The sequence below is a fragment of the Delphinapterus leucas genome, chromosome 11 (genome assembly GCF_059928025.1).
Source record: "Delphinapterus leucas isolate spDelLeu-1000000601 "Yukka" chromosome 11, BTC_Dleu_Yukka2, whole genome shotgun sequence".
NCBI lineage: Eukaryota > Metazoa > Chordata > Mammalia > Artiodactyla > Monodontidae > Delphinapterus > Delphinapterus leucas.
This window is the reverse complement of record NC_143139.1, coordinates 73,452,806-73,524,894: the sequence shown is the minus strand read 5'-3', so window position 1 is coordinate 73,524,894 and position 72,089 is coordinate 73,452,806. Positions and strand designations below refer to the sequence as shown.

General features: G+C 36.7%; 2 protein-coding genes across 2 annotated transcripts; both read left to right on the top strand.

Moving 5' to 3' along the window:
• Positions 1–12,306: 12,306 nt before the first annotated feature.
• Positions 12,307–48,949, top strand: EPYC (epiphycan). Its single transcript, XM_022552475.3, has 6 exons — positions 12,307–13,077; positions 34,683–34,854; positions 40,114–40,272; positions 41,119–41,321; positions 42,627–42,722; positions 48,189–48,949. Exons 1-6 carry the CDS (start codon positions 12,913–12,915, stop codon positions 48,357–48,359), a joined length of 966 nt encoding a protein of 321 aa, XP_022408183.1. The 5' UTR covers positions 12,307–12,912; the 3' UTR covers positions 48,360–48,949.
• Positions 48,950–54,841: 5,892 nt separating this feature from the next.
• Positions 54,842–56,726, top strand: CCER1 (coiled-coil glutamate rich protein 1). The gene has a single exon (XM_022552468.2). The coding sequence runs from the start codon at positions 55,017–55,019 to the stop codon at positions 56,178–56,180; it is 1,164 nt and encodes a 387-aa protein (XP_022408176.2). The 5' UTR covers positions 54,842–55,016; the 3' UTR covers positions 56,181–56,726.
• The last annotated feature ends 15,363 nt before the right edge of the window (positions 56,727–72,089 follow it).

The following is a 72,089-nucleotide window of genomic DNA, read 5'->3' as shown; positions in this document are numbered from 1 at the left end:
TTTTTTTGGTATTTATCCTGCTTGTTGTTCTCTAAGTTTTCTGAATCTGTAAATAATGTCTATAAATAATTTTGGTGTCTATAAATAATTTTGGAAAATTCTATTATTAGTGCTTCAAATATTTCTTCTGCTCCTTCCTGTCCTTCTTTTCTTTCTCATGTTTCTATTATACATATGGTACATGTTTTGTCATTTTCCCACATTTCTTGGATATTCCATTTATTTTTTTTCTGTTTTTTTTACTTTTTGCATTTCACTTTTGGCAGTTTCTATTGGCATATCTTCAGGTTCGCTTATTATTTCCTTTGCCATGTTTAGTCTACTGATGAGGCCATCAAAAGCATTCTTCATTTCTATTACAGTGTCTGTGATTTTTAGAATTTCCTTTTGACCCTTTCTTGGAGTTTCTATCCCTCTGCTTACATTACCCATCTGTTCTTGAAAGTTGTCTACTTTTTCCTATAGAGTCTTTAACATCTTAAACATAATTGTTTTAAATTCTCTATCTGATAATTTCAAAATTCATGCCATATCTTAGTTGTGTTGTTACTTTGTTTGCTGTGTCTCTTCAGACCGTTTATTTGTTTTGTCTTTAGAATGCCTTGTAATTTTTTGTTGAAAGCTGGACATGATGGGGTTAATAGGCACTGGTTAATTAAGCTTTTAGTGTGAGGCTTTATGTTAATCTGGCTAAGAGTTGGGTTGTGTTTAAAATTTGACATAAATGTAGGTGCCAGAAGCTTCTAGTTTCCTTGTCAGACTGTTTTCCTCCTGTTGCCTTTGGGTTTCCCTTGGAACTTCTTAAATAGAGTCTGTGACTCTCACTTGTAATCTGTTTTTATATTGATGCCCCGTTGGTGTGGCAGTAAGGTGCTGGGAAGGGTAAGAATTCTATATTCTTATAATTAAATATCAGATTTTTAATAGTCCCTGGGATGTGATCTTCAGAACATTCCTTAGCCTTTTTTTCTCATTCTTTATGAGAGACAAGTCTAGCAGGGCCTGGATTTGTTTGATTGCCCTTTTCTCAAGTCAGGTAGGGTAGAGTACCTTCCTACGGAGGGTGTTGTTAAGTTTCCTTTGGGCATACTTTTAAATATTTACTAAAATCTGTAGAATAGTGGCAGAGTTAAGAAAATATACAAAAAGAGTGAAATAATAAACAAATTGAGTGAAAAACGACGGTGATGGAACATAGCAAAATGCGTTTCAATACAACATAATTATTATTCCAGAAAAATGATTACAGTTAATTAAACAGAAATAAAAATTCAAAGGTATGCTAGAAGAGATTTGTCCTGAAATTAACAATAGTAATTAACCTGCAAGTGAAAAATGGACCTTCTTCTTCTGGAAAGATTGAAACTGTAAAGGGCAAACCATCATTTGTGATGTTACCAAGGTTCAAAGTCTAGGAAACATCTTGTGAGCCTCCAGAGAGGAAAGTAAGTGATCTAAAAAGTGGAAAATAATTGGGCTGGTTTCAGACTTTTCCACTGCAACCTTTAGTGCAAGAAGACAATGAAGCAATGTCTCAATGTTCTAAGAAAAATGTTACCTAAGAATATCCCACCAAACTATTTGTCCTTAGAGTAAAATGTTCACAGACATTTTTAAAAATGCAAGGACTCAGGGAACATAGCATATAAGGGATGGAAAGGAATATAGCTTAAAAAGAGTTGTATCAAAATTGTACATTCAAAACTGAAGCAGATGTGAAAAAAAAAGAATAGGTCATTGGTATTAAGTACTATTGTGTATATATCTAAGGTCAAACATAAGACACATAATTGTATAATGGGACAAATAATTGGTCTGGGTCCAGATTCTTATAGTTTCAACTCTGACGCATTTTAGGTGTATAATCTTGGGCAAATTAATAATAAGAAAGATTTCAGGGGGCCGTTGTGAAGATTAAATGTGTTATAATATGTAAATAAAAGTGAAGGAGACATTAGAACCCCTCAAAATATGTTAGCTAAAGGAAGCAAACATGTGTATTCAGACAAAAAGAAAAATTATCAATCTCTGATAAGTAAAATATAACAAAATTGGAAAGTGAAAAGAAGTGCAAATGTAAATGAGTGCATATAAACTAGAAATACTTTTAAAAGATTTAACTCAATAACTTTCATAATTTTTAATCTTTAAATGGATAATTTTAGATATTTTCTGGATAAAATGTCTATCAACCTTTTACCAATTCCTTAAAGTTCAGTAAATTTTTCTCATATTAAATATAAGTAAAGTTAAATATTTTAAATAAAATATATCATAGTATTATATCTTGTAATATTATTTATACCTACTTCTTTCATCCCTTTTTATCTGTAAATATGCAGAGATAATAACATTTTGGGTGGTAAGCATGTGGATGACTATTTTGCCTTTTTCTCAAAACTTAATTATAGTCCTTGAATTTTCATAATGATGAATATGTATAATTTCTACCAAAATAATAAGCTTTTTATAAAAATTCAACATAAAAAAGACAAGTAAAATGTAACAATTCAGAGTCTCAATTATGATAAAATAAGCATTAACAGTATCTAAAATTGTTATTTTAATTTTTACTGATTAAGCATGAGTAATGTGAAAATGACAAGGAAAATATAGTATACAATAAACTATGCATGAAGCAGAGATTTAATGATACTACCATAACATCTTGTTCATCAATGATTTGTATATATCTCACATCCAATTCATTTGCAAGACAGATAAGAATCAGAAATTTAGCAAAAGAAACAGCCAAAATAGTTTTCAGAAAGTCCATGCACAAAAATTAAAAGAATTTGCGATGCATGACTAATTCACCCTTCTTTCACTAGTTTTTTCTGGGAACTACTCTTCACTCCCTTTTCAGTCTGTTGCAAGCTCAAGCATTTGGCCAAAGGTCCAAGTCAGCTCATTAATTTATTCAACAAATATTTACTGAATGCCTAATAAGTGCAGTGTACTAGAAGTACAGCAATAAACATAACAGATAAACCATGTTTTGTGGAGATAACATTCTGGTGGAAAAAATAAATAAACTAATAATTTATGCATGGTCATATAGTTATAAGCATTATGAAGAATTTGGTGCTCTTTTATATGGAGTGGTCAGGAAAGGAGTAACTGAAAGGTAACATTTAAGCAGAGCCTCAAATGAGGTACAGATTCAACCAAATAGACACCAAATTCTCCCAAATCTATTGTTATTTTTTTGGTGTTTGTTTTTTGAGTGATGAGCCTATGATTTGATCAGAATCAATAGCACAAATGGAAATATTTTCTTGGGTTATGAGAATAAAAAATTGCCACTTTCTCATTTGATTTTAACCTAAAAAGATATAAGATATGGAGCAGATGTAGCCAACACCTCCATGTGGAAGACCACCAATTATGACATCAACCAAAAGGAAGTTCTCTGGAAAGAGAGAAACTTGTACTTTTCAGTTACTTGGGTCAATTACCTTTTTTCTTTTTCTTTTTTAAATAAATTTATTTATTTATTTATTTTTGGCTGTGTTCTGTCTTCATTGCTGCTCGCAGGCTTTCTCTAGTTGAGGCGAGCAGGGGCTACTCTGTGCTGTGGTGCGTGGGCTTCTCATTGTGGTGGCTTCTCCTGTTGCAGAGCACAGCTCTAGATGCACAGGCTTCAGTAGTTGCGGCACGCAGGCTTAGTTGCTCCGTGGCATGTGGGATCTTCCCAGACCAGCGCTTGAACCATGTTCCCTGCACTGGCAGGAGGATTCTTAACCACTGTGCCACCATGGAAATCCCCAATTACCTTTTTTCTAAGTCAGTTTGATTTGGAGTAGTCTATACTTCTATCCAGCAGTCCTAAGTGGTATGGAACTCTCTCAGATTCTCATCAAAAGTCTGTACTATATATCTTCGTATGTAACACAAGAAAGTCTTTAGCAAATAAACATAAAGGCTTGCTGCATGAGGCCCATGAGCAATGGCTTGAAAAGTGTCCCCAACCAGACAGATTGACAGTTAGCTAGAACAGAAAAATGCAATTTAAAAAAAAAAAAAAAAACAGAGAAAGAAATAAATTTAGCATGTAACCAAGAACCAGTTATCATAAGTGGAAGTAATCCTATATATCTTAGAATAGCCCAAGGACATCATTACAGTTTATTAAGTGATTGTTTATTATTTTGAATTACTTTGCATTTGATTCATACAGTCAATCATTAATTGATTGATTCATTCAAAAAACACTGGGCAAAAACTGTGGGCCAAGGACTACTTTAGACATTAAGGATGCAACTGTGAATATGACCAGTAAAGATAATGCACTGTGGAGTTTGTATTCACCTGAGAGAGACATATATAAGAACAGAAAAATATAATAACAGGTTGTAGCAAGTGCTATGAAAAACAACTGTGGTGAGGCATCACCTTCTTTTCCCATGAAGGAAGTGGGTCTGCTCTGATGGTGAGGGGGACAGGGAAAGGCCCTTTGAAGTGACATTTATGCAGAAATGTAAACTATTTAAAAAGTGAGCCAGTCATTCTAAAATGAGGGGTAATGATATTAAGTGCAATACTTGGAGGAAACAATGATTGGGCGTGATTCAAGAACAGAAAGGTCATCCATATGACTGCAGCAGAGTGACTGAGGGAGAGGTGTTTGATCTAAGCTTAGAGAAATAGGTAGGCCCCAGCTGATGGGGAGCTTTCCAGGACATGGCTCAGGAGTTTAGATTTTTGTTCAAAGAGAAATATAAAGCTACTGAATGTATTCAATGAAAAAACGTGGAGCTTTATATATTTACATTTTAAATGACCTCTTGCTGGTCTTTGGAGAGTAAATGATAGAAGCACAAAAGAGGAAGCAAGGAGATCCAGAAGTCTGCTTTTTTGGTAGTCCATGGGAGAGAGGATGGTGGAATAAAATATATTTTAAGTAGAACTGATCTCTTCGATAGATTGGATGGAAGAGACACATTAAGGAAATGGAAGAAATCTACAATAATTGTAAGCTTTGGGCTGGAGTCAACTAGAGAGATGTGGTATCATTTAATAAGATGCAGAGTAGAGGAACACAGTTTAGGGGGGGTCCAAAGGCCATTACTTCAGGCATATTATGATTTTCCAATTAGACATCCAAGTGAAGATGTCAAGTTCTAAGTAGTCAATGGCATAAAAGAGTCAGCAGCTCAGAGTGAACTGTGCAGACTGGAGCTGTAATGCTGGGAAACTTAAACATAAGGCAGTGGTTCATTGTTGTGGTTAAGAACTTGGGCTTTGCTGCCAGATGGCTTCAGCTCTGATTTTGGCTCTGCCTCTTACTAGCTGAAGTCACTTAATCTCCCTGGACCTTGGTTACCTCTCCGATAAGTGAGGATGATAAAAAATGCCAGGCTCACAGTGAGCATTCAAAATGGTAGTTATTATTAAAATTACTTTTGTTTTTGTTGTAATTTTAGAGTGGAAACAGACAAAGTCACCCAAAGACTAGAACCTGAGGTACTCCAACATTTATAGGCCCGGTAGAGAAAGAGACAGCTGAGAAAGGAATTGAGAAGGTATAGCCAATGAGGTATGGAAACCAAGGTGGGCTGCCAGGACAGCAGTAAAGGCAAAGACAGGAAATTACCCATGCAGAACCCCAAACTGCAGTACAATGAAGAGTGAATGGGAACACAGCAAGAAGAAATAGCAAATGCATACCATATTTTTTGAGAATTTTTTCTGTAAAAGGGGTCATAAAATGGGATAGTAGGAGGAGGAAAATGTGGAGTCTAAGAGCCATTATTTTTTAAAGATAAGACATAATATCTGAAGTTATCATTGAAGAATTTATAGGATGACTCAAGTCTGTAGATACATTTTTAGACTCTGGAGTGTTTTAAAATAATTTGATTTTGAATTTTATTTTAGAAATGGCATGTGTTCTCACGGCTACTACTGTACCCATTGTATTTTGTATTTTCATTCAGTTCACTTGTGTTACGTAGAATGCCTGCCTGACTGTGCACAGACCATGTATGTTTGTACATAGAATTGACCTAGTAGGGAGGGGAGATACTGAGGGGGAGGAGATAATTAAAGAAGTGTAGACCTTGAGAAGAAGAAAGGGAATTAGATCCTGGGCATCATTTGGGGAATTTACTTTTAAATTCTTGCACTGTCACAGAAGGGAAAACAAAGACGACACATACAAGTGCAGGTGGATTTTACAGTGGAAAGTTAATTGAACACTTCTCTGATGACTTCTATCATTACTCTGTTGATGTTCCGTGAGGAGAAAAGGAATATAAGACTTTAAGGACAAAGAAAATGTTATAATGTAGTCATCTTAGAGTGTTGGAAAGGGAATCAACATCAGAAACACAGCAGATCTGCTGGCTAGGGTTGATGCTTATCTTTGAGAATTCAAAGTAACACCAATTGTTGTACATGATTTTTACTAGGAATATACAGCTGCTCAGATGCAGGAGAGAAGAGAGTTGGGTGTTGTGTTCAACCGAAATTTAAGTCTTCATAAATGAGTATGATAAAAGGAAAAAAAGAAGGAAAGCAGAAAGTGCTTGAAAGGGAGTTATGATAATGGTCCATCAAAACTAAAGTTAAGGAAGGATTTGAAGATAGGAGATTTAATAAATAGTGAAAAAGAGATGGAGTCTGTGGAATGAAGTTCTCACGAGGTGAAAGGAAAAATGATTAACAATACCCCAGTAGTAGGGTTATATAATGCCCGGTGATAATAAGCTGGAGGGTATGACAATAATAGTGGGTAACTTTACTACACATGAGGAGATAAGGCAACTCCTAGGCCACCATGGTACGTGGATTATGCACATGGAAGCACGTCACCAGACATGATGACCAGGCATCGGTAGAGAGTATGAGTGAGGCAGGAGCAAAAGTCATTGACAAGGAGAGGCTCGACTAGGAGGTCCAGCAGCTGGGGACGGGGAAGAGGTTGTGGATAATTAAACCAGATGTCATGAGTTTCAGAATGGATGGAGTTTTTTGAAAGAGTAAAAAGAAGAAATTGTTTGGAAGAGAAAATGTAGAGCAAGGAACAGTAGTGTGTTCTTTGAGTTATGTGAGTGAAGAAGAAAACACAGCCACTACTTTAAAGGACTGCAGTGCAAAACCTGTGTCAGGAGATAGCCAGATACTTTTAAGATTAAGAAAAGCAAAGGGAGGGCTTCCCTGGTGGTGCAGTGGTTGAGAGTCCGCCTGCCGATGCAGGGGACACGGGTTCGTGCCCCGGTCCGGGAAGATCCCACATGCCACGGAGCGGCTGGGCCCGTGAGCCATGGCCGCTGAGCCTGAGCGTCCGGAGTCTGTGCTCCGCAACGGGAGAGGCCACAGCAGTGAGAGGCCCGCGAGGACAAAGGAGAGTTTTTGGGTTGCGGATCAGGCTTGAAAGTTTCTGGAAGAGGAGACTGGGTAAGATTAGGGAATACAAGCAGCACATTGTATATGAGTTTATGGTGATGCTGGAAGACCTGGAGCTTTGGACTTCTGCTGATAATTAGGTATCTGAGGCAACAAGGGAATTCTTCATAGTGGGGTAGCTAATCATTTCAGGCAATGGTTTTATTCCTTATAATCAGTGGAGTGGGATATCTATACCGTCCTGCAGGTCTTACTGATGTGGCCTTTGGGGGCTGGGGACAAGGGCAGAGAGCAGTGGACTGTCCTCAGAGCGACTGCTCCTCTCTGCTCACCACTGTTACAGAACAGAGAGAATGCAATCATTAACAGAAGACCATTCTGTCTCAGCAAGTAGGATGGTATTTAATTAATTTTGTAGAGAGTTGTAGCCAAAAGGATTTGTAAAATGTTTGGGGACTTAAAGGGATAAAGGCATAAGGCCTCTGTTACTAGGTAATACAACTTGTCATAATAACTGATCTCCCAAGGGTGTCTGATAACAAAGTTCAGGCTCTATTAAGAAAATTATCATGAAACTAGAAGATATTTACCAGGGATATGAAAGGCTAGAACTGGTAATTAATCCTCCCTCACTGTTCAATGGAGATTAGAGCCTCATGAGGTGGTTACAAATTTGAGCTCCCACAGTTCAAAACAGATTTTGAAATATTGGAGAGAGTCCAAATAAGAATAAGATAAATTATTTTTTAAATTGTCCATTTTAAAAAAAATTTTTATTGGAGTATAGTTGATTTACAAAGTTGTGTTAGTTTCAGGTGTACAACAAAGTGAATTAGTTATACCTACACATATATCCAAACTTTTTTTTTTTTAGATTCTTTTCCCATATAGGCCATTGCAGAGTAATGAGTAGCGTTCCCTGTGCTATACAGCAAGTTCCTATCAGTTATCTATTTTATATATAGTAGTGTGTATATGTCGGTTCCAATCTCTCAATTTATCCCTCCCCATCCCCCTTAACCCCTGCTAACCATAAGTTTGTTTTCTACATCTGTGACTCTGCTTCTGTTTTGTAAATAAGTTTATTTGTACCCTTTTTGTTTTTTTAGATTCCACATATAAGCGATATCATATGATATTTGTCTTTCTGTGTCTGACTTACTTCACTCAGTATGACAATCTCCATTTTTATAAGGAAAGAGAATTTGGAAGAAGAGAATACTGACAAATGATCATTTCTGCTTTCAATTCTATATTAAGACTTGTACTTGTCTTAATATAATGTTAATTCTGTGTATAGTATTACTTCTATATATAAGACATATATATGTATATATAAGACTATATATTTCCGGAAATAGTCTTACAAAGTCAGCCAGAGCCTTCCAGAAAGCAAGGAACTAGGTAGATCCCACCTCACCGTCACCTGACAATGTGTGCAGAGTACTAGACTAAATAATGCAGGAAGAGGAAGAAATATTAGATATTTTCATGGATATTTTATTCATCTATTTTTATTCTAAAGCATTTGAAAGATCTGAAACACTAGTGACAGGTAAGCAGCTTTCGAATCTAAGTAACTGAGAGATATCTGCCTTTTGACGTTCACCGATATCCCTTAGATGGGCCCAGTAACATCTGGGAACTTGTCCCAATCGATTTTCTCTTTGTTTGTGTCACATGTGACACTGGATAATTTAACCTCTCTAAAGAGTGATGATAACTCTGATTGAGAATGTGTTAAAAGAATTAACAACATATAAAATCATCTAACACACAGTGTGGGACATTGCTGCTTAAAAGAGCCAGTACAGGAATTCAGATTCAGGCCTCTTTCCAGAAATGCTTCTGAAAAGCAGCCTCTACATGATGTGATAAGACTGCCAGCATGCAGGACCGCCAGGAGGAAATCGCTGCCTCCAAGATGGCCTCTCTACTGCTTGAGAGGTCTTGGTAGATTTCATACTTTACCTTGTATCACTGCTCCCATTACAAGTAAAGCTGGTCCCAAGAAAAATAATTCACACTGAGAACAAATTATTTGGAAGCAGGTATAGATGATGGGAGTAATGACTGAGAGTGCCCTGAATAGACGGACAAAGCAGTCTGAGGGAGGAAAGATGGGAGGGAAGCAGAAAGGGGAAGAGAGTTCTGAAGACACGCCATCTCCTCCGTCAGTTTGTCCAGGACCAAACCTGTTTCTGAAGTCTAGTACATAAAGCTATTCACCTCTGGTCATGAGGAAAGATTCCTGATGCACAGGTGAGAGCTAGATTTACATAACACATACCAGAATACAAAATGCAAGTTTTATCTTTCTCTAGAACTTCTGCAGTGTGAGTGGAAATGAAGAACGGAGATTTAATACAAATACATTTTCTCTCCATACCTATAATAAATCTCAGTTTCACAAACCATGTCGGTACCAAAAGCCTAAAACAAATCTTGTACTCTGGGAGAAAATTTTTTTTAATGTAATTTGATTTGTTTGGCTCTGATAGATAAAAGAGAAGAAAAGGAGCCTTCTTTTCAAAACACTCAGATCATATTTATGCATTATTTCTGGGCATAATTTTTCATAAATATTCATGCAAGAGGTTCATGGTTTGATTGCTCTCGAAGCTTTCCAAGCAATCAAAATATTTTTTTGGTTCTGTTTTGTTTTTTGCTTTTACTTACCCAACATTATACAGGTAAGGTTTTCGCAACATTTACTAAACTTCAGTTAACATTAGTGAAAATTGAAGAAAACAATTCAAGATATGCAAGGTTTGGGAAAATTATTTCTTATTAGAACATTTCTGAAATATCCATCTACAGTATCACTGTTTACATTAATGTCTTAATTGGTGAATTGGTTATAGATGAGATATGTTAAAACCAACTTTTTCCATTTAAAATTTTTAAGGTGACACATTTGCAATTATACCTCCTTTAACATAATTTCAAAAGCTTCATATACTCTGTAGTTTGAATTCTACTGCTTAATTTGAGTGATTATAAAATAATTTGGAGTTTTTAGAGACTGAGAAGCATTTCCCAAGGTTAGCTTTTCCAAACAGAAAATTGAGTATTATAAATTCCACCTCCCACAGACCAGAATTCACAACTATTGGTCAGGGGCAAACACCACTGGCTCTGCGTCCTCAGTCACTGTGTGCCATTTCACCAAGTAGGAGCCAAAGGTAAGTTTTTACACTTGCTTTCTTCTCAGGTTATACACTTTTTTCCCTACTATAATAACCTTTAAAAAAATAATTCAACTTGCTTTAATATTTTGTGGTGAACTTTGATTCAATCAGCTGGGTTTACTTTTGCTCTTTTTATATTTATATTATTCTTGGAAAATCCAAAATTCTGAATTAGCTTAGGAATTCATAACATACAGAAAAATAGTTGATCTTAATAGCCAGGAGAATAAAATTAGATGCCAATAAAATTATAGTAGTTTCCAATATATTCCTTAAGTCAGGTGCCCTGACATGGAACACGTTCTTTGCCAGTATTGACAGGCACTATTGATTGTTATTGATTGAAATATTATGCAAAAGAAGAAAATGATAAGATTTCAGGTGTTTAAAATATACTGATTATATTACAATTTTCCATTTACAATGTCTTTTTAAGCTATATATTTTAAATTTTTATATAAGTATAAGCTATTAAAATGTCATTAAATGGTATAGAGCAGACAATATGTTTAAAGTTTCAACAAAGACATTACATTAAATACCAATGTAAGTATTCGAAGGAAGGAACATGCTTTTTTAAACTATACATGGATATGTGTTCTTCATATTTCTAAGGTTCACAGACTGCCTTATTGATGATAGCTTTAGGGGATATGTCAAATGCAAGTAAACTCTAATATGCAGATATATATAATCAAACATAGAGTATGAAGTGAGAAAAAGAATAAGCAAGTACATAATTTTTTTGAACAATGAATGTTGCCAGAACTGTACAAGGAAATCTATATATTTTTTAGGTTAGTGGTGGCCACTGTTAATGCTTCCCATCTGAATATGGGAGGATGGTTTCTGAAAGATTTGCAAATCACACTGTTTTATTAAGTAGGACTTTGTTGATAATTGCATAAAACTGTTCCAAATCTGAGGTCCTGCAAAGACCTCTGCAAAGGCAAGTAAAATAGAGGCTTAGTTTATCCAGTATGAATAAAAAACTTATTTGAAGAAAGCATAGGAAAGGATAAAAAGGAGCTCCTTGTACTACTTCCTATTCTCAGAGGAATTTCATATCCTTCTGCCTAAACCTGCTTCATAAAGACTTTCTTTCAAGTAACTGAAGGTCAATTTGTCTGCCAGTGCATTCAAGTTTGAAAGTAGTATTTATCATGAATTCCTTTTTGTATGTGTGCATAGGTACAAACACCACATGTACTGTTCTCAAAGTAAACCCAAGAAGTGTATCCAAAATACAAAACCTTTAAAATTAGATATGCTTGATCAAAATTTTACAAATACTTTGCTTCCTCAATGAATGATCACTAGGTAACACTTTTCATAGGCCTAATTTAAATGTTTAAAATTAAACATAAGAGATTTTCTTCTAAACTAAAATGTATGCAATGGAGTACATACAGAATTAAAATAATTAAAATTATAAGATCTTGACTGAATCTCCCCAAAGCATGATGTTACCATGGAAACTAAGAATAGCGTTTATTAAAGAATTACAAAACAAAAGATTGCTCTAATCCCATGTGTGTGCAAATCCTCCTCTAAGGAAATCTTGCTAAATGGTGACTTTCAGACATGTATTCCTATTGATTCTGAGTTTAAACTTTAGATAGCCACTAAGGATTGAAATAAAACACTAAGGACTAAAAAGGAAAAGGACTAAGGAAAAAAATAATTTTCTTGTCTGCTCCATTTAGTTAAGACAAGCTTTGAAAATATTGCATGAAACATTAATTTTATGTGTGTAAATATTAAATTATGTATGCATTAAAGACACCCAGAGGCAACAAAGAAGTAAAAGAAAGAAAAAACAAACCTTCATTATTTTGTCTGGAAAAAGCCCTAGACTTAAATGTACAAGAAACAGTCCTAGCTGTATTACTAGCCAACTCCGTCTTGGTTTCCTCATTTGTAAAGTGGTGTGACAGTTATAGTGCTTAGCATCATCATCCTCATCATCCCTACATCCCAGAGTTGATGAAAGAATCTTAATGCTTAGTAAGTGGTAAAACTCTTAGATAATGTGAAGGCTTTTGTGAATAAGTATACCACAGTCTTTCTGCATACCATTTTCTCCATGTTTCTCTATAAAATAAAATCAATTTCACCATAATTCCAATATCTACTGTAAAAATGTGGATAGGTTTGTGAATTCATTTGAGCATCTGGCATCAAGAGTCCTCGGAAGCCACACAATTTCATGTGCTATGTTTATAAATTATCCATGGAAAGAAAGCTACCAGCTTGAGTTTCTCAGTATTGACAGTGATTTATCATTCCTATTTAGTGAAAACTATTCATAAGTTATTATCAATTAAATACGTATGTGTTTCAATATTTTATGATTAGGAAAGTTTGAAAAATGAAAACATTAGCAAGACTCGTTCTGGGACTTGTCATCTTGGATGCTGCTGTGACCGCCCCAACTCTAGAATCCATCAACTATGACTCAGAAACCTATGATGCCACCTTAGAAGACCTGGATAATCTATACAACTATGAAAACATACCAATGGGTCAAGCTGAGGTAACTGATTCCTCCCACTCTTGAGACTTTTTAAAGCATTGTATGAGGAATTATTAGGGTTTCTTCTCTTTAAATAGATTTTTGTTTACTTATAAGTGGAGATGTTCCATCAATAATTTCATATTAACTTTTTCTCCAGAACATGTTCAATGTGATGGAGGTTAACATTGGGAAACTCTTTTGCTTTCTTTATACTTCACTTTGTTTTCTTTATATTTCCTCATAAAATTGAAAAATAAAAGTTTCTATCAAGTTAGAACAGAGAAAATTAGGGGAACAGGCAATCAATGAGGAAAAGGTGAATTCAAATAGTACACATAAAATGATAAGGAAGTTTGGGAAGTTTGAAGTAAAGAAAAAAGACATGAGATTAAAATGTAATAGAAGAAAACTAAAAGAATGCAGAAAAAGGACAATGATTTGAAACTTTACTGTATTCCAAGCGCAAATACGCTTCCCTAAATGACTGATTACCCTCAGCAGTAATGTAGGCATTGGCAAGGTTACAGACCATTACCTAAATCTGATATGACATGTTCCTAATTAAATGGTAGGCTTTTTACATAACTAAAGGATACAGACTAATTTTTCTGAATCAGAAAACAAGCAGATCTTGAAATGCTGGAGTCTAATGAATGTACAACATTGACAAAAACTAATTAAGTACAAATAAACCGAAAGGGAAATTACATCACCTTTACAAGATCAGAACATATTTGGGGCAGTCATTCAAGTGTAAATTTTCTTAGAATAGCTACTTTTGACAACTAGGGAAATGAAATATTTAGACAAAAGCATGTATTTAAATTGTATGGGACTTAGATACATCTTTATTAAAATAGTAAACATTCTCATTATTGTTTATGTTGCCTTCTAAAATACAAGAATTAGATTTTCACAGTACAGTAGTTTTTATGTATTCTCCCCCTGCACTATTCTTTTCCTGTCTTTCTCTCTTTTGCCATCTGTCTCTCTCTCTCTGTCTATCTTTCTCTTCCCCACTTTTTAGTAAAGTTTCAGGCTTGACAGCAGGCCACTTTTCTTCTGAACATTTAGTTATGACTCTGTTTTTAAGTCTTTATCAACATTCAGTGCTTGATTCATTTCACTGTGTGGCTTCTATTATGTGAAGGGGATTTTCTGTTGAGAATTTACAGTCATTAATACCAATCTTGCTATATGTGATCTCTGTATCTCTAATCTAATGCATCAATGTAGAGTATAAGAAGAAAGTTTTTCAGTGCTTAACTCATCTGCCCTGTTCCTTTTTCCATCTTGCAGAAATACTAAAAAAAAAAAACTCAGTGCATATCTGCAGTTATCTACCAAATTAAATATTTTAATTTAAACTTATTTAATTTAAACTTATTAAACTGTCATTCTTCCAAAAAATATTTCATTGGATTGGTGAGTACCATAGTGAATTCTTTACTTTAAGTAGGGCTGGGGAATTTGGATTCAAGGGTTTATTTATTCACTTCAGAAGACCAAATGCATAATAGAGGGACTACCATTTGAGACCAAGCCTACCCTAGGCAAAACTGCGAAGGAAGTGAATTTTATCCGCAGACTGCTTTTAAGCTATTCCTTGCTGTCAGGATCCTTTCTGTTGCCCAGGAGGCCCTAGACATTCTCATGAGAGTCTGAAGTTCTTCCTGCCATCAAGGAAAATTAAGCTAATATATATATACATATTAGCTTAATTATATATATAATATATATAATTATATATATTATATATTAGTTTAATTTTATTTATATATATATACATATATATATACATATATATGTGTGTGTGTATATATATAAAGATGATTTATTATACAACCTTTCCTCAGTATTTGCTTATTCTGGAATAACAACCTTCCTGTAAGGTACTGAATATGTGGCATTGTATCCTTACACACCCTAGCCCTTACTTCATGCAAACATTTCTAGTTTTCTTACTGGCTAAGCCAGACTCAGAAACCCTAACAACTGAGGGTTCCAGAAAGCCACTGATAATCCCTTGTAGTTGACTGAAATATACAAGTCAGCCCTGATTTAACAATCCTTTGTGGTGAAGTCATCACCAGCAAACTGGTTTTAGGTAGATGATAGATATGGATACAGATATAGATATAGATATATACATGTGCTATAATAAAACTATAACACATTTGAAAACATCAAATATACATAATTTTTTAAAGATATTTACAAAGTTGTTCCAACAGCAAAAATCAATCAACCAACGTACTCACCCACCACCTATTGGAAAAAAATCCCAAAACAAACAAAATCAATATAATAAAGAAAATAAGATGACCTAAGGAAAAAAATTCAGAAATTTAACTCAGATCTCAACAACTTATTACTATAAATTCCTTACAAACAAACAACTAGCATATAATTCCCTGTGGGAAAATATGAAATAAAGCCAATACTTCCAGTCATGTGAATGGATTCTAGAATTTGGTTAACATGGCATGAATTTCTTGAATGCAGTCTTGTAAGTTCAGATTCTGGAAGGTCAAATAAACTTATTTATCTCGTCTTTATAAATTAAAGGCAGTGGTTGCACATGTTCTTGATCTTATGTGACACTTTTTGAGTGAACACTGATAACACACCCATATAAGGTCCAGTTGGTGAAAAAGTTCATAGTAAATGATAGACATAGGGAATGATGGGATCAGATTCTTCAGTTTTTTGTCCTTGATGCCAAGAGTATGGTTCTGCATAATTTAGCCTAGAATTTATTTCAACTGTACAAAAGACAACTTTATATTCTAAAGTTGTAAATTTATAGGATAACTGCTTCTAAATGCCAATTTCTTTCTTTTAAAGTTGAAGACTTGGCATCTTATGCCAATAGAGTAGACCCTTTGGTCTAAACTTGGAATGATTAATAGTTAAGGCCTTTGATATATGTGGTAGGTAGAATTCTAAGATGTGCCCTAAATGGCCCATCCCCTGATGTGTCCATGATCTTTGTAATTGTTACCATCATGAATATATTGGGATATCACTCCTGTAATAGGTTATGTTATATGGCACAGCTGAAATTTAAAAAGGGAGATTATCTTGGTCTGCCTGACCTAAAGTCATGAGCCCCTTAAATCAGTGTCTTGAGGTTAGGGACAAAATTTGAAGCATGAGAGAAATTCAATGCAAGGGAAAATGTTTCTGGCTTTAAAGATATCAATAGATGGGTCTATGTTCATAACAAAAATGCAGGAATTCTCTAGATGCTGAGGAGAAGCTGACAGTCAGCAAGCATATAAGGATACAAGAAACTCAGTCCTAAAGATACAAGAAACTTCAAGTACTTCAAGTACTACATGAGGTTACAGCCCTGGCCATCACTTTATTTTGGCCTTATGAGACCCTAAGCAGAGAACCCAGTCAAGCCATCCTTGGACTTCTGATCCACAGAAACTATCCGTTTAAAAATGGGTATAGTTTTAAACTGTGAAGTTTATAGCAATTTGCAATGCAGCAAAAGAAAGCTACTACAATGTAATGATTTAAACTTTTTTTTCTGAAAGCCAAATTTGAATTACTATAAGGCTGCAAGGCTTCCATTTATGAGTCCAACAATTTATCTAGTCAGTGAACCAAACCACCCCTGATTCCCAGGGTTAGAATCTCAATAGAGCTTTATTGATTTCTATTGGTGGTAGTATATTCATTATCTCCTCAGTGGCTGGAAAAGGGTAATTGAAAGTATTTCTGTTTTGAAAATTATATGCAGCAATAGTATTTCAGACTCATGACTTATGTGATTTCTGATGATCTAGAATATCCAGGATCCACTGGATACTATGTTAGAAAAAGATTTTAGGCCCAACAATTCCATCATAATGTTCTATATTAGCCAGTGGATAACTTTGCTGGCATAACGTAAAGTTGTTGCAATTTTTACTGAGCTTTCATTTTACTTTTAATGATATGGATAGGAACTGGTTATAAGCCATAAGAACAAAATGCAGACGTTTTGCTTACTGATGAATACTAGCTAACCCTGAGCACTTCTTATGTGTCAGTAGTGTTCTAGGAATATCACATGTATTATCTCATTTATTCCTCCCCAAAAAACAATGAAGTGTCATTATTATTCCCATTGAATATAGATGAGGAAGGATATTGAGACAAAGAGCAGTTAAGTAACTTGACTAAGATTACAGTTATTCGTAATGTATAATCATAGTGATGTTCTCATATCAGAAAATAATTTCCAACAGACTAATGAAAGATTATATTATCCTCCCTCCATTTTTTACCACTTTCTAATTGTCCTTTTAACTTGAACTGGTTTTGGTTGAGCTGAATGCCAGGTGCATTCTATACTGCACTCTTAGAAAGAAAAGCATTCTTCTATGGGTGAATAATGTGAACTAGAAGTAACATTTATAGACAACTGACCGTTATCTAATTACTGTAAGAAAAAAATGGCTTCGACTAACTAATTAGTCTATACTTGAAAGAATAATTGTGAATATGTATTTGCCAACATATATCTAAGTTATGAGTAATAACCTGAATATATGCATATATACACATATATATACATATATAGATATATTTGGGAGTCTAGGATCCAGGGAAACATTTCCCTATTTTCCTTAAAGGGTTCACCAAAAAACTAAATAGTTCAAAATTCTGTATTCTTTGAGTGGCTTAAGTTGAGACTGCGTTTTTGACCAAGGCAGGTATTTGTTTCCATTTTCATGCTATAGTTTTTGGGTTATTGATTTTCCATTCCTCTTAGGTCTAAAAAAACATTGGTCCTGACCATGAGTAATTTATTTTGCCCAGAAAAGTACTCAGTGACTATATTAATATTTATGGAAGTTCTGCTGAAAGATATGAACTTCCATTCCTCCAGGAAATTCTCCTTGGCTCCAATCAGATAATTAGACTTCTCCTCACCTATATCACATTATTTAGTCTTACATAATTACCTCTACTTAAGTGAGCCTGCACTGTTCCTGCATCTTCAATAAATACCAGGAATGTTATACCCTGTGGTCCCATGAAGCACTTGATTGTATTTGCTGTAGGGTGGCGTGAGGGCATTTTCAACGCCACACAATACTCTTTCATGAGAATGTGGAGGAACAGGTTGCAATTTTTAAGGAATTTGTTTATTTTCTGGGCCATATACCTTGTAACTAAGTGTGCTTATCATTTTGCTCAAAAAAATGGCTCTTAATTGTTGCCTCATTCTTCCCTGGTGTCATATTATTTCCCACACCTTTATTTTCCTATCATCCTAATCTCCTCATGGAGATTTTTTTTGAAGTATTACCATACATGCTTTAAAAACTGTTGGTGGGAATGTAAATTGATACAGCCACTGTGGAGAACAGTATGGAGGTTCCTTAAAAAACTACAAATAGAATTACCATATGACCCAGCAATCCCACTACTGGGCATATACCCTGAGAAAACCATAATTCAAAAAGAGTCATGTACCAAAATGTTCATTGCAGCTCTATTTACAATAGCCCGGAGATGGAAACAACCCATCATCGGATGAATGGATAAAGAAGATGTGGCACATATATACAATGGAATATTACTCAGCCATAAAAAGAAACGAAATTGAACTATTTGTAATGAGGTGGATAGACCTAGAGTCTGTCATACAGAGTGAAGTAAGTCAGAAAGAGAGAGACAAATACCATATGCTAACACATATATATGGAATTTAAGGAAAAAAAAAAAAAGAAGAGCCTAGGGGTAAGACAGGAATAAAGACCCAGACCTACTAGAGAATGGACTTGAGGATATGGGGAGGGGGAAGGGTAAGCTGTGACAAAGTGAGAGAGAGGCATGGACATATATACACTACCAAACGTAAGGTAGATAGCTAGTGGGAAGCAGCCGCATAGCACAGGGAGATCAGCTCGGTGCTTTGTGACCGCCTGGAGGGGTGGGATAGGGAGGGTGGGAGGGAGGGAGACGCAAGAGGGAAGAGATATGGGAACATATGTATATATATAACTGATTAATTTTGTTGTAAAGCAGAAACTAACACACCATTGTAAAGCAATTATACTCCAATAAAGATGTTAAAAAAAAAAACTGCCTTATATACTTTCTGGAATGAGATAAGGTATGCATTCGTAAGTAAATAACATTAACAACTAATTTAAAAAAACCACATCAGTAACAATTGGCCAATAGGAAATTTCTTGAATGAGGAATGCTTTTCTTGCTATTACTCTCCATTGATCTTAAAATGAAGGCCATTTTTTCTCTTTCACAGAAAGAACAAGTGGCTAGATTGTTTAAAATTAACCCTATAAAGAAAACTCCCATTGAAATAAACACATTCAGCTTCAAAAATAGCATTTATGGATGAAGAAGGTATAAGCTCATCAAAGGGATGAAAATTAAATTTAGTGAAGTTATAGGACTGGGAGAGAACTCAGTGAAGGCAGTTGTATCAAGTAACAATGGAGCAATGATTTCTTTTCTCTTGTCATAACAGGGTGTTATGCAACACATGTTATTATTCTTTTAGAATACATATTGATGGTCTGTAACACCTGAAATTACTTAAGTAGAATCAAACTAATTTAGGGCTACTTATAGAAATCAACATCCACTTTAGATAATGATATATAAGAAGGATCTTAAAATTAGGTTATCTAAGTATAATAAATTGGTATAGAACTTTGCTAATGCTATAGGATAGTTTGTCTCAAAACTCATCTTTATATTTTCTGAACAAAAAGTAATTAAATTACAGATATTTCTACAATTTATGTCCTCTGGTGAAAAAGGCTTGCAATACTTTTATCTTTATATTTGGAATTATGTCTCACTTTGGCCAATTTATACAATATGTTTTAAAGTTTCAAATATATGGTTGGCATATAAAATACCTCTTACTGGAAGAAGTAACTTGTTAAAGTGTCAGTCAGCCTGAAGTAAATATTCTTTTCAGGATATGGCAAAAAATAAAAGCTAATCTTTCTCTTTACCCTCCCTTTTCACTGAAGATGCTCTGGAGGATGAGAGGAAAGAATTTTGCTGATGATCTTTTAATACGGTTGTCTGACTGACTTTCCATAAACTTCTTTCAAAAGCAGCATTAAACCATTTGATTCTTATGGTAAGCTATTTGAAAACCTTAAAAAAATGAAGCAACAAAAATGTACAATCATGCAGGCTCACAGGAAAAGAAAATTATTCATAGTATTTGCCAGTGATTTGTTTGTGTTTGTATCTGTATTATACATTATTTATGAGACCACAAATATAAGTTAATTATCATAACTGTCCCTTGAAATAAGACTTGTTATTACTATTATCATTATTATTAAAAACAACCAAGGATCAGAATGTTGCCCAAGGTTATTCAACTAGTAAGTTTCAGAGTAAAATTTAAACCAGGTTCTTTTAACGTCAAACTAGAGAGACCCTAGCACTAAAACCTCCATTATTTTCCTGTTCCTTCTCTTTCATCTTAACTTCTTTTAGCTGTGTCCAATATTGAGGTTTATTTTCTCTGAAATTAAGTAATTTGATTATTAGGAATCAGAAAAAAATTTTCAAGTGATTGCAATTAACACACTATCTAAGCATCTCTCTTAGCTGTCAAAGTATTTAAGGGAGAGACAGGACAGATGATCCTTCTGAACTGAAAGCAGCTTTGTCAAAAATATGGGGACTGAGCAATCTTTGCCAAACACATTTCTTCCTCATTCATTTTCAAGATAAAGTAGAAAATAAGATACAGCTTTCACTGCCAATGTTCATGGTCACATTCTTTTAGATAATTAACATGAATCATTTAAATCAGTTTGAGTACCAGACTTATGCTTAGAGCAGAATTTCACTGCACTTAGCATACCTACATGCCAGCATGTGGAACCCACAAGAATATTCTTTAGTTACTCAGGCCGAATGGCCCAGGGCCTTTTAACATGTTCAGAAACCAATTTCTGATATAATGATAACAACATAGAACACTTTCAAGACTGAGTAGCAAGTGGTGGGATAATTTGGGAGAAAGATAAATTTAAAATTGTTTTGTTTTACAAATATCTTACTTAGTGTTAGAGTAAAAATCCAAATAGCATTCTGGATTTCGAAGACTAACAAAAAGGGAGATGGGCCTATAATTTAAATATTATGTGCTGAGGAACTGAGCTTATTGGTTAGGTATAGACTGGCAGGGTGGCGACCCTAAACTAAGCAAATAAACAGATGAGGACATTTGCTTCTCACTCTGGCTTTGCCTGGGCACTTAAATCATTATCACACACACTACAAAGAATGGTGGGAGAAACCACTAGCTTTGGGTGCTGCTCATGTGCACACCCCATTCATCCTTGAGAGCCGGTTTTTCACAGTGTTGAGTGACATGGGCTATGGAGTCAGTCTCCTCATGTGTGAGTCCCAAGTCCATTACACCAACTGTGTGGCCTTGGACAGTCATACAACTTCCTATTTATAAGATAACTCGTGAGAATTAAATTAAAAACTTAACGGTTTAACTTAGAGCCTGGCACATAGCAAATATTCAATAAATGTTACTTTTACCATGGAATCAGTCATTGAATCAACAGCCACAGAAGCTTATGCACTGGTGATCAGAGAAGCCGTCAGGGAAGGGATGGGATTTGCGCTATAATGAAGACTAACTCTACTGGGCATGGGTTCACCTTGCATCCACTTCCCAATCTCTTGCTGAGAGTCAGGAACAGAAGCAGGTAAATCAGACCAAGTCCTTCCCTGTCCCTCAGTATCCCTCAGTCTAGTTATCTTATAAACACACAATTTCAACACAATAAAGGAAGTGAAAAAATAAGAATAAACAAGATCAGTAGTTATTGGGACACAAGGTTTCTATGAGTTCAGTCACAAAATATATACATATGCTGAGAAATTATGTCTCCAAACCTGCCATTATTTTACTTATATGTTTATCTACCACCTTTTTTGAACAGTATGTAAGTCTACTTACATGAATAAAAGCTATAATACAGAAATAGATATATAAATATATATAATAAATATAAATATAGATAAAAGATTAAATATAAGCTACATACAATATTATCTCATAAAATGGTTTATAATATATAAATAATATAGAGTATATTATATTCTCCATATCACATCTCATATTGTATATTATTAATTATGTGTTATATTACATTATAGTATAAAAATATAAATTAGGAGAGTGAGGCAAAGAAAAAATAATAGTTGAGAAAATAATATGAAGCCAGGGGCCAAGTACATATTTGAAAATGCATACCATTTTGTATTATGATACATATAGAGACTCATAATATTGAAGTTTTCTGGGCAATAGTGTTAGGTTTTAAGGAACCTCATATGTGCTTCTGCTATGCCCTACCTAACTTTAGAATCAACTGAGGGACAGAAATGGGACTCAGACAAATAACATTCAAAATATCCCCTTTATTACTGATAAAGGCTAGGTTGTAATACATGACTTAGGTGTGAAGCAACTATGGGCTTCTTAATACAAAACTTCAGAAATAGACTAGGTCATCAGTCACAGGCAATGCTGGCCAACCACAGGCCTCAGAATACAGTAAACCTTCGTGCATGCACAGAGGGGCAAACCAGAACTTATGCTCCTGACAGGCAGGCGACTCCCCTAAAGAAGAAGATGAACCACTCAGGCCAAGCTCCTTCTCTCACTCACCAACTACCTTCATCCTTCTTCCTCTCATAGGAGGAGTGAGTAAAGGGGCCCACAGAGGATACACCCACTCCCCAACACGGTGGCCTCTCAAGCCATCAGCCTTGCCCGTTAGGTTCAGTATAGCTTTCCATGTCGAGAGAGAAAAGCAGCCCATTTCTTAGGACAGTCACTCCTACCTTCATGAGTCCTGCCCTCATGCCAGCTGGCACTCTTAGATGTCCTCTGGAAGTCTGTAGATTTTGAGCCCAGAAAACTCTGAAGTGGATCCAAGAACATCAGTGAATTTATCTCAAAGGCCTCTCTGCACCTAAGATTGAAATTTCACTCTCAGTTCTACGTTCTACCTCAAATTATATCAAGCCACATTATCTAATATCAGAGTTTATGAGAGTTTCTGCAATGAAATGAAATGCTAAGTAAATACACTCCAATAAGACAATTCCAGAAACAGAGAGGACACAGATTAGCATATAGCTCTCCTACCTCTATAAAGTTTTTGAGGAAAAATTAAAAACTGCACGTTAATGTCTCTTACATATTAAAGTCTAAACTTGTTTAAATCCAAAGATATTGCTGTACAAAGTCAGAATTACTTGCCTTGTGATTTAAAAGTCCAAAGAATATGCAGTCCCAAACTCCCCTTTCTCAATTTCTTTTGCTTCATCCCAGCTAGATGAATTCTTTTTGCTTGGGTCAAGCTGGCTTCTTTCAGTAACTACAACCTGAGTAGCCTCTACTAGATACAGATGTAGTTCTTCAGAGGCACATAAATTGCTATTTGTTTATTACCAAGTCTCCCATGACTTTGATATTTAAAGAGAATGAAGCATTAATTGCACATACAATATTATCACATTATTGACCTTAACCCCCATCAAATTTTTAAAAACCAGATAATCCTGAGTCCCTAAAATAGTTATTCTAGGCAAGAGTATATTCCCCAAACCAGTACATACTGTCCAGAGACCAAGAAGAGAGTTGATGGTACCTGAGAAGTTGGAACATGGAAGAAATCTTGGTTTGACCTCATCCAGATGTTGGTCAGCATATGTTCATTGCCTCTAGTCTGCATAGTTAGAGCTCAAGTACAATTGGGAGAAATCTCCCACCAGGAGTTAAATTATGGCACTGTTTTACCATTATTAGAGCAGCTGTTCTCAAAGCGTAAGCATCTCCTGGGAGCTGGTCAGGAATGCGAATTCTCAGGCCCCATTCCAAACCTAACGAATCAGAAACTCGAGAGGGGGGCCCAGTGATCAATGATTTAACAAACTCTCCATGTCATTCTGATGCACCTACGGTATGAGCAGCACAACATCCCCAAACACAAGCTCTTCTCTCAGAGTATTATTGGAGATATTCCTGTTTCTTAGCACAGTTTTTATACAGCCTGTTATCTAGCACAGGTGACTGACGGCAGGCCCAATTACCAGGTCCATCTTAGGCTTCTCTTTTTTTCTGCATACTGCCTTTGAATTCCCATTTTCCTGCTAAGCCCTGGTATTCTGGTACCTGGTGTTGCATTGAGTATGTGTTCTGTCAAGTGACAGATTCTGTTGTAAGCAAGGATTTTCAGCCAGGGGTTTCTCTAGTCTGGAAGCTGTGTGCCCCAGGGCAGGGGCTTTTACTCTTGCTTCAGGCTGTGGAATTCAAGAAATCCGCCTCCCAGAGAGTTTCCACTTCTTCCCCATGTTTTTGTTTTGTTTTGTTTTGTTTTTCAGCTGGAGAATCAACCTCAGCAGATTCCTGAACTGAAACTGCTGTTGATGTTTCTGATGCCTGTGGTCCTTGGGAGGCTAGTAAAAAACAATCCTTCTACCATATTCTCATCAAGACCTTACTCAACATTTCAAAGTTCCAGGACTTAATTAGCGTTTCTGTCTCCCACGTCCTATTCTGCGGAATTAATTTCCCCTCTAGTGTAGTGGTTCTTGACCTCGGCCATATGTTTGAATCATCTCTAGAGTTTTAAAACATTTCAATGCCTAGACCACACCCTAGACTATTAAAATCAGAATCTCTGGGGGTAGGACCCAGGTGGGGTATTTGACGTCCCTCAGCTATTCTTTTAGTGTGTCAGGTACTATTTTTTTAACCAGTTTAATATGCTTTTCAATTTGGTCCCTTTACTTCTCTAGTACTCTGTGCTAAATGAGAGCCTTTTTCTCTTTTCTTTCTGGTCCAGATTTTTGTTTTACTGACATAGTCCTCCAGATTTTGTCTTGTGGCATCTTCCACAAAGACATTAAAAAATCAGTAAATTACAAATCTGCCAAAAGTAAACAATATTGTTCAAAAAATCTTTGGAAATCTTCACATTTCTGAGTTGGATAATCCTATCCTGGACATGTTCTCCTACCATACTAATTTCTAACCCCAGATGGGACCTGACCTCTTATTGCCCTACATAGCCTTTTTCTTAAATGCCTAATTTTCATTAGACCCTCCCTAATTCCACAAATTTCTCATTCTAACACTCCTAGGCCAAGTTATGGTAAACCTTGTCTTGAGTTTGTTAGGAACAGAGAGGCTTCCACTGTTAAGGTACCCGTACACACACGCACTGAAATAATTCAAGAATTACCACTTGGCAATGTTGTCATGCATCAGGTTGTACAATTATTGGCTTGTGATGTCAGTGTACTCCACATAAGATGCAGATTGGCGGGCCCCAAAGGATAATCACAGTGACAGCATATCAATATCTTTGTTAACATTCAATACGGGCTTTAAAGAGGTAAATGGTATATATGCAAATATATTAAACACTCCATTTCTTAATTCATATAAGGAGAAAAGCAAATAAAATATATCTAAAAGATATTGAGGATTGATCAACTCTTTTTTAAGTGTGTTTTCTCTGGAGTTATGATATCAAAACTCTGATCAAAGACATAAACATGAAAGAAATCAAATACAGAACATTTAAGATAAAAATCCTTCACAATAACTATATTGAATCTATAACATATATAGAATGGAAATTGAAGGGGATCCGTACATTTTTGTACTGAGATTAAAAAGGAAGATCAGGGCTTCCCTGGTGGCGCAGTGGTTGAGAGTCCACCTGCCAATGCAGGGGACACAGGTTCGTGCCCCGGTCTGGGAGGATCCCACATGCCGCGGAGTGGCTGGGCCCGTGAGCCATGGCCGCTGAGCCTGCGCATCCGGAGCCTGTGCTCCACAACGAGAGAGGCCACAACAGTGAGAGGCCCGCGTACCGCAAAAAAAAAAAAAAAAAAAAAAAGGAAGATCACAGAGTGAAATATTGCCAAAGCCAATTAACTGTTATTCAGCAGCCTTCTCCTATTGGCAGGAGGATATCTATCATGTTAGACTGCAGAAACTTAACGATAGTCAGCAAATCTAAGGATTTCGAACCCTTGAAAGATAGCCCTTCCTTTACATTATGCTATTATAGAGCTGATATACCCAGGTTCTGCTCCTACAAACTTCTGATTATAATCAGGCCCCCAAGTGAAGCTACAGAGACTACAGAGAACATATTGGTGGCAATAACAGGGTTCAGGTTAGCATCCTGGTTTAGTACAGTCTTTGGAATTTGTTTAAAGTAATTCTTCCCCTGAGAGATAAAGTCAGGTTTCTAAATTTGTAAAATTTTTCAAGGCTTTACCACTGAGACTGTACATGAGTAAAAAAAATAATGTAATAACTATCTATTTTGAAGGCAATTGGCTACTAGCTGCTCCTCCCTGGGACATCCTCCAAAATGCACGTTTTCTTATTCAAAATGTCTATAATTACGTCTGATAAATACATCATCAACATCATCATCAATGAATAGCAGTTGTATGCAGAGAAGTTCTACATATTAAAAGGCACAGCTTGTTATAGTTTGTGCCTCAATAAAGTCTGTGTTAGAAGGAACAATTTGCTTTGTGTTAGGATGGGAAAGATTGAAACTTAAAAAAAATACTAAATTACTTCATCATAAAATAAAGACCTAGCATTTGAAAGGTTCTAAATATCTTGGTTTTCAGTCCAACTTCTTTGTTTTCAATTACTGTGATTGACTGTCTCTCCCTACCCCCATCCTCATGAGATTACTGATTTCAGCCTACACGAAATTGTCCTGGCATCCTTACTTGGGGAACAAGGGCAGTAAGGGGAAAGGGAACATGAACTGACTTTGCTATTAAATAATGTTTCTACGGCCTTTGCCAAAGTTCCCTACCAATATTATTTGGAGATATTCAATTAGAACTAGATGATACATTTTGTGAGAACTAAGATATTGGAAACCTATTAAGTTTCTGGAGTCTAAGGGGATGATGGTGAACAGTCCTGAATAAACTGGGGGTAAAACTGAAGTAAAAAATCTTTCTGGCAAGTAAAAATGAAACATTGCCATGTTCTGACAACAAGGAAAGGAAATGAGAAAATAAACATGTGAACAAAGAAAAACATGCTGAGGTCCCAGAAGAGACACAGATTAGGGAGGGTATGATTAAACGGAAACTTTAAATCATCAGCTTTTGTTTCTTTTGCATTAAATTTTTCACTTAAACATTGCACTGAATACAAAGAAGCATTACCATTTAGAGTTATTTATGAAGAGTAACCATACGTTAGGATAGATTAAAAGAAAAGGAAGCATTTACATGTTTTTGTCAATACATACATATCTTAGCAAGTCAATATCAAATGTTATGATTATTATATGCTATTTTGATTAAACAAAAAGCCATTGACTAATTTTGATTTTGACTTGCAGATATTTATCCATTATATAGATTTATTAATTTTGACTTAATAAAATACTGAGATTTAAAAATAAATTGAAACAATGGTGAATTCCCTAAAATTAAGTGATATAATATTTCAGTAAGTACTATACCAAATAACCAAGATCAAAGAACAGTTGTTTGTAAAAGAGAAATCAGAGAGGATAGAGAGACAAAAAAATGTGCATTTATTTTTTCTAATGTCAATGATATGTGCTAGATAGCTCAACCCCCAAAATATTAGAAACTGTTCCATCAGTGTAATTAGGAAACACATAAGAAAACAAAAATTGAAAAGGTCTATATTAGGGCAAGTTACATTAGCAGCTGTAACAAATAATTCAAAATCCCAATGGCTTAACACAATAAAAATTTCTATCTTGCTGACATGACTACCCAATGAAGGTCAATGAGTTTACTGTCTTCCAAGTAGTTATTCAGGGATTCAAACATCTTTCATGCTAGAACGTCACCATCCTCACCTTTGTCACAGTGGATCTTCTGTTGACAGATTAAGGGAAGAGAAAGAATATGAAGAAAGTATGCTTATTCTTCACTGAATTTGACCAGATGCTGCACATGACCTTCTCTGCCCGTCAGTTGGCTAGAACTAGCCAAATGACCCAAGCTAGAGTCAAATAAATTGGAAAATTTATTTTAACTGAATGCCCAGGAGGAAAACGAGATGATTTGGTGAATATATGAAATTGTCTTAGCCATCATGCTTAACCAGACTAGAGTTTCATTCTACATAATACTTATTTCTCACAAAAGTGAGAGAAAATTATAATAAATGCGGCTTGAATTTTACACTCTACCTACATCCCTGTTATGTGATTTCTTTTTATACTTGTCAATTTCAGGGAATGACTGGCTGCCAAGTGCTACCACCGGGCAACATGGCCTTGGTAGGGTGTTCAGCCTTCAGGTTCAGCAACTGACTAACATAATCAGTCACCATCAGAGCTGATGGTAGGTTGATAAATGACACCAAGAAAAAAAAATCACGTGAGGCTTAAAATATGTACAAGAAAGTCCATTTATGAATTTATAATGTGAAGTCATTCCCAGCGATGACAATGCTCACTTTTCCTATCCAGAGCTCCTCTTCCTCAGAGTGAAGATATTTAAGAAGTTAGATTATTCAGCATGATTTTTTTTTGGCTGAGTACAGAATCAGTAAATGTTAAGGGCGTTGTGCAGTTCTGTGGCAACGATAATCAAGTTCACATCCTGGCCTTACTACATAGAAGCTATGTGACCTCAGGCAGTTTATTTAACCCTCCCTCCTTCCATCCTCAGTTTACAAATCTATTAAATGCGCACAATTATTGGTACAGATTTTTGTGCTGTATATGTGGCTATTTAACTAATATCTATTTCCCCATGAGGGTTAATGTTATATACCTTATTGTTGTTTTTTCATCATTATATTTGGTGGCTTAAAACAACCATTTATTTAGCTCACAATTCTGCAGTTCAGCAATTTGGGCTGTGCTATGCTTCTAGTTTGCACTGGGCTCACTCATATATCCCCAACCAGCTGTTGGGTTGGTTCAGGGATGGATGGACTAGGTTGGCCTCAGCTTACATGGCTTTCCTGTACTCCATATGCTCTGTCATTTTCCAACAGGCTGGAGCCAGCTCATTCATATGATGACTGGGCAGGGTTCCTAGAGATCAAATGAAAACATGCAATATTTCTGGAGAACTACCCTCAAAATGGACACAACAATACATTCTGTTGACTGAAGCAAATCAGAAGGCCAGTCTAAATTCAAACTTCAAGGGATGAGAAATTACCCTCTACTTCTTGATTGCAGGAGTTGAAAAGTCATGTTGCAAAGGATCTTAGAAAAGGAATAATTGCAACAATCCAAAAAAACCACACAAATCTACCATGAAATCAATGGTGGATGTGCCAAAAGAAGTACACAAAGCTCTGAGAGCCACTCATCAAACATGTTTGTCTAAGTCACAAAGATCATGAGATGTTTCCTTGAGGAAGTAAGACCTGAACTAGATATGAGGGGCAAATAAGAGATTACAAGGCAACTTTGGGAGGTGGTGGATATTATCTAATATCTTGATTGTGATGATGGCATCACAGATGTTTGCATATATCCAAACTCATCACACTATACACATTAAATATGTGAAGTTCTTTGTATAGCAATTATACTTTCAATAACGCTGTTAAAAATAAAGTAAGGGAAAAAAAGCTGGGGAGTGGAGGGAGTTCCAAGCAGATGACTAGTGCATTCAAATGTCCTATAGAAGAAGGAACATGGAGAGTATAAGAAACAAAAGATGGCCAGTGTAGCAAAAGAAAACAATTGGCAGGAGTTGAAGGCAGAGGACACTTGAAGGGCAAACCATGCAGGACTCTGTGAATCAAAGAGTTTTAAATTTATTTTAATAATAATAGCAAACCTTTCCATGGCACTTACTATGTGTCTGACATTATTCTAAGTGTTTTATGTGTATTAACGTTTTCATCCTAACACCGCTGTAATATTTATATCAGGATTTTACAAATAAAGAATCTGAAGTTCAGGGAGGTAAAGTAACTGCCTAAACAGTGAGGCTAGATTCAAACTCATCTAGTCTGGATCCTTCCTCGTAATCAATATGTTGCAGTGCTTCTTCAAGGCCATTGTTCTGTTGGTTATCAAGAGCAATAAAAAGCCACTGAAGGTTTTCAAACAGGGGTGGACATGATCAATTTTGTATTTTTAAGAGTTGATTCTCACTGAAAGTTGAATATATAGTAGAGGAGATCCCAACTTCCTGTAAGTAGACTATGACTGTATTTCAGGCAAGAGAACAAAGTAACTTAGATTATGGTGATGGTAATAGGGAGAAAAAAACAATGGTATTTATAGATGTTTAGAAAATATTAATGATGGGTAAAATGGACAGCTACTTAAGTGTAATGTTTGGCACAGACATTCAGTCTGGTTGATTAGACAATTATAAAGACTGGTGAACGTTCCATCATTTACAAATTCACTTATTCATTTAGTGATCCTTTCACTCATTCATAAAGATAGGAATCAAATCTGAGTAACAAATTCTTTCATAGCATTCTTTCCATCACACATATATTACATTTTCATTGAGTTCCTCATTGGAAACAGTGCAGGTTAAATGCAGAGATGAAAAAATATTAAAATATCAAAAAACAAAATACATTCGTTTTTATTAATTCAAACACAATGCTTAACAGCAGCAAATGGTTTGTGACTGCTCTGAACACGTGTGAGCCGCATCTCAACAAGAGGTCTCTACGGAAGGAATCAGTGGTGAATGAGCCAGTTAGGAAGAAGTGTGACTGCTGTTTCTGAACATACTAATTTTTCATATTTTTACTCTGAAATTAAGATAAATAAGAGGCTTAACGGTAGTAATATGGTTAATATGGCTGTATGGATCATTTATATGTGCTTTTTGCTAAGGGACAAATGGAGATATGATTGAAATTTGTTTTTGTTTTTTTAAGTTAATTTTTATTGGAGCATAGTTGATTTACAATGTTGTGTTAGTTTCAGGTGTCCAGCAAAGTGAATCAGTTATACATATACATATATCCACTCTTTTTTAGATTCTTTTCCCATATAGGTCATTACAGAGTATTGAGTAGAGTTCCCTGTGCTATATAGTAGGTCCTTATTAGTTATCTATTATATATAGTGTGTATATGTCAATCCCAATCTCCCAATTTATCCACCCCCCGCCCTTTATGTTATTGTCACTTAAAATGTTGCTGAGTACTTTTATAGGAAGATTCTTCTATGGGCAACTTTGCTGACTATTGGAGAATAAAAGTCTCAAATCTTTTGCATTATTATTAATAACAATATAAATATTGCCGGTAAAAGTCTGAGTACACATCATCTGGTACAAAAAACTGTAACTGACTTTCTATTGAGATTCCTTATTTCTCCAGGAGCAGAAACTTCATGTAAGACACCTCGGGGTCATTTCAGCCCTGATTTTCCTGAGATTGCACTGAGGTGCTGGGTTGCTTCTGTGGAGCCAAGTCTGTGCTGGGTGTGGAGGCTGAGGCAGGGTGGAGGACTCCTCTTGGCACTATGATCTCTCCAGCCTGACGTCTGCTGAGACGTCACTCTACCCAGGTCACTGTCTATGCGCTATGCATTTGTCATCCCTGGTAGAGATATACCTCTCTCGTGGACACGGAAAGTGCTTCTAAACACAGTCCGCATGGCATCAGTCATCTAAAGGACAGTAGACAAGAGAATAGAATGAGATGACAATCAACTTAAAGATGTACCCTGCTGGTACTGGGTCAAGAAGATAAGCAAGTGCAGTGATAGCTAAGCTCAAGGTCATATGTGGGAGTGACCCTGTATTGTGTTTTTAAACTTTAGGGAAATATAATGATTAGATCAAAAAGTCAATTCAGTAGGGAGCAAGTCTGAGTAAAATAAGGCGGCAAAACGAAAAAGAGTGGAGAAAAAATCCAAAAGAATGAATACTTATATCAGAGGCTCAGATATGTTTGAGTGTTACCAATTGTAGCCTGAGAAAGGGGGGCAGGGATATTTTCTGGCCATTTGTGTTTATTCCCAAATTTAGGTTTCTGCAGCATAAGCATAAAAGTATGCCACACAGAGAGCCAGGTGGTCACGTTTCCCTGGCCTCATTTCTCTGCGTGCATTGCCTCACAGCTTCACATCATGGTATGAAAATTGTTAAAGAGGAAAAGACGACAGAAGCCTAAATCACTTCTATTCAATGTGAGAATAAATGGTGTCTGCAATACAAAAGGCTCTCCTGACACAGTACTTTGAGGTTACAGTTCTGTAATTTTGCTGAACTGAAAAAAAATCCCTTTCCTTTGGTCTTAAAATTTATTCAACATTCACATTTTATTAGCAAGTAAGCATGAACAAAACAGCTTTTGATAAACACAAAAGTTATTTTGCCTCATTATATTGAATGACAAGTGAGACCTTACAGCTTCACATCAAATCAGTGGAAAAATAATTATCTGTAAAAAGTATGTGCAAACATTTTTCTACAAAGCTAAAGATTCAAGGCAACGTGTCTGGAATGTGTTTCTCCCTTTAGGCTGCCTCCATTCCGTGAAAGATCTGTCTCAATTTCCGCTCTTCCCAGAGCCTCCTTTTGGTCTGTCTGCAAATCCATTCCTTCTGAATCTGCCTCCTTCCGACCCTGCAGATGGAAACCGTATGTTTCTCTGTTTAGGGAAGTGTGCCTAATCTTCTCAAGCAGAGATTTCTGGACATGTTTTATAATATCTTCATGTATGGCTTCCTAATGCACCAAATACACTGTAATTTGCTTTTGGTTTGCTTTCAACGCATTAATACATTCGTTGATTTTTTCTCAGCAAAATCTCTAAAATTAAGCATAGAGCTGTGAATTAGATTTATTTTGGACAAGCAAAATTTTTTTATTATTTTCAGTAAGTACGTGTTGATCACCTACTATGCTACAGCCTTGAGGTACAAAGATAAAAGACATAACTCAAAGCGTACCATCAAGTAGGCTTGGGTTGGCAGAAACCTAATGGAATCAATCCCATACAATGTAGGAAGGGCTGAAATGGAGAAACTACAGAAGCATAGAAGGAGACACATCCAGAAAAGTAAACTGACAAAAAAAGTTTAGCGTTCCTTAAAAGGATAATTTTCATTTGTGATGGAATATATTCAAGTGTATAAAAGTGACATTAAATCATAGGTCTATCTTAAAATTTTATGGTTAACGGAAACATCTATCTAAAATATTCAGAAAATATCTAGCCTAATTATGTACTTATTTTACACATGAAAGTAATAGCTTGCATATCATTTTGACATTAAATAAGTTAGAAAGCAATTTGTGTGTGTGTTTTGCTTTATTTTTTTTTTTTTTGCGGTACGCGGGCCTCTCCTGTTGCGGAGCACAGGCTCCGGACGTGCAGGCTCAGCGGCCATGGCTCACGGGCCCAGCCGCTCTGCGGCATGTGGGATCTTCCCGGACCGGGGCACGAACCCGTGTCTCCTGCATCGGCAGGCGGACTCTCAACCACTGCGCCACTAGGGAAGCCCTGTTTTGTTTTTTTAATGAAACCAAATAAAGGATGGAAAGAATCAGGAGGCCATATCAAGGTGATAAAGCGAGAATTTGGAATTTTTGGGATGCCATGAAAAAACTAGGCCTCAAAGGGTGGTTCCTACATGTTGATAACTAATTGTCTTGAACAGATTTCCTGCCCAAAGTTACAAGGTCGGCAGGAATGTAGGGTAGGGAGGTAGGGATTTACTAAGGGATACAAAGGAACAGACTGAGATAAGGGAAGAAAGTTGAGAGTAACGGGTTGTTTTAAATGCAAACAGTGTTCTTAGAAGCAACAACTCACTACATAAAATATGCAAGTAAGAAGAGAAAAGCAAGTGTAATCTAAAATAGAAGCCATGAAAAAAAACCTTTGAGAAGCTTTTCAAATTTTACAAAAGTGCCTCCTATTGTCAAAGCTCTCAAAAAGGTCAATTTTAATACCCAAATATTATTGGTAATATTTGTTATTCAAATAATAGTGAAAATATATGAGAAATAGCATTCCATAATCAAATCATGTAGTTTTCTTGTCTCCATATATTTTATTTTAGTACAAAGGATACTTTTCACTAAAAATGCAATTGAAGGAAGTGTAAGTCATTGTAAAGGAACAGAATATTTCAATCTAGAAAACCAAGGATTAAAAGGACTTGAAAATACACATCAATTTCTTATTGGTTATTGTCTACAAGAGGAGTAGAACTGGGGCTGCAGGATGAAGGGGACTTTGGATTTTACTCTGCACACTTGTGGATTAATTTGAATCTTTCACAACAATAATATATTCTTGCAATGGTAGGTATTTAGAAAACAATAAACGAGGTTATTTTTAATGTTGTAAAGAGCAGTAAGACCAAAATTAAAAAGGCATTGGAAACTATTACTAAGATTTGAGAAACAAAATTAATTAAAAACAATAACAGTAACTGGAACCGCATGTACCTTCCCAGGCAAGCAGGCGTCCCACCTTGTTCAACTTCAGAACACCAGCGACCTCTTGCGGCAAAGATGGATACATTTTACATTTGTGTAACTGCCACAGAGGGTGATTGAGAAGGTTGCCTGATGAAATTCTGCTTCTTTTTCAGATTGAAATAGCGACAGCGATACCTTCGGGGAACAGAGAGCTCCTCACCCCGCCACCACAGCCAAAGGATGCTGAAGAGGAAGAGGAAGAGGAGTCCACCCCCAGACTGATTGACGGCTCTTCTCCACAGGAGCCTGAATTCCCTGGGGTTCTGGGCCCACACACCAATGAAGGTCAGGTCCATCAAAGCTGGATTGTAATGAAGTCCACTTGTTCATTCCTCAAAGCTGCCAAGCTCCAACTCTGCAGGGAGCCCCCATGACCCAAGGAGTAAACTTTGTTATAGGCTAGGTTTGAAGCAGGAGATATACATGTATTTGGTATTAAAATATACAGCTGTTTTAATAATTCCGCTTTGGCATGATGGAAGTGATCAAATAACAAAAGATTTGGGGTCAAAATATTTGTCTGGCATCATTACTCAGAGAGCTTTGTGGTGGAATGCATCTCTAGGACAAACGATACACTATCAGCAAGATCAGAGTCTGTGTCTGAGAGATCAGCCCCGCAGTTCAAGGAGATGAAGTGATGATGGATGGCGATGATGGTAATGATGATGGTGATGATGCTAATACTATTTTACATTGATTGAGCACATGCCTTCTGTGGGCCATAATGCTCAGCACTTCACATTATCTCGTTTGACTACTGTAACCTCCTTGTGAAGGTATTAGTATTAATTTTGTTCATTATTACCAAGGAAACTAGCTCAGAAAGCGTAGGAACTTTCCAGAGATCACATATTAGGTTCACACACTGGGTTTGAAGCAAGCCTGTTCTGATTCTTGTCTGCGTACTTATTGGAAAACAGGCTTCTTTTCACTCAGTCCTGGGAAGCAGCAGGAAAAGGAAAAGAGAAGAAAGTATTTCATAACATCGGACTCCATCTAGTAGGGCCTGAAGTTGATGTAAACCATGGCCTTTTATTTAGGTCATGAGAAGGAATTCCTGGTGCTGAGCCTGATTCTATGATTTGTTGGTATTTCATGTTAGAATTTGTCAGTGTCAACGTTGGGGGCTGTTCAAGTGGACTCACACCAGAACACTATTACACACATGGAGAATGGTGTTGTGAGGGGGTACAGAGTTCCCATTGCAAAGGTTTGGTTAGTATCAAGAGTCTCTATACTAGAAATTCTGGAAAATGACTACTGTTTTCACAGATATTTCTGTCTAGTACAGAGAGACAGACACGTAAACCAACTTAGGGACAGTGATATGTCATAGATAATATAAGAAAAGTTTGTACAGAACACACTGAGAGAACAGAAGAGAGGAGAGAGCATTCAAATCCCAGCTTTGAGACTTTGCTAGATATACAGTCTTGAGCAAAGCAGTCAATATTTTTTTGCCTTTGTTTCCTCATCTAAAAAATGGGATAATAAATAATAGATCTTACCTCATAGAGTTGTTATAAGGATTAACTGAATGAAGTTAGTGCCTGGCCCACAGTAAACATCATAAATGTTAGTTATTCTCAATGCTCTATTCTTGATAGAAGAGTATATCTTTTGTTTTTGTTTTTGTTTTTGTTTTTTTTTGTGGTATGTGGGCCTCTCACTGTTGTGGCCTCTCACTGTTGTGGCCTCTCCCGTTGCGGAGCACAGGCTCCGGACACACAGGCTCAGTGGCCATGGCTCACGGGCCCAGCCACTCCGCAGCATGTGGGATCTTCCCGGACCGGGGCACGAACCCGTGTCCCCTGCATTGGCAGGTGGACTCTCAACCACTGCGCCACCAGGGAAGCCCAAAGAGTATATCTTTTTTGTTTACTCTCAACAAACTTTTCAGTGTGCAATACAGCATTGTTAACTATAGGAACTGTGTTATAAGCAAATGTCTAGAACTTAATTCATCTTACATAACTGAAACTTTATACCTGTTGAACAGCTCTTTCCCCCTCCTTCCAGTCCCTGGTAACCACCAATCTACCCTCTGCTTCTGTGAGTTTTTAACTGTTCACCAATAAGTAGTGTAAAAATGTTGTCTTTTGTGAAATGCTGCCTATACGCCAGCCACTAAAGTGTTTTATGTATATTAGCTCTTTGAAGAGATACAACAATACTAAGTACTAGTTACTGTTATCTTCGCTTTATAAATAGGAAAACTAAAATTCCAAAATACTATAAAAGTTGTCCAAGGTCATGGAAGTGGTACGTAGGGGCGCTGGCATGAAAACAGAGGCCACTAAGTCCTTTCTTTAATGAAGACACCATATTCTTTCCACATAGTCAACTTTCTATGAAGTAGCAGAACATGCTACAGACAGAACCAGGGAGATACACACACAGTGAGAAGGAAATGTACATATCCAGCAGAAAGTCCTCAAAATAGGGAAATTAAATATCTCTAGAACATTACTTACTTTTAAGTAATTTCAGATCTTTCAAAAGTGGACTGATCTGGCATCATTACCTAATAAGCCAGGAACAATAGAAGAGCAGAATGTCCAATCTTTTTAAAAGCTTTAGTAAAACTTATGGCTCAATAATGTCAGTTTTGAAACAATATAAGAAAAATTATGACTTAAAAAAACTTTTTGTCTCTAAAGGAGTCTGAGAATAAGTAATGAAGTTAAAATTTTAATTCACATTTTACTTTCCAAAGAGGAAGCATCTCTCGAAATTCTAAACTTTAAAATTAAATTTAAATCTTATAAATTTATCAAAGGCAAATAGTTTGGAAATATTTAAAACATTAAAAATCAAAATATTATTTGTTACTATGAATATCAATTTCTAGAAATAGTATTCTGAAGCCACATAAAGTAGGCTTGAGTTATGAGTGGAAAAAACTAGAATTAAATAATAACTGGTGTGACTATATATAATTACCCTAAGTGATTATTGAACTAGCATGACCATGAATATATAGAACAAAATGCTTTACTTTCTAAAAACTGTGATAAGTAGCAAATATTCATTTACAGTGATTAGAAAAATTAGCAAGTATTAAATAATGCATAGCTCTCCCTTAAAATTTTTTCCTAGATTTACATTCCTAAAATAGTTTTCATTCCTGAAGTTGTTATTATAAGTGATTTTTCTATTTAACAACAGTAATAAGACCTTAGTAGGTGCATTACCAGTTCTTGATCTCAAACCACGAATAGCTCCTTCAACGAAGGCAACCAATTGTCCCGATTTGCCTGGGAGTGAAGGGATCCCAAGACCAGGGGCTTCCAGTGCTAAAACTAGCAAAGTCTCAGCTAAATGGGGATGAATTGACACTGAGCAATCCCAAGAAGGTCTTCCATCACTTTCTTCTTCTATCTCTCATGGCTAGTTCACTTTCCCCATCCATCTCATGTCTCACAACTTTTTTCTCCTCCTCCCTAAACCCCTCAAACTCATCAGAGAGCTTAGCCTCCTCCTTCACAAAGAAAATGCAGTCTTCTGGTCAGCAGTTCTTTGGTCTTTCTGTTTGCAGACATATAATTTACCTACATCTACATCCATGCATCTACTCCTATTACAACAGAGGAACTGTCTGTCCTCCCACATGTGGGATGTAAATTCTTCCGATTGTGTTTTTTTTCCCCTACTACACCTATGATTTATTATCAGAATTTTGCATTCTTTTTCCAGTAACAGTGGTAGAATTACATTAATTCATAATTTTTCCAGGGTATGACTAGTGACCAGAAGCAACTAGGAAAATTGACAAATTATAGAACAAACTTTCTCTCAATGAACTAAATGATACATACAGGGATTGAGCTAGGAACCTTGGTTTCACAGATGCGTCCTTCACACCACAGATTTTAAATTAAACTGAAATCTTCATTCTTCCCATTGTGTTTTGAGTCCCATTTCCTGCTGCCCTCTCAGTATCCGTTTTATATTCAGTCTCTCTTCCTCTGGATTCTTTTCTTCAAATCTCTCCCACTTATGCCATTTCCTCATCATACACACCACAAATACGTCTTCTTATAGTTATCACCATCTTTCTTTCCTTTTTCTTTACAGTCAAACATCTCAATAGCATGGTTTGTACGTGCTGTAACTATTTCCTCGCCTCTAACTTCCTCCTTCAGTGGCTGTAATCCAGCTTCCAACCTCATCACTCCACAGTGTTTACTGAAGTTTCCTATAATCCCCACAGTAACTAATCCAAGAGACATTTTTCAGTCCTTAACTGACATCTCAGGAGGCTTAGATTATTTTCTATTCCCTATTCCTTCAAACTAACTCTCCACTTGGCCTCCGTAACATCATCCATCCTATTGTCCTTCTTTTCTTCCGGCCATTTCTTCTCTATCTCCCTTGAAGCTCACTGTCCTCTACATGACCAATAAACAGAGTGCGAAGGATGGGTGTGTGTATGTACGGGGGTGATAGAAAAAAATAGATTAATAAATGGAGATATAATCCAGCCTGACAACTCTTTTGGATCTGTTGTCTTTTCTATCACCATTACCCTAGCCAAGCAACCATCATCTTTTATCTAGATAACTCATCTCCTCTCTGCCTACTGGCCCTCCCTCAGTCTTCCAGCTTACCTTCAATCAGCGTGACATCTTAACATGCAAATCTGATCATGTAATACCCCTGCCCATCCTTAAGATAAGGAACAAAATCTGTAACACAGCCTATAAGGCCCGTGTGTGTTATGTCTTAAAATTGCAATGCTCGCTGTACTGTAGCTACAGGGACCATCTTTTGGTTCCTCCAAAGTGAAGGGACTTGGCACCTGCTGCTTCCTCTGCCTGCATGCGCTTCCCTGTCACCTGCATAATCAAGTCTTGTTCTTCCTGCAGATTTCAACTCAATTATCACCTCCTCAGAAAACGATGACTCTCATACTGAATCAAATTCCTGTAGTTTATGCTCCTATGATATTTCTTGACATTTACCACAGTCATCATTTTATTTATTTGTGATTAACATTCATCTTACATAGCAGATTATAAAACAGAACTGTCTCTTTGGCTCACCACTGTTTCATTAGCTAGCACAGTGCCCAGTGCCATTTACAAAGAAAAGATTTAATAAATGCACATTGAGTGAATTAATATTAATGATTATTGCCCTATCTTTTTCTTGATTTTGTTTCAGTGGGTTGTTTAAATATTGAATGAAAGACCTAATAAAAATATTATATGTGATGTTTTAAATGTATAAAAACCACAATCTTAATATTTACATTTGAAAATAGAATTTCCAGTAAATATAAGAGCAACAACCATGCAATATTCACTCAGTAATTTAAAATAAAATTTTAAAGCATTACAAAGAATATACTAATTATTGGGGTAGCCTTAGTTGGTATGTTTGACTTTAATATTCCATTTAAAGAAAACTATATGAGAAAATATTAAATATGCCAGAATAGTCTGAGACGCAAATCTTGTTTAATAAATATTCGTAATCACATAATTTGTTAGAAGTTGCTTTTGTTGCTTACATATATTGTTTGCCTCTTTCTTTTAGACTTTCCAACCTGCCTTCTGTGTACTTGTATAAGTACCACTGTATACTGTGATGACCATGAACTTGATGCTATTCCTCCGCTGCCCAAGAACACTGCTTATTTCTATTCCCGCTTTAACAGAATTAAAAAGATCAACAGAAATGATTTTGCAAGCCTAAGTAAGGATGATGGCACTAATACCCTTCTCTTTACAGACTTTTCCTAAAATGTTTGCACTGTGAAATGCTGGTACTGAAAATGAAACTTGAATATCAAAATATGACTCAAATCAATTATTTTTACTTTTGAAGGTTTGTTTTATGATAAGAAAAAATGGTTGTTATGAAAACTATAAAGGTGTTTATGAAACTATATAGTTGTTGATATTCTCAAACTATTTTCAACTAAAGAAAAATCACAAATAATTCTATTTTATAGGTTAAAGCTCATTATCATGTTGTAACAACAAGAGTAGAAAGTCATGGTCATATATTTACTAGGATCTGGCTTGTCTGAATAGACTTCCAGTAAAGCACAATTGCTTTATGACTGATGAATGCAAACCTAAATTCTGACTTTATAATTGTTGTCAACTTTGAAGAATTCTGGTACTTGTCTTCATTAAGTGTTTTAATCATTCGAAAGTTTCTTTTTAATGCTTTTGTATTTTAATGCTAATGCATCTATTACTATTAGAAAATACAATAATCTGCCTTCAATGAGAAAAATGTTTTAAATAGAAAATCCAGACAGTTTATGAAGAATATAGGGAAAAGACCAGTTAAATATAATGAGTCAACTTCTTTGCTAAAGTTACACTTTCTTATAAGAGCATAAATATGAATAGTATTTGGGGGAAACAATTGAATTTTTATGAAGTTGTTAGAAATGATTGTTTCATTAGTTGTCCATTGCTAATTAAATTCATATTTATATTTGCTTGTGTATGGGGAAGTTTATATTCTTTTTATGTGAGCAAAACATATTCAAGAATATTTAACTACTTCCCTCTTTTTTTTTTCCAGATGATCTAAGGAAGATTGATCTGACCTCAAATTTAATATCTGAGATTGATGAAGATGCATTCAGAAAGCTACCTCGACTCCGAGAGCTTGTCCTGCGTGACAACAAGATAAGGCAGCTCCCAGAATTGCCAACCACTTTAACATTTATTGATATTAGCAACAATAGACTTGGAAGGAAAGGAATAAAGCAAGAAGCATTTAAAGTGAGTTTTGAGTTTGAATATGAAAGACTTGCATCTTCCCATTCCCTTTGCTATCAATGACTAGCCTTTTTATTTCCACAAAGGGATTCAATTTGATGAGATTTTAACTCCTAAAATAAACTTTACAGCACTATGTATCATGCTTTGGGGAAATACTGTGTTCTGGTACATTCTGAGGCAGCTCAAACACCAAAGAACAGAAAGCAGAGCTGGAGTAAGAAGTGCGTGGCTATCTGGAGCACCACTCTATAAATTGCACCTGGAAATGCTGTAAGCTGGATGAATTGTATTTACTAAAAATGCCACTTAACAAGAGTATCTTATGTGGTTGGAAGGACAACTACTTGTACAGAGTGTGGGTGGTGCCTTTGAGTGTAGAAACCTTCTAAATTATTTTGTAAGGAGAATGGATTCATTTAATCTTATGCATTTTGTTTTTTAAGTGAAGGAAACAAGTTTGGGGTTAGAGTGACTTGCTTGGAATAACAGCATAGAATCTGAGAATACTAACCAGATTGGCTTTCTTACCCACTCTTACTCCATTCAAGCTGCTCCTCTAAATATATGTTGAACAAACAAATTTAAACTACTGTTTGAAGGGACATCACATTACATCCATGGAGGCTACAGGGGGTTACATGGACCCGTTAGCACTGAGCAATGGTGGAAACCCTGTCTCTCCACTAGCTCTCCTGTGACACCACCCTGGTGGGCAAGGAAGTTAGGGCACCTCATTAGAGCCTGGCAAAGGTCAAAATCTAGTCTCTCCACTCAGATTTTGTTGGCATGGGTGGTAGTGAGTCACAGTTTGTCCTGTGATGTTTGGCTAGAGTAGACCTGTTATTGTCTAAACTTATTCTGTCTTGCTAGGCTGCCCTTTACCTGGTACTTGGGCTGGAGCGAGCAAGATTTTGTGGGGGAGAACTTTTCATTTCTCCATTCCTGTAACATGAAGGAAATTCTTGCTATGTCTCACCAAAATCCTCAAAATCCTATTGCAGAGTGTCTTATGTGGGAAGTCGCTGCCTTGCTTTAATAGAGAAAGTTAGAGTGGGCAAAGAAAGCTTCTGCCTAGAGATTGAGAAACATGTTTCATTTGCATAGAGAGATATTTGCTTGCTATCAATTCTTCCAAAACTCATTTGAATTGTCCAGTAACATAGAAAACTAATTTGCCTCAATTTTACAAAACAAGACCTGAACAGGCATGTATTATTTCACAAATAGTTTCACAGACAGGGAATTAAAAATACAACTGTAGCACCACTAATTTTTATTAAGACCCTACGTTTGGAATGTTTACAGGATATGTATGATCTCCATCATCTCTACCTCTCCGATAACAACTTGGAACACATCCCTCTGCCACTCCCAGAAAATCTACGGGCCCTTCACCTCCAGGTAGGCTTCTACTAGTAAGTTATCCCCAACACCTCCATGGAAAACAGAAGCAAACAGGTGAAGGTGGGATGCAAAAGCTATTTATAATGGCATGTTGATACACTGTGACAATTTTTCTTTTTTTTTCTCCTGTCTTTAATTCATTCTCTCAATCTGAGTACAAGGTAATTGTACATTCATGACTCTTATCTCTACTGATTTATTTCTGATAAGTTTAGTCTTTATTTTCATTCTTTGCCAAGTCATAATGCATCTTTTTGACAAACAAAGCTTCTTTTAAAAAAATGAGAGCTTCATCTGCTGAAGAAATGTGTAAAGATTAGAAATGGAAGAGAAAAAGAGGGAAAGAAAAATCTGATTTGATTTCTAGCTTTCAGGGGGAAAAAAATGTCAGTTTTAGCTCTTGATTTTAGGTTCCATGTACTGAGGAAAATTCATTCCTATCTGCTGAGAGATGACAGACTTCCATCTCTCTGGATTAAGAAAATGCAGTTTTTTCTAAACAAACATATTTGAAAGCTTGCATTATTTTAAATCCCTTTAAGCTACATTTTATCTCTGAAATAATGAGTGAAAACACATTTTCGAAATGTTATGATCTAATATTTTCTAAATATATTAAAAATACGATCAATTAAAACAAATGTTTTTGGTTGTTGAAACAAAGAAAGATAAATTATTTATTTCAGATATGAGTAACTTTTGTTCTACAGCTGTAATCAATGTAATAATTTCATCTGTGGAATAAATCTGTAGGGAACACAGCCATTATGTGCTCAAAGATACGATATCATGGTGTAATATTACAATCTTTTAGCAAAAAAAGTATAGACCATCACAAGAAGTGATTTTGCTATGTGAGAGCAAGTCTGATTCTTTTTTTCTCTGTGGACCCTGTAATTATTTACCTCTGTGAATTTTCTTTTATTCCTATTTATATCTTTCCATGCTTCTTTTTGGTGTCTTTTTGTGAATATCTGTCTATGAGTCTTGTCTGAGTCTGTCACTTTTGAGAGTTTTTCTGGCTGTGTTAACTTCCTTAATGTGTATTCCCTTTCTGGTGCTCGTCCTGTTTCTCTATGGCTCTCTCTTGGTCTCTCTTTTTCTGGGGGTGAATTTCTATAAATATGAGGATTTCTTGTCTTGTTTAGGATTGGAAGAGGATTTTCAAGGGCATCCTCAGGGAAATTTTGGAATTTTTTTCCAATTCTGAATTAAATTTTATTATTATTGTCTTTGATGATATTGACTTCTACAGAGTAACCAGGTCTCTCATGTTATATTTAAACTGAATGCGCTTGTATATACAATATAAGATTTTTTTGAAGTAATTGGCTTTACAGTCCCTATTCTAAGGTTTAAAAAGGCATTAAGTGAACCTTTTAAAATATTTCTCTTTCACAATCACCTCACCAATATCCAGTATAAAGCTGTTTTTAATTTAAATTATCTTCATTTTATATTCATTTTAATGCTCATATAAAAATCTCCTTTTTTGATTCATTTGAAAAATGTTTTTCAACATATGGTATAGTAATTAAGAATGACAACTCTGGCAAAATCAGACTCCCTGGGCTGAAATTCTACTTGACACTATTTAATGATTGGACAAATATCTAAACCTCCCTGCATCTCAGTTTTAGTTTATAAAGTGGGTACTGCATTGACTGATACATGATAAGGAATATTATTATTATTATTATAATTATTATCTATTATTAAAATAGTTTTCATTCCTGAAGTTGTTATTATAAGTGATTTTTCTATTTAACAACAGTAAAGGTGAGGCATGATAATTATTAACAATGTGTATCTATTACCTAGCAAAGAAAATAGTACAGTGCATAGGCACTAAATCTGTGTTATTCCTCATGGGCACTTTGTAATCATAGAGAGTCAATCCATCAGAAAGATGTAATGCTTATAAACACATGTGCACCTAACAACAGAGCCTCAGAATTTATAAAGACTACACTATCGGAATTAAACGGGGAAATAGACAATTCAACAATAATAATTGGATTCCTCAATACTCCACTTTTAATAGTGGATAGAACAACTAGCCATAAGATCAACTAAGAAACACAAGACTTGAGCAACATTATATACCAACTAGCCCTAACAGTCATCTATATAACATTCAACCCAACAACAGCAGATATACATTCTTCTCAAGTGACAAGGAACATCTCCAGGATATACAATATACGAAGCCCCAAAACAGGCCTCAACAAACTGAAAATAATTGAAATCATACAAAGCATTTTTCTGATTACAATGAAATTAAAATAAAAATCAACAACAAAGAAAACAGGAAATTCACAAATATGTAGATATTAAACAACACCTTCATTAATCAGCCATGGATCAGAATAGAAATCTAATAAATTAGTTCAGCAATATGACAGTTTACAAAATCAATATATAAATACTAATGTATATGTATATACTAGAAATGAAAAATCTGAAAATAAAATTAAGAAAACAAGCTTATTTATAATAAGAAAATATTTAAAATAAGAAAACAAGCTTATTTATAATAGTCACAAAATAATAAATTACCTAAGAATAATATTAATAAAAGAATGCAAAATTTGTATACTGAAAACTACGACATATTGTTGAAAGACTTCTGCACAGCAAAGGAAACAATTAACAGGGAGAAGAGATAACCTATGGAATGGGAGAAAATATTTGCAAATCATACATTTGAGAAGGGGTTAATACCCAAAATATATACAGAACTCAAACAACTCAATAGGAAAAAACAAATAAGCTAATTAAAATATTGACAAAGGAGTTGATTAGACATTTGTCTAAAGAAGACATACAAATCGCCAATAAGTATGTGAAAAGGAGCTCAACAAGACTAATTATCAGGGAAATGCAAATCAAAACCAGAAAGAGATGTCACCTCACACCTGTTGGAAGGGCTATTATCAAAAAGACCAAAGTTAAGTGTTGGCAAGGATGTGGAGAAAAGGTAACCTCTGTACACTGTTGGTGGGAATGTAAGGTGATACAGATATGGGGAACAGTATGATGTTTCTTCAAAAAAAATTAAAAACAGGACTACCATATGATTCAACAATCCCACTTCTGGGTATATGTCCAAGGGAAATGAAATAAGTATCTTGAAGTTATCTGCACTTCCATGTTCATGGTGTCACTTGTCACAATAGCCAAGATATGGAAACAACCTAAATGTCTGTCAATGGATGAATGGATAAAGAAATTGTGGTCTATGTATACAATGGAATATTATTAAGCCTTAGAAAAGAAGGAAATCCTGCCACTTGCAATAACATGGATGAACCTCGAGAAATAAGTCAGCTATAGAAAGAAAAATATTATATGATCTCTCCCATGTGTAAAATCTAAAAAAGTCAAGCTCATAGAATGGTGGTTACCAGGGACTGGGGGGTGGGGGATAGAGGGAGACGTTGGTCAAAGGGTATAAAGTTTTAGTTATTCACGATAAATAAGTTCTGGAGGTGTAACATACAGCATGGTGACTGTAGTTAATAACACTATACCGTATACTTGAAATTTGTTGAGAGTAGATCTCTAGTGTTCTCACCAGACACATACACAAAAGGTAACTATGTAAGGTGATGGAAATGTTAATTAGCTTGATTGTGGTAACCATTTCACAATGTATACATAAACCAAAACATAATGCTGTACACCTTAAATATCTACAGTTTTATTTGTCAAAGATACCTCAATAAACCTGGGGGGAAAGAGAGCTAAATAAAGGAAAGATATCCCCATATTCATGGTTTGGAAGTCTTAATATTAAGATGGAAATACCCCCCAAATTGATCTACAAATATTTTAAGTAGAAACTCACAAGTAATTTATTAAATTACTTGAACTAATCAATGAGTTCAGCAATGTGGAAGGTTATAAAATCAACATAAAATATCAATTGTATTTCTATGCTAGCAATGAACTAAACCACAATGGGATGCCACTTTACACCCACTTGGTTGGCTAAAATAAAAGAGACAGACAATTACAAGTGTTGCTTAGGATGCAGAGAAAAATGGAACCCTCATACATTGCTGGTAGAGGTGTAAAAGAGTGCAGCTATTTTAAAAAGCAATTTAATACTTCCTCAGAATATTAAACACAGAGTTATCATATCACCCAGCAATTCAACTCCTACATACATATGCAAAAGAACTGAAAACGTATGTCCACACAAAATTTGTACACAAATGTTCATAGAAGCATTATGCATGAGAGCCAAAAAGTGGAAACAATCCAAATTCCCATTATCTGATAAATGGATAAACAAAAATGTGGCATATCCATAGAGAAGAATATTATTGAGCAATAAAAGAAAAAGTACTGATACATGCTGCAGCATGTACGAATCTTGAAAATACAATTCTGAGAGGAAGAACCCAGTCACAAAAGATGATATATTGTTTGATTCCCTTTGTGAAATGTCTAGAATAGGAAAATCCATAGAAACAGAAAGTAATTTAGAAGTTGTCAGGGCCTAGAGGTTGGGGAAAATGGGGAGTTATTTCTAATATCTATGGGGTTCCTTTGGGGGATGTTTAAAATGCTCTGAAATTAAACTGTTGTGATCCTTACACAAGTCTGTGACTATGTTGAAAACCACTGAACTGTACACTTAAAATGGGCGAATTTTATGGTATGTGAAATGTACTCAATAAAGCTATTTTTAAAAATCTAGGGCTTCCCTGGTGGCGCAGTGGTTGAGAGTCCACCTGCCGATGCAGGGGACGCGGGTTCGTGCCCCGGTCTGGGAAGATCCCACATGCCGCGGAGCGGCTGGGCCCGTGAGCCATGGCCACTGAGCCTGCGCGTCCGGAGCCTGTGCTCCGCAACGGGAGAGGCCACAACAGTGAGAGGCCCGCGTACAGAAAAAAAAAAAAAAAAATCTAGTTCTGGGCCCTGCCCAGACCTATATCTTCCTGACATTTGCTCACTCTCTCCCTCACTTCACTTCAGCCATGTTGACTTTTTTTCCCATTCTTAAACTTTCCATACTAATTACTCAGAATTGGAACTTGGTGTTCTCTCTGCCTGGGATATTCTTGCCTCAGCTCTTTCCATGCCCATGTCTCCTTGTCACTCCATGCTCAGCTCCACTGTTGCCTCTTAAGATAACTTGTCACAGTCACCATCCTTTCTTCTGAGTTCACATCGTTTTTGGAAATAACTTGTTTTATTTAAATTTGTTTTTTCACCTCCTTATTGTATATTCCCATTACTGAAGTACAAGCTCCGTACTTGTGTATTATGTTAATTGATTTATCCCCACTGCTTAGAAAGTGCTTGATGTATAATAATCACATAACGTGCATTTTTGGATGAGAGAAGGAATGAAAGAGTAAAAAACAGGGGTGAAGCAAAATGGACTATATTATTAATCAATACCAAGAATATGTTATATCATGTCTAATCATTTATTTTAATCTTTTTTAGAATAACAACATTCTGGAGATGCGTGAAGATACCTTCTGCAATGTTAAAAATTTGACTTATATTCGTAAGGCACTAGAGGATATTCGATTGGATGGAAACCCTATCAATCTCAGCAAAACTCCTCAAGCCTACATATGCCTACCTCGTTTGCCTATTGGGAATCTTGTCTAATTGCAGATAATGGTCAGCGTTATGATGCCTGCTATAACAAAACAATTCTTACCGCTCTCTTCCAAAAGAAAACTCAGCATGATACTTTCAAAATATGTTCTGAAAGATAATTACATAAAATACAGCTAAAAGTTTTAATATATGATAGCAATTTAGGAATCTAAGAAAACACGAGGTGAATCAGGAATAAACTAAAAGATGTACAGAAAGAGCAAAACTAAAAGATAGAAAATATTTCACAGATATTCTTATATGTCACATGTAATTTGCAAGTTTTAGGGATTCATATCCTCTATAATTTTAAATTAATCATATAATAAAAATTAACACTTTAGGTATATTGCCAAGACTTAAATGTTTTTAATTAAACTTTTCTCTCCTTTTTTTTCACTAAAACATGTTTCTTTTTTCAAATTCATTAAAGAAAATGAAGAAAAGAATAAAAATATTTGAAAATTATAATGGCTTTGTGGAAAAATATTCATTATAATCACAACATGCAAATAACCATAATAATACACATAGCTTCAGTATTTGAAAAATATTTTATCATCTTAAAGACCTGCCAACTCATTTTAGACCTTTCCTAAACTGACATTGGCATATTTCTGTGCCTGTGAAAAAAAAAATATACAAAATGGAAAACATAAACAATGATATGAAAATCACAGTAGGGAAGAAGTTGAGGAGTACCTTCTAGAAAAAGTTGATCTTTCTGAAATGTATGATAATAATACAGGCACTTGCTTAAAAACTGAAAGATAACAAAAGAGTATACAATGAAATGTGAGCTTCCTTCCAGCAGCAAACCCTAAGCTCCACTCCTTAGAAACAGTCAGTGGTTTCTTGCATACTTTTATTAAGTTTTCCATAAGAAACAAAAACTTGCACATAAATGATTTCCCCTTTTTTACAGAAAAGTGTATGCGTTTGCTACATGTATATATATACCACCAATATGTATGTATCAGTACATGTAATCATGGATTTTTAAACACAAAAGATAATCACTATTCTGCACCTTGCTTGTTTCACTTAAAAATATTTCTTGGTGATGTTTGTCATATCGGCACATACAGCTCTACTGATTCTGAACAACACATATCAGCCCATTACATGGATATACATTGTTATAATAGGAGCCAATTCTCGGACACAAAATACGTACCAGGCATCTACTGAGGTGTTCTGCATGTATTAATTCACAACATCTTAGGAGCTGGAGATAGTAATGACTATTCCAAGTCACAGGTCAGAGACAGAGCTTAAATAATTTGCCCTGGATTAAGGGCTGACTCCAAAGGCCTATCCTATTCCACCCCACTGTCCCGCCTCAAATACTATGAATGTGACTTTTCCCTGTTTTATAATACAAGAAAGTGGTGTACAGGCTGGACAGAGAAGTTGATGAACTGAATGTTTACCCCCAGAATTCATATGTTGAAGCTCTAACCCTCAATGTGATGGTGTTTGGAGACGGGGCCTTTGGAAGTTTAATTAGGGTTAGATGAGGTCATGAGATAGGGTCCTCATGATGGGATTTGTGCCCTTATAAGAAGAGAAAGAAAAAGAGATTACTCTGTGTGTGTGTTTGTGTGTGTGTGCGTGTTTATGTATGTGCACATGCACTAAGGAAAAGCCATGTGAGGACATAATGAGAAGTCAGCCATGTGCAAGCCAGGGAGAGAGCTCCCATTAGAAACCAAATTAGCTGAGACTTTGATCTTGGACATCCTAGCCTCCAAAACTCTAAAACTGATCCCTGATTAAATACAATCCTTTTTTTAATGACAACGTTTTTTTCTTTATGAATTTGCTACACACATTTACTTTTCTCTAAATATTACAGGTTATTTTCCAAAAGGGAGGACACTGCATTTTATTGCCCCGTATTACTGTGTACTTTAAAACTATTTATAAGCAAACATTTCCATTTAAAATTCCTAATTAATTCTTACTGAATACACAGGTTTTTCAGATGACAGGCCTAAAATGTGTTGTGTTAATCGTCTGAAAAACCTGAGTTATTATAGGGTTAGTAATATTTTCAAAGGACGATAGCAAATAATACCTACACATAGTACTATTATGAGTGTAAAATTCACATCCTTACTTCTCTTTAAATCTGTAGCAACACTGTCTTTGTAGTTATATCATTACAAAGTTAATTTTCCCTTCCTAATTTACTTAAATAATATGAGAATTCATAAATGTTTCGAAAATACTGCAGTGGTATTCCCTGATTCACAACATGCCTCACCAATTTGCAAACTAACCCCACAACTTCCCAAATTATGAAGAGAAAGCAATGAGTTATTTTAAATCCCTTTTTTCTCACTTTCAAAAAGTCAGAAAGGCTTAATACCTTGTATTTAGCCTCTGGAACTGCTAGATGGTTTCAAATTACATGATTATATTCACGGTGGAAAAAGGCACGTTTTTGAGAGTGCATAAAATGAGTTCTATTGACATTATTTTTCGTATAACATAGCAATGCATTGGTTACAAAGATAAATCTGAAATACTTGTTGTATTTCATTTCTCTGACCAAATGTATCAGGTATATCCAACTTTTCTCTAAAGAATTTTATTTACAAGTTTAATTAGCTGAGGTTTGAGTTCCAAAAGCCTGTCAAAAAATACTAAACTCTAATAAATATACCCAATGCCACCACACTAGAATAAATAATAATTAATATTGGCAACCTGGAGTAATTTAAATAAGGTATTCATGATCAAATATATTTATAAAGGGTCTAACTTCACGTAGTTTCTTTCATATAAGGATTTTCACTGACTGAATTTTGAACGAGTTACTACTGCCATCAAGTGTTAGGATTCATTCTTTTCAAGTCACCCAAATGCACAAAAATCAACACCAAGACTGCAGTGTTTTCAACTTAACAACATAATGCTCTGAATAACATAAAACATAGCAAAACCCATGCTGTCACATGGCACTTATCAGAATTTCAAAATGCAACAATATCATTAAAATCTCCCAAATAAAGTTGTAACTAGTTAATACAAAGGACATATTTTACTGCATTGACTTGAAACGTGTGGCAAACAGACTCTAAGTTGATCCCCAATGATTTCCTGCCTCTTGGTGTTCATGCCTTTGTGTAGTCCTCTCTCCTTGAGTGCTGGTAAGACCTGGGCCTTGTTTCTGACCAATAGGATATGGCAAAGGTGACTGATGTCACAAAAGTCAAGCTCCATGATTATAATACGTGTGTGTGTGTGTCTGTGTGTGTTCATTGTGCTAGGAAGCACTAAGGAGATGCTCTTGGCTGGCTTGATGGGGTGACCAGCCATGTTGAGGAAGCTCATGGAAAGGAACTATGGGCAGCCGCTAGAACCACTGCTGTCCTCGAGGACCTGTAGGTTGCCTCGAAACCTGAGGCTTCCTTCAGCCAACATACAGCTAAAGGGTATGGCCCTCAGTTATACAGCCACAAGGAAACAAATTCTGCCAAGAGCATAAATAATCTTGGGAGCAGATTTTCCCTAATTGAGCAGCAGGATGAGAACCCAAATGGCCAAATGCTTTGATCACAGCCCTGGTAAGACCCTGAGCAGAGGACACAACTAAGCTGTTCCAGGATCCTTGGAAACTCTGAGATAACAAATGTATGTTGTTTTAAGTAACTAAGTTTGTGGGAACTTTTTATGTAGCAATATAAATGAATACAATATATAAAAACACGGTGTGTTATATTTTAATGTTGAACCAAAATAATTCATTTTGCAGCATTTAAAGAGTATGGGTCAATTTTAAAAGTCTTTAAAATTTCTTAGTTGCATTTCTGACGGTGGTTTTTAACATGTTCTTGTGCTAATTTTCTTGGGTGATTTACCAGTACGTGTATTATAATGTCAATCTATTGAAAAAAACAATAATCATAAATTGTAATTTGCTGCTTCTCTTAAGAAAGAGTAGCACAAAACAATCCTGCATTAATTTTTTTAATAGGGAGGATGAATATGAAAGATATATATCTCACCATGAAAAAAGTGTATAAAGCCAGTATTATTGGTATAAAGTTCAACTGTTCAAAAAAATGATGTCCTTAATTACCTGTGAGTTAATCTTTTTTTAAAAAAAGAAGAAACTGATGGGAATTCCACTAAGCAACATGTTCAATTTCTAAAGCTCTTAATTAAAACTCAATATCATATACCAAGTATATTCTTAGAAAAATAAATCTGGATTATCACCATTCCGTTTCAAGTTAAGCAGATCAGAGGCTGAGGCCAAGTGTGTGAGTCTCCATCCAAAAAGAGACATTGGAGGCTAAAAATGCCAGCATTCTGCACTTTGAGTCAAGCAGGCTTGTCTCCTCAGCAAACCACAGAGCAAATGAACTTGAATGATGCCTGTGGAATCTATAGGTCCCACAGCAAAGGGTGGAGGGCTGAACCGGGAATCCATGTACCGTTCTCAATTTTCAAGCAGGAAGGCATAAATGACCTTTGCAAGCATCAGGGCTTCCCCTAATTTTGCTTCTCTATCATTTAATGGAAGCTTGTATGGACTCAGGTTCCCAGTGGGCAGTGTTCCATTTTTGCACAATTCCACTCAACACAGGAAGGTGATAAGGAGATACACTCAGTGGTTTTCTGTAGGATCAAGGCTGGTAGCACTTTCTTGATGTTTCTCAAAAGTGGGACAAGAAAAGGACCCAAGGATGGGGGTATCTATTTTTGCATCAGGCACAGGGTTAGTTATCTTTACGTATACTGTATCAATTTCTTTACAAGTCCTAAAGCATGTAAATATGGTACTGATGATAGTTCACAGTTACTGAGTGCTCACAGGGTACCTGTGCTAAGTGCTTTAATCAATACCTTACTTAATCCTTAACATAACTCTGGAACAGGCACTATAACTATACTCATGGTATGGGTAAGGAACTGGAGGCTTCCAGAGGTTAACTGGTGAGTTCAAGTGGAAACACCTCTACTTTTAAATAGACCTTGTTTTTTAGAGCAGTTTTAGATTCACAGGAAAACTGAGAAGAAGGTACAGTGATTCCTCATACACTCTCTCCCCCTACTTATACATAGCCTCCTCCATTATAAACATCCTCCACCAGAGTGGTACATTTGTTAATAATGAACCTACACTGACACATCATTATCACCAAAAGTCCATAGTTTACATTAGGGGTCACTCTTGATGTTGTACATTCTACAGATTTGGATAAATGTATAATGACTTGTATCCACCATATAGTATCATTCAGGGTAGGCTCTTGTCTATTTAAATCAAAGCCCATATTCTTAACCTTAATACTATAAAAGCTCCCAAGGTACCACACTGTCTGGTTAACAAAAGGAAAAATGTAATTGGCATACTAGCATTTTTAGGTACAAACCCATGGTATACATCCTGGTAATGTTTAATCAACGGACATATGTTCTGCATATGCTACAATTAGTAAACTGCTTGTCCATACAGATTCCTTGTACTCATCACCAGAGTCCTATTTAAGGTGCCTGGGCAGTGTAGTATAGTAATCTCATGGAGAATCTGGACTCTGAGGTCAAACAGGCTCAGGTTTAAACACTAGCCCTGAAATTCATCAGTCCCACAGCCTTAGGTAGATTAATTTCGTTTCCTAATCTATGAGATGTGGTAACAATGCTTACCTCCCTGAGTAGGCGTGAGGATTATGTGCCATGAGCCCACCTGCCCGCAGTAAGCACACGCAATAAACGTTTGCCGTCTTGTTTCAGGTACGTTGACACAGAGCTCCTAGGATTTAGAAGAGTGGGGCCACAAGGTAAGGAGTGGGGCCCAGTTTTCTGACTCCGAGGGCTTTCTCTTTACCCCCTGGGCTGTCTCAAAGGTGTAGGATATTGGTTTTCGATACACAAATTCTTCCCCAACCCCCACCTCTGCGTTCAGCCGAAGGTCCATCTTCTACAACCTCGCACCTCAAGGTGGTTTAAGGGTTCAAATAAACTGCCTCAAGCGTTTCCTAACGTGGGCAGCACAAACCCAGCCTCCCGCCCCTCGCCACCTCCCTCAAAAACTGCATCAACAAGTCCCCTGCGAATGTTCTCGGGCAACCTCGTTCTGGGCGGAACCCCAACTCCACGCCCAGGGACAACGACCTCAACCCCAATTGGCTGTCTCCCGGGGCAACCAAGGATGCGGTGGGCGCGTGGGGCCCCTGGCCGCTATTTAAAGGCTGCCGCTGCCCACCCCGCCTCAGTCTAGTCAGGACGGCGACGGGGAAGCACCTGAGTTGAGAAGGAGCCACAAGGTAACGCGCAACCCCTGCCTCTCCTGTCCCCAGCCCGAGCCTCCTGTGAGGCTGGGGTGTGTGGGACCCGGGAGCGGGTCTCACTGCGCATCGCCCACCAACACCTTCCTCCCCCACCATCCTTACCCAGCCCCAGTCCCACCCAAACTCACCTGGACGAGACAACCCGGGTGCCAAGGGGCAGAGATTACGTGGAAGAACGATCGAGCGAGCAGAGAAGAGGGGTCCTTTTGGAGAGAAAGGCGTGATCCCAACGGCAGGCACGTGGTGCTGCGCAGAGAGAGAGAGAGAGACACGAGGCTCTTCAGACCGTCAGATCTGGCCAAACTTGACGGCAGCTTCTAGGACGCTTCCGTTTAGACCTCTCAGAGCTCCCTGAATCATGACCCAGCCCCTCGATAGAAAAGAGGATCCTCTTAACCTGGGCCACGGGGGGGCGTCCTCTGCCCCATTAAGCACCTGGTCTTCCTGCCATCGAAGGGTCAGGGGCACTCCGGTTTACAGGCAGTGGCATCGCTATGGTCCCAAGGCCGAGTATGAGCCCCCGAGGAAACAGCCGAAGCAACAGCACGGCTCAGGACCTTGGTTCCAGCCACCCAGACGTCCTTCTTGGGCAGTGTATTCTAATTGGGGGCGCTGGGGAGGACCCTGGCACCCACCTCCGGAGGGATTCCGGAAGCCCCCTGGCCGGGTGCAAGTGATCCGGGTGTACGGCCTGCACCCATTCTGCCTTTGCTGCTGCTCCTGCTGGCGCAGGCCCTGGAACCCCTGCTGGGCGAGGCCCCCGGCCAGGAAGAAGCACTGGGGCCGCCGGGGCCGCGGCCTGCGCCGCGACCCTCGCTGCTCCTTCCAGAGGAGCCCTTCAGAGGATCTGAGCACGCTGCTGCGGCCGGTCAACCTGTGCAGGTGGCGGGAACCCGGCCTGCGGGCACCGCGGAACACCACCCAGTTCATCATGAACCAGATCTACGAGGATATGCGGCAGCAGGAGGCACTGCGGGCGCAGCAGGCCGAGGCGGGCGGCACCGCATCCGCGGCCGGTTCCTTCGGAAACGATGCGCCCCCCAGCGGTGGCGAGGAAGACGCGGAGCTGCGGGCAACTTTGTATAGCTTTGGGCAGAATCCCTCTCTAGCCTTCAGTCCGGACCCGGATGAGGAAAACCGGTCTCCAAGCCCACAGCCGGTAGAGGAAGAGGAGAGAAATGAGGAGGAGGGGGAAAAGTGTGGCGAGGAGGAGTGTGACTGCAAGGAGTTGGAGAGCGAGGAGGAGGACGCGGAAGCCAACGATGAAGAGGACGCCGAAGAACCTGACTCCGTGGAGGAGGGGGCGGAGGGGGAGGAGCATGAAGAAGAAGGGGAGGGGCTGGAGGAGGAAGAGCAGAGGGAGGAAGAGAACCGTTTGCCTCTGGAAATGCCTTTATCAACCCTAGTGGGGGCTGAAGAAGAGACAGAGAACTTTATAAACTGTACTTATTTAAACCCCAAACAGATAATTCCCAAAGTGCCACAGGAAGCTGACCTCATGGTACAGGACATTCACTGTTAGACATCAGGAAAGGGACTGGGGAATGAGATGGAACTGATGTGAGGCTAAAATGAATTAGCAACTTATTAAAAACTAATTAGAAATGAGTTCCATTAACAAATATATCTATGTAAACCCCTTCTTTGGCCATTATAAAACGTTTAAAAGTTGGTGTGCTTGTGTATGGCTATGAGTGGGGGAGGGAGAGCTTTCAAATATAATTTAACTGGAAACGGTTAAAGGCCAAATAGTCATTACTACAGTTTGAATCTTTTCATTTGGTGTTTTCCCCTCTAGATGCTTGAGTTTTTCATTTTTTGTTTTTAAATTCTGGCAGTGCTGAAAATGTTTCTTTTTATAACAGATTTATACATTCCATGCCTAAGAAGCATGTGCCGTGTCTATTGAATGTCCATCAGTGCTCTTAACATGATAGCTGAAACTTTTTTAAAACGCCTATTTTAATATTTTTTTCTTGTAGTTTTTCCACCTTCAGAGTTCATTTTTGAGGGTTGTATCTTGGTAACCCCATTTGCAGTCTCTTGTGGCATCGCTCATTTATATTCCTTGTTCCACAGTACTATGGATCTTCCTCAGAAGAGCGTGAAGTTGCTTCTGTGGAACTGGTTATCTGCCATGGCCTCAACAATCCATAAATCCATGAATGTAGAGGATTCCCCAAGGTCAGAAGTCAACTTGCACACCTAGTTAAAATCCAAGCAAACTGCAAACAGTGGAACATAGCTTAGATTTTGAAGCCTTTTTCCTGGATACATTCCTTGTCATAAGTTCACAAGAATAATAAAAATAGTTTTTGCAGAATGGATTTTTTTTTTTTAGAGACGATTGGCCTTGGGCTTCCCTGGTGGCGCACTGGTTGAGAGTCCGCCTGCCGATGCAGGGGACATGGGTTCGTGCCCGGGTCTAGGAAGATCCCACATGCCGTGGAGCGGCTGGGCCCGTGAGCCATGGCCGCTGAGCCTGCGCGTCCGGAGCCTGTGCTCCGCAACGGGAGAGGCCGCGGCAGTGAGAGGCCCGCGTACCGCAAAAAAAAAAAAAAAAGATATTGCGGGCTTCCCTGGTTGAGCAGTGGTTGCGAGTCCACCTGCCGATGCAGGGGACACGGATTCGTGCCCCGGTCTAGGAAGATCCCACATGCCGCGGAGCGGCTGGGCCCGTGAGCCATGGCCGCTGAGCCTGCGCGTCCGGAGCCTGTGCTCCGCAACAGGAGAGGCCACAACAGTGAGAGGCCCACATACCGCAAAAAAAAAAAAAAAAAAAAAAGATGATTGGCCTTTTGGGGGTGGAGTATCTTTTTTTTGAATTTCTTTCCCAGTTGTCTTCCTTATAAAGGAGAGTAAAACAAATATGTTTAAGTGCAAGCCTGCGTGAGCTAGTTTCTAATGTGTAAACAATTACCTACGGAGAATTCATCACTCGGAATAACAGCTTTTATTCAAACATTTTTAGGAAGTGATACCGTTCTTCTTGGACCCTTAATACTCATAACTTAATAAAGGTTCCAGCCATAGCATATTTTCTTAGATGAAGAATTTGAGCCCCACTTCTCAAAAATTACATCTTTTGACAAACTATACTTCTAAGTATAGTTTGAACCAGAATTCAGTATTTAGTGAAGAGAAGACTGTAGGGTGATATCTTGCCTGGATGCTGATCTTATTGCAGCTTTCAGGGGTGATAAGCTTAAACTGTTAAAAAATAAATAAGAAAAGTGTTGAATGAAACTACTCTGCATCTCACTTCTTATTTTTTAAATATCAGACCTCTTATTCAGCAATACTTCAGTGGCCAACAGGATGAACATAAGAAGAAAAACTAACACAAACATTGTGGGATTTTTTAAATCACACCAAACCCTCCAAGCTACAGCAGTGAATAACCAAACATTTATTATACTCTTAAGAAATCACTATTTTCTACAAGATGCAATTTTTGAGTGACCTATAAAAGTAGTATAAAACTGACCACCCATTATGCATTTCTAATGCACAGAAGAATCCTGCTGCTGATATTGATCAATAAATCCTTACAAGTCATAGTCCCAAAATACTTTACCAATGATCCTCAATCTCTAAGTTCTCATTAAAGAAACACTTTCATTTAGGACTGAATTTCTTCACAATCATATCAGAACAATCCTCAAGTTATTCTTATAAAAGATTCCACTTTTACATTACAAAATTCAGCACACATTAACTGTCTCCACATACGCAAGACATTACCCAGTAGTCATTGGAAGGGATGCAAATATGAGGAGTGCCTCGAGAGTTTTGTTCAGGAACCATTATGTAACAAATAATTATGGAACTACTAGGGGCCAAGCACAGTGAATAGTGATAAGGATACAGTGGTGAGTAAGCAAAATCCCCACTCTCATGCTGCTTGTAGTTTAGTTGAAAGGACAGACACGAAATGAAGTTGGACAAATTAGTCACTGCAAGAATCCTAAAGGAAACACACTATCGTGAAAGTATATATGACAAGGGAACCCAAGAGTGAAGCTGGGGATGTTTACTGTGGACAGAGGGAGCCTTGAGGCTAAAGACCGCTGAGAGCTGGGAGGAGCTTGGTGCCTTTGAGGAACTGAGGACAGAAGGACAACAGTGTCCTGGAGGAGTGTCCAATGAGAAGTGAGAGCGGTAGGCAGAAACCATATTACCTGCTCGTTTCTGCGCTATCCATATCTTCTGAATAGACACCAGCAAAAAATTAATGAAAGGAGAAAACAATTAGTCACTGATGATTCCCTACCTGAACTCATTTCTTTTTATTAGCCAGATACTGTGATGATCCCTTTACTAACCCTGAAGGCTGATGTGAAGTGATTAAATCAAGTCGGGGGATGGGAGGGTTAGACATCCCAGTACACCTATTACACTTTTCAGAGACCTACCCACCCACTACCATGTAATGACAGGGTCCTAGGCATTGCTGCTCAGCATGATTGGAGCTCCCTGGAGATGCTCCACACCACCTGATGATGAGTCAGGAGTATCAGTGTTACTATGGCTCAGAATAAACCCCGTCTTTAGTTTTAGAGGTAAGTATGCTTGAAGAAAATGCACAATTTTTAAAAAATTCTCATTCTCAAAATCATTTCAACCTTGAGTGGACACAATGCTAATGAGGTGCCACTTATCCATGTCTTTCAAGAATGAAAGTATTATTTCCTTTGTCAACTGTCAGAAAAATAACTTAATAAATCATAAATATATTTAGAAGGCCTAGGTTTGCTGTCTCTCGTCAGGTGTTTTTACGTGAGAGATTCTGGTATTTTCCTTTCCAGTGACTGACAGCGTTTCTTGATTTATCTTCATTACTTTGTCTCCACAGTAACTTAAAGGGATTTTTTTTTTTCTGTGAAAATATTAGTCTTCTAAGGATGGTAAATACACTTGACATTTAGAGATCAACTCTGAATTCTGAGTATGGTTTCATAAAATTTTATAACATCTGCATACGAGGACAAGCGTTATTCCAACATATTTAGTTCCATGAAAATAGACACAAGAGGTTAAATAATGCAGCTATACCAAACCCACAGAGTCTGGGAAGAATATGATATGAATATCACCCATTAGGTGGTCTTGGGGCAAGGGAGTGAATAGGATGAGAAAATAGCTTCTTCAGTTTAATTTTGATTTTAACAGCATAATAAAATGATGTACGTGGCTAAATTGTTTGTATTTTTACAGGTTCAAATTAACGTAATCACAATTGAAAATTACTCTTAATATTAATGCTTCTGAATCAGTTTGGCCTTGATTATCTGTGTATTTAAAGCAAAATCAGAATGTGGCTGTATCTTAGCTGTTTCAGTATTAACATTTTTCTACATCTATTTAACTTTCAGCCAGTTAATGGAACATAGCTCGACCTCAGGGTCAGCGATGGAAGAGAAGAGTTTGGGCACGTGTATGTTGTCACTGCTGCCTGAGAGCGGTGGTGGTAGTCTTGGGTCTCTGTTTCCTCAGGCATAATTGTCCTACCTTATTACCACTCACAACGATTGTGAAGACCAAATAACCAAATATTTAGGAACAACTTCATTATATACTGTTAAATCACTGTTATTGTCCACAAAATTACATTTTATAATCAAAGCCACCATCTCAATTTCTTTTATTTATGTATTTATTTTATTTTTTCCTTTTTTAAATCGTTTTATTTTATATTGGAGTATAGTTGATTAACAATGGTGTGTTAGTTTCAGTTGTACAGCAAAGTGATTCAGTTATACATATACATGTATCTATTCTTTTCCAAATTCTTTTCCCATTTAGGTTGTTACATAATATTGAGTAGAATTCCCTGTTCTATACAGTAGGCCCTTGTTGGTTGTCCATTTTAAATAGAGCAGTGTGTACATTTCAATCCCAAACTCCCTAACTATCCCTCCCCCACACCCTTCCCCCTCCCCGGTAGCCATAAATTCGTTCTCTAAGTCTGTGAGTCTGTTTCTGTTTCGTAAGTAAGTTCATTTGTATAACATTATTTTTCAGATTCCACATATAAGTGATATAAGACATTTCTCTTTCTCTGACTTAGTTCACTCAGTATGACAATCTCTAGGTCCATCCATGTTGCTGCAAATGGCATTATTCGCAGCAATATTTTTTTCGATCCATCTCCTGGAGTAATGGAAATAAAAACTAAACAAATGGGACTCAAAAGCTTTTGTACAGCAAAGGAAACCATAAACAAAATGAAAAGACAACCCACAGAATGGGAGAAAATATTAACTGATGATGTGACCGACAAGGGATTAGTCTCCAAAATTTACATCATCTCAATTTCTGAACATTAGGTCAGTCTCGATCCATTAACAAGGCTCAGGAAACCTCATCTCATTGTAGTTTTGTTGGACTGAGATATCTAGGTATTATAGTTGTTACTAACTGAACTAAGCATGAACCAGCTTGTCCTGGAAATTCGCTTTTGATTTCTGGTAAAAAAAAAAAAAAAAAAAAAGTGTGCAAATGCCGTACCCTGGCACCTTGATATTGAAGCTGTGGTCCATGGACCAGCATTAGGGGCACCACCTGAGAGCTTGTTAGAAATGCCAATCACTCAGACCTACTGAATTAGAATCTGCTTTGTATAAAGACGTCTAAATGATGTGCATACACATTAAAAACCTAGAAGCTCTGTGGGTTTTTGATCCATCGTAGAGCCCTCTTGGGAATTTAATGATTGAGACTGTGGCTTATGGGTTCAAAACTTCTGTTATTTACTACTTGTGTGACCTAAGGCATATTCTTGAAATTTCAGCTTCTCATTTTCCTCATCTATAGTATCTACCCCATGGCGGTAAGTGAGATTATGATGGTTAAATGGGTCAGTGCTTACCACACACTCAGAACAGTGATATATTCAATATTTACCAGTTATAATAATAAGTATTTAATACATGCACAGATGATACCACTGACATCTGGTATCTAAAAGTCACCTGCTAGTAATTAGAGCAAGTATAAATGTAATATCTAACAAGATAACTAACAAAACGATTCACTAACTGTCTTGTTTTCTCTTGGATAACTGTAGTCAGATACATTACTTTGAGCTGCATATTTCATTGTGCAGGACTGTGAAAACCACTTAAATCTCTAGAGCTGAACTCATTCCCCAAGTGCACTTTCTGTCCTTTATCTCCTCCCCTTACTACCAGGTCATGATATTTCCTTTCTTTTTATGGCTGACATTAATACTCTGATAGCTAGAGCTAAGAATTATCCACTCAAGTCAAGATCATTCCTTCCCATACAGGCAATGCATCTTTTCAAAATCAAAATGCATGTGTCATAATGCTTAAAGAGGAAGGTTCTGTCTTATGCTATACCTGAAGATAGTGAAAATTTCAATAAATATTAAATACCTACTATAAGCCACTTATGCAGAACACAAAAGCTATTCAGAACAGAGATCTAAGAATTCAAAAAACATTAAGCAAATGCAAGATTTTAACATGCATTATCACATATAACCACACTATGAGCTAATGCTTTATTTTCCTTTTACAGATCAAGGACCTGCAATTTAAAGAAGTAAATTGTTTCGGGACTTAAAGTCCTCTATTCTGAGTTTAAAGTTGTGGGTCCACTGTACGGTATTATTGGAACATATCTCCCTGTTGTCTTATTTAAAACAACCTTTCTAGGAACAAAATTTCCTTTAATAAGCTTAACCTGAGTTCCAAAGAGGGTAGAAAAAAATATAGTCTCTTCAGTGTGAGGTCGGTAACAACGGTACCTAAGGAAGATATACTGATATCTCCGTCTCAATTATAATTGTTAGTAGTAGTTTGATAGCTTATATAATTCATATAATGACCATCTAACAAATTGTTGATTAACAATTAAAGTATTAATTGTTGATTAATATTTTTATGTATATGTGTACCAACATACACATATTTGGTGGGAAAAAAATACCTGAGTGGAATAAATTAGCCTAAGATACTGTTATGGTGCTGTTCATCTATAATTAAAGTAAAATCAAAATTTTACTGTAGGAAAATATTCATAAAATTTGTAGGTAATTTTATAAGTGTATAAGATAACTGGTTAACGTTCATAATATTACCACATTATTGAAGGTTCTGCCTTGTGCTACACCTAAAGATAAACCATTGATATTAGCATCTTCTGATGTTTTCATATGGCATTTGAAATTTATGATTGATACTCTGTTATCATGAAATATTTGAATATTCCCTCCTATGAATATATTTAGATTTTAGCATGTTACTTTTAGTTCTAGTAATTTAAGACTTTTAACTGATGTTAATTTATCAATTCTCACAAAAATCACTAGTAGATTTGATAATTCATATGGCATTTATCATTAAATAGCACTACCAAATGCAAATGGAATATAGAATGCTGCTATATATAACTGTATTTTTTGTGATTTTCTATTGATTGTAGCATTCCCTTGAACTGAGAGATTATAATATAAAATAACAAGCTGAGGTCAAGACTAAATGGCTGTACATTTTCCCTTTCTCCCAGTGGATTTTCCAAAGTCAAGCTTGATTTTTTATTTTTCCTTAAAATAGTTTATGTTTTTCTTTTTCTTAAAAAAAAGTTTTATGAATCCCACACTATTTCCTGTAATAAACCCATGACCTCAAAATATACACTAGCACAAATATTTAGATACAAAACAAAGTTAATAAAACTAACTTTCCTTTCTCTCATTTACCTTCTATTTTGCCTTCTTATGCAGAACATATGCTCACCAACTATTAATATTTAGGTGCCACCTAGTGGCAAAGGTATTGGATTGGCCGAAAAGTTCATTCGGGGTTTTGTAACATCTTACAGAAAAACCTGAACGAACGTTTTGGCCAACCTAATAAAACCTTTAAATAAAAATATTAATGGTCATGGTGTTCCTGTCGTATTTACAGATGCATTTTTGGTGACACATAATACATTGACACATATAAAAGGAGTATTGCAAATGTGTTGGCACAAAGGGTCATATTAAAATATTTATATTGTTTGTTTGAATGTGTTGCCATACGTTGTGTTGTTTAAGAATAGTATCTTTTTGCCCAATGAGACTAAGCCAAAAAAATAAACTATCAAAGTTTGTAAAGGAAAGAGGGAAAACATAGACCCACAAGAGGCCTTGGATTTCCATGGATCATTCTTTTTATACTTATAATAAATTTCACTGTTAATAAGAGTTTAAAGGCATTACTCCAAAACTATCTATTTTGGATTCCCTTTGACATTAACTCCACTAATTAACATTAGCAATCTGCAATTATATCTGTCTTGCTTTTAATACTGACAACAGAGAAGAAAATGAACAAATCTGGAATTTATATGTTTACATTTTAAATCCAAATTCCTGAACTAAATAAAACTTAATATCTTAATCCTGATAAATAAAATGAGGGTATATGTCCCTTGGCCTAGTTTTAAATGCAAGACTTGTGCAACTCAATTACCTCCTAGGACTTGAGCATCATTCAATTTATTAATGATCACAGCCACTTATTAGAGCACAATTTGTTAAGGAAAGAGACAAACCTGTTTATTTGTTGGTCTGGTATAATTTGTATTTGTATTACTGCCCTATTTCCAGCTCTTTCCAGCTGCTTAACCACTTCTATTGGAAGCATAAATCAGTGCTAAGGACTGGCTCTGCCTTAGACAGTTAGTTTCCACATTTACAACTTTCTTAAGAATGCATTCATCAACTGTCCCAGAGTAGGTACTCCTGCTTTGTACTTCCTTCACACTCACTCCGTTAATAATTCCATTATCCTTTTACAATTATAGTTAGTTGACTGTGGCTCTTTTCTGTCTAGAAAATCCTAGAGGGCAAGGAACTGATTTTCTACTTCCAGTGCAGAGTCTTGCATATAAGAAGCCCTCAATAAACATTTTTGATATTATGAAAAAATAGGTATAACTAAATCATATGCAATGAACTATGATTATCAGGTAGCTCTAACAGGGAAGCATAGTGACTTATTCATGATGTGTGTACTAAAACCACTTTCAGTAGGAAAGCATAAAGAAGGGTGAGCAAGGAAGGAGCTGTTAGAGTAGCAGGTACCCGACCACATCTCTTGCAGCCTGAATTCTCTGTTATACAACAGACTGGTCCTCATGGACAGACAGATCCTTATAGGAACAGAACACAAAATCCTTTGATGTAATAGGGAAGCTCTTGGCTCTGACTTGCTGGGCCACAGATTCATGAGTATGAACCTCCTTGATAATGCCCACAACAACGATTCTCCTCTTAGGTGCACATTATAATAAACTTTAAATGTATTCTACAGTTTAAAGTACCTGGCTTGGAAATTGAAAACAGCCAACACATTTTATTCCATGTTTAAACTAGCATTTGCTGAGCACTTACCCTTTACCAGGGCCTGGGCTAAGCACATGTGCATAGTTTACCAATGAGAAAGCTGATGCTAACAGCTACTGAGCAACTTACCTAAAGTCACACAGCTAATAGGTGACAGAGGCTGGAAGCCACACAGTCTGTTTCCTTATATCATTAACTCTGCTCTGTGAAATGGATGGGAGTATGATGAAATTTTAAATTCAGTTCAGATTATTCAAGTATATAGTTCTGAGTCAATATTCCAAGTCAAATTTTTGCAGTCATACTGCATATTGTAATACAGTCCTGGAAAAATGCTGAGTCTCAGTAATTGATGTCCAAATGTTCTGTGATAAATTACTTATGAGATAAGAGATTTCAAAGAGAGAAAAGAAGCAGAGTGCAAAACTGCTGGAATATTCACATCATTAGAGAGGTTTCCTGGCCCCTTTCCTCTTTCTTCTAAGGTGAAAGTATAAAACTCACTCTTATTGCAGAATTCTTAATTCTCTAAATTAGGAATCAGCTGTCACTAATGGAAGTGGGTGGAAGTGAAAAGTTGCTAGCTACTGGCAGGAGAAGAGCCTAAGGGCTGACACATGGCAGTCACAGTTAGGGGAAAAAATTAAATACAGTATAAAAAGTAAAAGCAGTCACCAATATCAGGAAGTCAGTTGAAAGCATCTGGGTCTAATGAAGAATCCAAGTGTAAAAGCTGAGAAAGTTTCGCCATAAGGAAAGTATCAGGAATTAGAGTAAGAATCTAAATAGGAGATGTGGATGAAACATAAAAAGAAATAAGAATTTATCTAGGAATAATGTCATGTAAGGTATTACAAGTCCTACGTCCCTAAGATTACCAACAGACCCAGCCATAAGTATAGGCAAAAGACAGGGTGTTTACATCTCATTGTACTTTAAAACTCTATTTTATTTAAAATAGTTTCTACTGGTCACTGGCATATTCATATTCCCTCTAGCTTAAACATCTCACCTTAAGCGTCGCCACTCCTTTAGCTTAAGACAAATTTTATCCTTATAAGTCAATTATTAGATTCTGTATATATCAGGAAAGAGTTGGCAATTAATAATTCCTGGTGAATATATTAGTATATTAGTATGGATTTGTTTATTCAGTTTGGTAAAGTTGTTGCTTTGAGGGAAAGAGAGACCATAGGGAGTAGAAGAGAATAAGATCTGATGGGGATTCAAATGTGGTGATGCATTGTTGAAGGATAGGAGGAGAAAGCTGATTGGTCTAGATTACATATACAAGACAGAGCCACAGGATTTGGATAAAATCTTGGAAGTCAAGTATGTTTTAGAATGCAGAATTTTTCAGCATTTAGGGTGTTCATTACTATTAGCCATTTTTACAAAAAAAATATAGCACAATAAAGTTTAGACTCATAACACATCTACTCTGCAGACAGAAGTTAATCAGTGCTAGATGGATTTAACATATCTTAGGGGTGTTACATGTGAACTGCCAAGTAATTTAAATAATTTTACTAGGCAGTGATCAAATGTCAAGTTTAGTTATCTAGGTAGATAAATTTATAATCCATCTTAATATATTTAAGAATCTTTTCTATTCTATTACCAAAGTTACTACTCCTTCCTAAGATTATATTTATTTGCGTATATATATATAATTATGTGATTATTTATATATATACGTATCATTATATGATTATACATGTTTACATATAAATACAATTTTGTATGATAAAATAGTTCCCTTTGGTGACCATTATCTTTTGATCACCTATAAAGATGCTTAGTCTAGTGATAACCTAAAAAAGGGATGAGAATAATTTATATTTGCCTTTGCCTTTACAAATGTTAATTATGCCTTCTACAGTAGACTCACTTCTTAATTATGTTCTTCTATTTTTTTGTGGGAAAGTGGTACATTCGGTAAACATACACAAAGCAGTGGGTAGGTCCAGTTTTGGAGGCCATTCACTCACCCATTATGCTTTGTATCCCTCCTAAATGTCAGGCACTATATACATTCTAAGTGGTATAGATACATGTATGGGTTATATTCAAAATATTTAACCACTGGTATTTACTATGGGTACCAATTAATCAGAACAGACACTGGCTCAATAACACCCTGGAAATGACTGCATACAAAACAGAGTCCCTGCCTCCAAGGATCTTACCATTTAATGGGGAAGATTGAGGAGTTAATAGCCAGTCACTAAACAGTAATGAAGGTAAACACAGGACAGTAAAACTTCTTCAAATAATCCATAAAGTTGTTTTCTCCCTGTTTATATTTTCGCCTATTTGATAATACTTGATGCATTAAAAATTCACAATCCTGAGGCATCTAATTAACAAAAAGTTATCTTCAGAACATGTGATTTAATTCGAAATTACTTTGAAGAGGTTTTTTTTTTGAGAGAGTTAACTTTTGAAGGTAGCAGTTTTTTTTTTTTTCTTTAAACAGGACATAAATTTCTCACGGCTGCTAAATCATCCATTCAAAACTACCTTGAAGATTTTTTGCTTTCAAGTTCCGTTATTTGAATATAAAGATTACAAAGATTATAAAGATGACCACATGGATCATATTTCATGTTGAATTGCTTTCAGAAAATGCAGTGATTCAAAAACAGAAATTGAAGCAAAGAAAAATAGCCTATATTTACCTGAATCAACCAACTAAATTATCTCTCACTCTACTTGTTCTGATTTGGGACTTAGGCAGAAATGCTCAGAAGCAAATGAGTTTAAGGAGAAAATGTTTTTGTTAATTTCTAAGACTAAATTGACATAGAAATCTTTGACATGTTAGGCTCAAACATTTTCAGGGTCCTAATTAAAATTCCTCCTCATTTTTAATTTTAAGTTGAAGAATTTGCCCCCAATGTAATCAAATGTTAGGATACCTATTTTCTAAAAGTATTTCTAGATATTGAGGAAAAAATTAGAAGTCAAGCCCTAATGCATAAGCAAACCTATATGCAGTTCTAATGTTACTTACAGATAAACATAAAATTAGACACAAACAAATATTCTAGGGCCACAAGTTAGTATGGGTTTTGTAGGTGGTCCACCTCATTTACTGAAATATGAGAACATTTTACATGTTTTTATTCTTAAGTATGTCACCAGGTATTATGCAGCATGTGTGGTGCATTGCAGATGTTGCTTTGACTTACAATTTCCCCTAGGTGGCGATCTTTTCAAAGAAGCGTTGCCTGCACCTGCACCTAAAAGAACTGAGCTGGTATCAGCACCTAATATTTATACCCGAATCTAGTTGCTATTTTCATCTCCACCGGGAGAAAAAGAAGATACAATTTGGGGACACAATATGATTTTGAATTTTGTCTCCAAAATCTCAATAGATTGAAGAGATGAATGTTATCTACTTTAAATTTTAAATGTATGTTTGAGAAAAGATGTTTCAAAAACATTAGTTTGAATTAAGCTGGGGTTTTAATTAACTAAGGTGGTGACTGAAGCATCTTACTCAAATTTTAGTTTCTGAACTGTCTAAAACTCCTTTTCTAAAATCCTGACATTATTATTTAATGAAATTTTCATCGATCTCTTTAGATTGGTAAATTTATTTTTTTCTTTTACACTGTCCACAGTTGCTCTTTTGTGGGTATACCACTGGTGAGTGAGAGAAGGTGAGTAAGTAGGGCTAAGCCCCCTTGCATTTTAGACTCTTCCATACTATATTAAAAAAGAGAGAGAGAGAATAACACAGAAAAAGACAGACTACTTAGATGTAAGAACATGATATGGAGTGAAAAATATTCTAAAATTCACAAAGATACAACCTTTTTTTCTCTTCCCACATTCTTTTTACCCTGATATATATCTTCTAGGACAGTCACTCATTCACAATTGACATTCATATATATATAAACTTAGCTTTCATCTGATTTGGAACTTACCTTTTGTTTTTGCTTGGTTTGTGTTCAAATTTTTCATTTCGTCATCGAGAGGTTTAACCTTCAAGAGACATAGGGCCTGCAATGATGAAGCATGACTCCAGCATCTCTCTCCTAAATGCTGTTACAGAGTAATTTGAAGTATCCCATAATCCTTCAAAAGAAAAAGAAAAGAATATAGAATTAAAGTACCGATTAATATTTATGTAGCTGTTTGCAAGGCAATTTCACATTTATTAAATACTTTAATGCTTAAACAATCCTGAGCAGTCAGAAAGCAGGAATTATCACTATCCCCATTTTAAAGATTAACTTCAAAGAAATTAAGGTCTGTAATCAGAGTTAAAAATTGGGGATTTTTTTAAGCACTCAAAGCCTGTTCTTTTTTCCTCTGTAAGCTCAGTGGTTTGGGTTGTATCCAGCTCTTTACAATGAGACCCAAATTCTGTCCCCACTGCCTCTACCTGCCCACTGGCCTCTACGTGTCCACACATACCATGAGTTTACTGTTATATTCCACGAGAGGAGCTGTTTCCAATATGAAGTGCAGTTTCGCTAGCTAAATGACCCCTGGGAAAGGATTTATTGAACGAGCTTGTAAGAACCTCTCAACTTTCTGTTTGGTACCCTGAGTGGAAGTCATCAGCAATAAAGCTGAGCATTAGAGTTCAGTCCACTTACATTAGACTTGTCCTAGAGTTCCATTTAGATATGTGACAGGGTAACTTCCATGTCTTTCTGTTCCTCAGCCACTGCTCAAAATACAACGTCCACCATCCCCTGTTGTCTCAGTTTAATCAATCCATCCTCCTCCTCCCCTAAGGTCTCACTGATGCCCCTTCTCACCAATCCCTCTACTCACTATTGCTCTCCTATCATCTTTCCCGTTACGTTTGGAAACCTCCAGTCAGGACCTGCTACATAATTCGCAGGACCCAGTGCAAATGAAAATGTAGGTCTCCTTGTGCAAAAAAACAAGGGGAAAAAACCTATTTTTTCCTTTCTTTTGTGATCTCTCTCTAAACCCATTCTGGTGGGTTTTATTATTATCATTCTGTGTCAAGCTCCCTCAGGCGAGGGGTGAGTATAGACTTGCCCAGGAGCCCAGCACAAGTCTGAGTGTGGGGCTTGTATTGCTAATCCCCATCCCTCCACAAGCCCCTGGCTAGGTCCCCTGGAGGTGGCAGCATCACTGGACAATGGGGTGGGAGCCGGGGGAGCAGGTGGCTGAGGTCTTGCCCAGGGAGGCAAGATAACAGGTGAGCTGAGGTTCTAAGCCCCCTATGCATTCTCCATCATCCCACCAGATCAGATTTCACTTGCAAAACACAAATTCAGGAATACAATTGAGAAGAATTTCAAGGTGATATCCAGAGTGCAGAGTCCCTTTTGAGAGCGAGATCCTGTTTGTGGGCCCTAGGAGCACACATAGGAAGCCCAGTGGACCCCGCCATGGTGAGCAGCTTTCCCAGCATTCCCAGCGTTTTCTCAGACAGAGCCTTCTGTCCTCCTGAAATCTGGTGCTCCCTCGAGGAACTTGGCGTCTTTTGAAGCTGCCTGAGCACGCACTGCTTACTCTCACATGCCCATGGGAACTGGGGTTGGGGTGGGAGACACAGCTCCCAGCTCCATGATGCTGCCTCACTCAGAAACCATTACTCTTCCAACCTAATGTAAACGAGGTGCACAGCATGATGGTAGCCACCATACACTTTCTCTTCATCCATCAGCCTCCTGTATGCTGTCCATCTTCCATTGATCATTTACTGCCTCTAGATCACAATCTTCCTTTCCACCCCAAACCCTGCCATCTTCCTAGCCAGGTTAGAAACCATGCACCAGTCCCTATTTCATGGGCTCTTGGCCTCAACCCCATTGTCCTTCAACCCCACCTAGTCACTTAATTTGTTGTCATATCCTCAGACTTGCCGTAATTGAGAGCCACCAGGCCAATGAAATCTTAAATTTTCACCTCCTGTACTTTGGCAACTTTCTTCTCTTATTCTGTTCTCTAACCCCTTATGGTCATAAAGAGTGAGAGGAACCGATTCTTTGGATGTAGTCAAAATGAGCTTTTGATTTTGTCTTGAGGGTTTTAAATTGTCCCATATCAAATTATCCTGTGTCATATATTTCACAACTTTTGTAGTTGATATCATGTACTTTTGATAATGTTATCACATTTCAAACTATTACAGACACACACACACACACACACACACACACTTCCATTCCAGAAATTAGAGGAAAGGGAACACACTTCCTTCTCCACTCTCCATCCTGCCAACTCTCCATGTAGGCTCACTACACATTTTTCTTTGACTTCTTTGAGACTCTCAGACCCTCCAAAACTCATTTTTCTTTCACTCTGCCAAGTCTTTTCTGGCTTCACGTTAATCAGTAATATGTTTAAATTTCACGATCTATTACTTGAACTGCTTTCTTGAAAATATCCTCAAATCCTTTGCTTTTCCATTGAACCAGCCCAGAAAACTGGTTGAACCCTAGGTCAACAATGATCAAAAATAGTACAAAACATCACATGCTTTACATGTATTGTCTTGATTTTATCTAATTTAATCTTCACAATGATTGAATGAGGTGAATATAATTATCCCCAATTTACAGATAAAGAAACTAAGGATCAGTGAGGCTCAGTAACTTATTCATGTTATTTCTAAAGTTAGAATTTGTGGTTCTCAAACTTCAGTATATGAAAATATCATCTGGAGTTCTCGTTAAGTAGGGTTTCTGGGTCCTGCCATGGAAATTCTCATTTGGGAAAGTTTGCACGTGGTATGGGATTTCTGCATGTTTCATAAGCTCCCCCAGTGACTCTGACTGTGACGCCCACTTTGGACTTCCATAACTATCTTTCCTGTAGGTGTTTGTTTGGACACTTTTGGTGAAGGGGAGACTTATCCAGAGGGGGATGGCAGCTTGGGGAGCCCTCATTTTTACTTTTGGACCATGGCTGTCCTATTACTATTGCCCTCTTGAGAGCAAAGTGAGATTAGAATGATCTGTGTCCAAAACCAAATTGACTTTGAAAAATAAATCATGCAATGAATACCATAAAATATCAACTCTCACTACCAATCATATGAAAAATAATTTTATTTAAATTATTGAC

Coding starts and splice junctions, on each gene's coding strand:
- CCER1 (XM_022552468.2), top strand. CDS start 55,017: ATGACCCAGCCCCTCGATAGAAAAGAGGATCCTCTTAACCTGGGCCAC.
- EPYC (XM_022552475.3), top strand. CDS start 12,913: ATGAAAACATTAGCAAGACTCGTTCTGGGACTTGTCATCTTGGATGCT. Junction 34,855..40,113: donor GGGCCCACACACCAATGAAG/GTCAGGTCCATC, acceptor TCTTTCTTTTAG/ACTTTCCAACCTGCCTTCTG. Junction 41,322..42,626: donor TAAAGCAAGAAGCATTTAAA/GTGAGTTTTGAG, acceptor GAATGTTTACAG/GATATGTATGATCTCCATCA.